At 38.6% G+C, this 72,089-nt stretch overlaps 1 protein-coding gene across 2 annotated transcripts; it reads left to right on the top strand.

Moving 5' to 3' along the window:
- Positions 1-1,251: 1,251 nt before the first annotated feature.
- FHL5 (four and a half LIM domains 5) lies at positions 1,252-35,010 on the top strand. 2 transcript variants are annotated; one of them, XM_008151338.3, is made up of 7 exons: positions 1,252-1,445; positions 1,978-2,015; positions 23,836-24,006; positions 25,214-25,388; positions 26,234-26,403; positions 30,318-30,504; positions 34,771-35,010. In XM_008151338.3, exons 3-7 carry the CDS (start codon positions 23,848-23,850, stop codon positions 34,932-34,934), a joined length of 855 nt encoding a protein of 284 aa, XP_008149560.1. In that variant the 5' UTR covers positions 1,252-1,445; positions 1,978-2,015; positions 23,836-23,847; the 3' UTR covers positions 34,935-35,010. The 2 variants fall into 2 exon arrangements, with proteins under 2 accessions (XP_008149560.1, XP_027992136.1); XM_028136335.2 differs by lacking the exon at positions 1,978-2,015 and having other exon boundaries at positions 1,254-1,445.
- Positions 35,011-72,089: the final 37,079 nt, after the last annotated feature.

Consider the following 72,089-nt stretch of genomic DNA (forward strand, 5'->3'; position numbering starts at 1 on the left):
TGAACATTTTAAAAGTAGTTTACTCTATTTTTCTTATATAAAAATAGTTTCATAGTCCTCAGTGTCCTTCATTCCTTGAAACTTTGCCATTCATGAACCATTTCACCTTAGTAAGCCTTTTCATTGAGCTAGATTTCAGCATCAGACTAACAGGTTACAAGTGGGGAGAGGATGAAGAGGTTTATCTGGGACTGAGTTTGAGATGCCTGGGAATCTCTAAACAAAGATGTCCAATAGACAACAGGATACAAGCCTAGAATCTTTGAGAGTGGTAACAGTTGAGAACAAAGAGTAATAACAGTTTGGGAGTCATAATACATAATTGTTTGTTGTTGTTACAACCCATGGAGGGTGTACAAAGAAGCATTCTGAACTGAGGATGAAGCTCTGGGCAATGATGAGGTGAATAAAGAGGGAGAAGCCTGAGTATCTAAGAGCTAGGAGGAAATAAATATATAACTTAGTAAACCAAGGAAAGAGAATTTCAAAAAGAAACAGCCAGAGATGAGAAATTTCTGGCAAGATGAAAACAGTGCTCTTTGGGGTTGTTAATATCATTTATGAGCTTAATGAAGCTTTTTTTTTTTTTTTTTTTTGGTGAAGTGGTTCAATTGGAAGATAGATTGCAATAGCTTGAGGAGCAACAGGAAGATCAGAAGTGGAATCAGTGAATGTAGATTACCCTCTCAGAAAGCACAGTGTAAACAAAGAGGGTAATGGCCCCATAACTAGATGGGGACTTAGGCATTTTTTATATCCCAGACTCCGCTTCCTCATTTATGAAAGGAGAAAAATAATGCCTGGTTAGTATTATCATGAGGATTAAAATTTATTACTAATTGAATGCTCTTGTGTCCTTTTCCTAGCTCAAGTTTTTTTTTTGTGTTTTTTTTATGTTGTTTTTCTGTTTTGTTTTGTTTTTGTACATACCTGAGTTTGACCTCAGGAAATACTAACCATTCCTTTAGCACTTAGAACAAGGACAGTTTAAGTTTGGTCTGGGAATTAATGTAATGAAGGCAAAATATTTCCTACCCCACCTTACAAACTAAAGAAATGGCCTCCAATGGAGATTCTAGGAGCAAATGCCACTTGCTTTCTGAGTCAGTTTGACCTACTAAGAATTCCTGTTATGGATTACTTCAATATTCAAACATTTCTTTAAATTCAATTCTTGAAATTTCTTGCCACTTTTCGTGTTTTGAATTGAAGATTTCAAAAAGCCAAATGAGCCCGTGCTTAATGGACATGACATAACAATCGCTGCCAGCTCACAGGGACAGAGGCAGAAACAGGGAAAGCTCAGTCCACGCTGCAGGTGCAGGAAGCAGGTAACAACCTTGAGTTACTCTATCAAATTTCAAGGCTTGGAGTTCCCAGATTTCCCAAGAAGACAGTGATAGAGGCCACAACCAAAGGCTCATCTCAAGTTACCAACTCTGCAGGTGAGAACAGGAAAGCTCTGTGGTTCAGCCATTTCTAATGTAAAACAAGGGTTCTGTTAGTCACCAGGAAACAGAACCAACAAAACAGATTAATCAAAGAAACAGAAAATACATTATTCCTTTTAGAAATTCTTAAAATTTGAATGTGCCCTTAATTTAGCCTAGGCAGTGAGAATTTCTTGAGTGTGTATGTGTGGTTTGCATTTTAAACTTTTTGGAGCTTATCCAGATCCTACTTCACATACAAATCCAGGATTGCCCTTTAAGGATGTCCTGCACAGAACTTACTACTCGTAATTTTAAGTAAAAATTGACAAGGAATGCTTTTCCAGCCCAGTAGGAGTCAGCTATGTGCACGTCACCAGACTTGGAGGAAACCCATTTAACCCTCCTATTTTCTTCTGCAAAGTTGAAAAAGCTGCAGTTGGGAGGGACCCTTCAGATAGCTCTGGTGGCTCGTTCTGTTCCTTTTGGAGTTGACCTATGCATGTGTTGGAAGAAAAAATAAAATCATCATATTGTCTCCTTTCAGACTGTTTAAATTACAGGAAGAAGCAGCTTTAAGAGAAAGTAAGTTTTGTTTTCTTTCCCTTAATGTTTCCTACATGTTTTTTATGTGATGTTTTGGCTTCTTGAGTACAAGAAATTCCTGTAAACTTTCTAGTGACTGCATATGAGGAAACTTATACTTGGCAGATAAGTATAGATCTTGAAGTTTCTTAGAAACTTTTTAAAAGCCATTTGAGCCAACAGTTATCAAACTTTATATGCTGAGCTGTTCAGATTTCTCATTTTGATGATATGCATGTGGAAGCAATATAGTGTCCAGCTAACTCTGGAGCTGCCTCCTGAATTCTGAAAATAGTCTTTATTCACGAGGCATAGTTTCATTGTCATAAAGGGGTGGCGGGTTTCGTTTGACTTAATTTACTTGAATGACTAATTTTATCACTGAGGATTATGGTGGATTTATGTATCCAGAGCACACTTAGAAGTCTTTTACATATTTTAAGTGTGATTCCTATTTTCAAGAAAAATCTGCCTACTTTCCAGTAGCAGGCATAGAGACAATTCCTAATTTTAGGTGTTCTAAGATTAAATTAAAATGTCTTTTTGTCTAGCCCACACATATATAATATGCTTCATGTATCTAAAGCATTGCTTCCTGAAACTGAGGTAGTGTTACTTAAGCAAAAGCATGTATCCCATGTTTATGCTTCCTCCTTCACTATTTTACACCCTCTTTTGTGTCTATCACCCATTTGAAAACCAAATGCAACGTCTCGGTTATCAATTTGGGTTTCAGGATTGTGGAAACTATAAAAAAAGTCATTAATAAAATGCATAATTTTTATAAGTAAAATGTGTAAGAAAACCCTCAAGTCATTTAGCCTTCATTTCACATCCATAATATGGCATTCTAGCATTTTTATTAGCAAAGTATATGGATTAAAATACAACACAAATATTGCAAACATATGTCATACAAGAGAATTCTTAACATATTTATTGTGATTTATGCCTAAATCCATAATCCAAATTGCTTGATGGGGAAGGTAAACTCTGATGTCTGTTTTCTACGCTTGTTCTATTTATTCCCACATGTTATCATTAGTTGCCAATTCTGGGGCCGTTCTACCTAAACAAGAGCAGCAGGCTTGTGTTTTAATGTAACATCACCTCACTGACAAGTTTACCTCTTATTTTTATTATACTTGCCAACAACATTTTGAGTAAAGCTGGATTAATTTGGGTTCCTTAGACAAGCCTAATAACTTTCTACTATATAATATTGAAAATAAATGGTTTTCTAGAATATGTTAGAGAAACCTTGATTTGTTTTTTTGTTTTCAATCTAGGAAATGTGATCTCTTTAGAATTGAAAACCAGATACTTGGGTTCACATGGGAAGCTCTGAGTCAGATGTCAGTTAAACAATCTTGCATTTCCATGTTCTTGTAAATTGTCTTTTTCCTGTCCTATTGTCATCATTTTTCTTTACCTTTTGGTACCCTCAGAGGGCTGGAGGGAGGGGAAGAGGAAAGAGGGGGGAAACCTCTTCCTGCCATAATACCTTGAATTCCTCCAAAATGATCATCTTGAGCATTTTATCTATCCTACATCTTTGGGATTATAGATCTTCTTAATATAATAGGACTAGAGGCCTGGTGCACGAAATTTGTCCACGGGGTGACCCTCAGCCCAGCCTGCACCCTCTCCAATCTGGCATCCCTCTCACAATCAAGGACTGCTGGCTCCCAACTGCTCACCTGCCTGCCAGCGTGATCACCCCCTAACCACTCCCATGCCAGCCTGTTTGCCCCTAACTTCCCTCCTCTGCCGGCCTGGTCACCCCTAACTGCCCTCCCCTGCAGGGTTGATTGCCTCTAACTGCCCTCCATTGCAGGCCTGGTGCCTCCCAACTGCCCTCCCCTGCTGGCCATCTTGTGGTGGCCATCTTGTGTCCACATTGGGGCAGGATCTTTGACCACATGGGGGCAGCTATATTGTGTGTTGAAGTGATGGTCAACCTGCATATTACTCTTTTATTAGCCTGGTGCACGGGTGGGGGCCAGCTTGTTTGCCCTGGTGTCCCGGATCAGGGTGTGGGTTCTCTTGGGGCTTGGGGCAGCCTGAGCGAAGGGCCTGTGGTGGTTTGCAGGCCAGCCATGCCCCCTGGCGACCCAAGCGGAGGCCCTGGTATCTGGAATTTATTTGCCTTCTACAATTGAAACTTTGTATCCTGGAGCATAGCCAAGCCTCCTGCTTGCTCCATGGCCAGCAGCCATTTCTGTTTGGATTTGTTTACCTTCTATAATTGAAACTTTGTAGCCTTGAGTGGAGGCTTAGGCCGGCCAGGGCAGGGGAAAGCTTGGCTTCTTCTATTGGAAACCCAAACCTTCCTCCTACTTTCTCCGTGGCTGTAGCCATCTTGGTTGGGTTAATTTGCATACTCACTCTGATTGGCTGGTGGGCATGGCTTGTGGTGTAGCAGAGTTAGGGTCAATTTGCATATTACTCTTTTATTAGGTAGGATCAATGGACCCTCTTCTCAGAAAAGCCCATTGCAAATAGATATTTCATTGACATTTCTGGGATTGAGAGACTCCTGAAATCTGTCCTTGAGTATTCTCTGTAGTCCTTATCATGAACCACTATTCTCCATGAAGCCATACAACTCAGCTTCAAACACATCCTGGGGCAGTGGGTTCACCAACTTGCCAAAAGGCTTGGGGATGAAGTATGCCTAAACTGTTTCTCTACACTTCCCTCACCTGAGGACAGGTAAGGTTTAGGCCAGAATTATAGCTAAAGATGAAGTTCAAAGGTTAACAACTTCAAAGCAGGTTCTTATTTAATTCATGGTCACCCTTGTTCTGGGCATGTCATGGAAAGAACAGCGGAAGATTTTGTGGAAACAAGGCTTAGAATGGAAGGTGAGAGTGTTGTGCCTCTAAAGGCCTCAGAAAGTGAAAAGGATGGCTGTAGCGGACCTCCCTGTTTCTCTGGCCATCCTCCTGAATCCCTGTGCCCACCGAATAGTGGTTTGGAAGACAAAAGGGAAGATCTACACTAATGCCCATTATCTTATACCCTCCACTTCAGGGATCGCAATCTCTCATTTTTCCTTCTGTATTGTCTCCTTCCATCATCAGCATTTAACCATGTTCAAAATTTCCTATCTTGAAAAGCGTCTTCATTATTGAGCTTCTCCAGTGACCCTCATTCCTCAGCCTCACAGATGAATCTCTTAAAGAACCTCCACTTCCTCAGCCGGCACTTCTCAATCTACTGCACTCTGGCTTTAGTGCTCATCAGTTTCCCTCGGTGCTCATTGAGGTCATCAATTACTAGTGCATTGCTAAGTCCAGCAGCCATTTCTCATTCTCTATCTATTTGGTGTCTCAAAAGCATTTTACCCTATTCTCTACTTTCCCCATCTTGAAACACCCTTTACCCAGGATATCCATGATAACAAACTCCCAGGTTTCCTCCACCTCTTGGACCACTATTCTCAGTCTGTTTTGCAGAGTCCCCTTCTCCCCTACTTTCTAGACTCCCTTTCTCTTTCTTGGCAATTGCATTGCTTCACTTATCATCCATTCCATATGCTTATGAATCCAAAATTTTTATGTCTATCTTTTCTGAGCTACAGATCTAATTCTGCTGAGTACAGGACTGCCCAGAGCAGGCTTGGACCCCAGTGAATACAATGAGGAAGGGGGGTCGGGGACATCAGAGACAAGGCAGGAAAATGTTTTTATTGATTTCAGAGAGGAAGAGAGAAGGAGAGAGAGAGACAGAAACATCAATGATGAGAGAGAATCATCGATCAGCTGCCTCCTGCATGTCCTACACTGGGTATTGACCCCACACTGGGGATCGAGCCCACAACCCAGGCATATGCCCTGACTGGGAATCGAACCGTGACCTTCTGGTTTATAGGTCAACACTCAAGCACTGAGCTACCCTGGACGGGCCAGGGAACATTTTTGACATGGGATTTGCCATAGGGCCACTTCCAAAATGCCCAAGTAACTTACATGGTTTCTCTGCCCCATCTCTTTAACTCCCAGCTGATCAGCTCTGCTTGGCTGTCCCTCAGTCCTCTCAAATGTTATCCTTTTTTAAATCTAAAAGTAATTTTATTATTTCCCTCTCCTAATCCCACTCTACTTCTTTCAGGTATATTCTTGGATAGTAAATGACACCACGATGCAACCAGAAACTTAGGGTGAATAACTCTTCTCCTTCAATCATACATCCAAAGAATCTCTGAGTTCTGTGGGCACCCTTGTGCATTCACCTACTTCTCTCCTTTGTCACTGCCACCGCCCAATTTCGGGCTGCTATTTCCCTTTACTTGTCTAGGAGTAGCTTTTCACTGGCCTCCCTGCATCCAGAATTGCCCTCTTCTGCATTCCAAGTATCGAAGCCAGAGTGACTGACCTAAAACAACTGGTCTAAAACCACTTGATTTTGCCAACCTCTTACTTCAAATCTTTCCCTGACTCTCCACAGGCCTTCTGATAATAACCAGATTCCTTCTCCAGGTTAAGGAGAAGTAGCACAGTGGGTTATAGCCGACCTCTTCTACTTTGAAGGTGCTCAGGAACCAGCTCAGGGTCTTTGTAAAAATGCAGATTCTGGTTCTGTAGATCTGGGTTGGGCTGGCACCGATGTTTTTACATTTGTAATAAGCTCCCAAATGATGCTGATAATGGGCCATACTTTTTTAAAAAATATATTTTATTGATTTTTTTACAGAGAGGGAGAAGGATAGTTAGAAACATCAATGAGAGAGAAACATCGATCAGCTGCCTCCCACACGCCCCTTATTGGGAATGTGCCCGCAACCAAGGCACATACCCTTGACTGGAATCGAACCTGGGACCATTCAGTCTGCAGGCCAATGCTCTATCCACTGAGCCAAATCTGTTAGGGCTGGACCATACTTTTTATGCCAAATTGGTTGAAGCTCAGATCTCAATTGTGTCACTCACTAGGTCTGGGAACTTAGAAAGGTCACTAGCCTCTGTGTCTAGTTTTCCTTGTATATAAAGTGATCATAATGGTGTACCTTCTTCTTAGGTTTGTTTTGGAAAATAAACATGTTATATTAAAATTACTTGCAACAGAATAAGTGTTAAGTACTAGTTATTATTACTAGTTAAGATATTTTTAAGCACAAACTGCTTTACTTTATTTTATTTTTTTTATTTAATAAATCTTTATTGTTCAGATTATTACAATTGTTCCTCTTTTTCCCCCCATAGCTCCCCTCCACCCGGTTCCCACCCAACCCTCTGCCCTCACCTCCCCCCCACTGTCCTCATCCATAGTTGTACGATTTTTGCCCAGTCTTTTCCTGCACCCCCACACCCCTTTCCCCCCAAGAATTGTCAGTCCACTCCCTTTCTATGCCCATGATTCTACTATATTCACCAGTTTATTCTGTTCCTCAGATTTTTTATTCACTTGATTTTTAGGTTCACTTGTTGAGAGATATGTATTTGTTGTTCATAATTTTTATCTTTACCTTTTTCTTCTTCCTCTTCTTAAAGAATACCTTTCAGCATTTCATATAATACTGGTTTGGTGTTGATGAACTCCTTTAGCTTTTTCTTATCTGTGAAGCTCTTTATCTGCCCTTCAATTCTGAATGATAACTTTGCTGGGTAGAGTAGTCTTGGTTGTAGGTTCTTGCTATTCATCACTTTGAATATTTCTTGCCACTCCCATCTGGCCTGCATAGTTTCTGTTGAGAAATCAGCTGACAATCGTATGGGTGCTCCCTTGTAGGTAATTAATGCTTTTCTCTTGCTGCTTTTAATATTCTCTCTTTGTCTTTTGCCCTTGGCATTTTAATTATGATGTGTCTTGGTGTGGTCCTCTTTGGATTCCTTTTGTTTGGGGTTCTGTGCGCTTCCTGGACTTGTAAGTCTATTTCTTTCACCAGGTAGGGGAAGTTTTCGGTCATTATTTCTTCAAATAGGTTTTTAGTATCTTGCTCTCTCTCTTCTGGCACCCCCATAATTCAGATGCTGGTACGCTTAAAGTTGTCCCAGAGGCTCCTTACACTATCTTCAAATTTTTTTATTCTTTTTTCTTTTTGCTTTTCCAGTTGAGTGTTTTTTGCTTCTTTGTATTTCAAATCTTTGACTTGGTTCTTGCGGGCCTCTAGTTGGCTGTTAGGTCTCTGTATAATATTTTTTATTTTAGTCAGTGTATGTTTAATTTCTGTTTGGTCCTTTTTCATATCCTCGAGGGTCTCACTAAATTTATCAGCCTTTTCTAGGAAATTCTTGAAAAACCTTATAACCGTGATTTTGAACTCTATATCCAGTCATTTGCTTGCCTCCATTTCTTTCATTTGTGATGTTTCTTTGCCTCCGCATTTTCGCTGCTTCCCTGAGTTGATAGAGTGGCTTTGTGTGCTAGGTGTCCTATAGGACAACTAAAAGACAAAACGAACATCATCCAGAACCACAGGAAAGCTGGCTCAGCCTCCCCAGTTACCTGAGGTGGACACTCTTGGTGCACCCCTTTGTGGACTGTGTGCACAGCCTTGTTGTAGTTAAGCCTTGATTGTTGTTGGTATCACTGGGAGGAATTGACCTCCAGGCCAATTGGCTGTGAGGATCAGCTGTGTCTACGTTGGGAGAACTTCTATGCTGGAGACACCCTTATGAGACAAGACTTGCAAAATTGCAAAAGCCTCTGTGCTCAGCTTTGATGGGCTGGAGTCTCTGGGCAGAGCAGACAGCCTTGACTTCCCATCAGCCCTGCCCTATAAGGCCCCTGGGTCTCAGTGTCTCTTGGTAATCGCTGCAAGCACCTCTGAGAGAAAGCCGCCCTTGAGTTTTTCCCGCTACCAGACAGTCCAGTTTCTCCCCGAATGAGTCTGGGTTCCCAGAGTCTCCCCTGGAACTGGAGTTCAGCGCAGTCAGGAGCTTCCATCTCTCTTCCACTTGAGAAAGGCAGCCATGCACTCAATTGCCCGCCCTCTCCACGTGCGCATCTCCATACCTCAGCCTTTTGCAGCTCCTCTGAGTTTCAATGTGCTTTTCTCTTTTCTTCTAGTTGTAGACTTTCCACTCAGCCAGCTTTCCTGTGGTTCTGGATGATGTTCGTTTTGTCTTTTAGTTGTAGTTTTGAAATTGTTGTGCGAGGCAGCAGTTTAGGTGTTTACCTATGCCACCATCTTGTTTTCTCCCAAACTGCTTTTTACTAGTTAAGATCTTGAGTAATTTAGCCTCTACATCCTTCTCCAAGCCACACACACACACACACAGTCTACTAATTAATAGAAATAAATGCATGCCATTATCAAAAATCCACCTGGGAAATTGATACATGAAATCCGAAAATCTTATAAACTATAACCTAAAGAAAAAATAGATAACAAGGTAAATTCCCAAAAGCATTTAAAACAAGAATTAATGGTTATTCTGATAAACATAATTAGAATATTTATTGTTATGTTTTGTTTTATTAACCGAGAGCTTAGGAATGATGCTGTTCATTCCTTCATTTTATTTTTATTAAGTTTTAAACTACAGAGCTAGCACAACCAGAGAATAAGTTAACATCATGGTTAATAAAAGCTTATCTATCTACATACGTATACCAGTTTCTCTTTCTTCTCCCTTCCCCCCACTTATACAGTACAACAGATTAAAGAATAAAACCACCTTTATTGGAACAGGTGTGTGGTTTTGAAATTTCCAATTAAATCATGTGCCCCTCCTTTCAGAGTTCTAAGACAATTGCAAAATAGACACAGGTGTCATATCTGGATCAATTTGTCATCAATTGTATTATTGTTAAAGCTGGATTGGAAAACAAAGCCTTTTCTAAAGACTGCACCACCCAGCCTGATCCCAGCAGCTTATTCCCAGGGGTGTGTGTGTGTGTGTGTGTGTGTGTGTGTGTGTGTGTGTGTAGAGAGGGGGCAGTTAGAACAACTTGTACCCCTGCAGCACTCCTGGTGGGGGTGGGCAGCTGCAGGGGGCTCCCTCCAGGGAGGGGAGCAGAGTTTTGGGCCCCTGCACTAGCATTTCCACTCAAGTGAGGGGGAGTAACACTTTGCCCAGTTACTTATCACTCCTCAGTGGAGTAGAATCAGTGAGCCCAAAGGAGGGACATTGTATCCCCAATACTTTCAAAAGAGAGAGAATTTTTTTTAATGACAAGTATAGAAATCTGGGGGAAATGAGAGGTTCTCTCATATAATTATTTTAAGTATTCATCTTTTAAAATTTTTTTAATTATTTTTTTTCAATTACAGTTTATATTCAATATTATTTTGTATTAGTTTCAGTGTACAGCACAGTGGTTAGACAATCACATACTTTACAAAGTGTTTCCCCTGCTATTTCATATAGTTTTTAATTTAAAAAATTCCTGGTTTCTTATAAATTTATCATCAGTATAAATTGTTGAAATGCCAAGTAGGAGAGATTTTAGTTGACAGCGTACATCTCAGACCTACTCTTACAGTGTGCCCTTCAGTTGGCCCAGAAGAAAACACAGTGAACTAAATATATCCATAGCAATGTGTAGCTGCGTTTCTAAGGCTCTGACAGGTAAAAGTATTGTGTTTCATATGTGGCCTTCCCATTATCCATGTACGAAACGCTGCCCTCCCGGCGTGGCCCCTCCAACCCCACCAGCAGTGCTCTCTGCTGTGGCCCACCCCCCTTGTCATGCTGTTTGACCACTTGCACAGGTCTGTGGACTCCCCAATGCTTAGGAACCTCCCCCCTCCTTCCTTAGAGACTTTTTTTTCAAGTTATAGCTCCAGAGGAAGCTTTACCTGAAGTTTTCTAGAAATATTCTAAAATTTCCAGAGCACCCTATGCATATGTTCATACATGTCCGTATGTCCTCTCCCTTTCTTCCCTCACCCCCTTCCACCCACAATATTTACTGAGTGCCTGTGGAAGCTTATTGTTGAGCGGGAATGATTATTTAGGGCTAATGGGCCGTATGTGTGCTCAAGCACCAAGGGCCACGAGAGTTTACAGCCAGGGTCCTAATCTGGTGGAAGAGCGACTGAGTGAAGAAATTACTTGTGAGTCTCTCCCATGCTGGCATGAGCACTTCCCATGGGAAGATAACTGGTCTCACCTGCCAAGCCCCGTGGATGGCCCAAAGCTGGCATTTGAGAGCTCTTTTGTGAAACCCACAGAACCACGGTCCACTGTGTTCAGAGCGCTAGCGGCTTACGCTGTTGAGATTAAAGGTAAAAGGGAGCCAGGCCCAGCCCGATGACAGCCTGTGAAAGCTCAGGAGCTTGGAGCATGTGCGTCACAGAAAGTGGCATGATTCAAAGGCTGGGTGGGCCTCTATGTATAAAATGGAAAGGAAGCGACTGTTTGGCTCTAAACCTTTAATATCCTATCACCAGACATCTGACCTTCTTCTTCCTGCATTCACTCAATATTCACTTGTGCCAGGCTCTGTTTTAGGTGCCAGGGACACAGCCCTGAACAAGGCCGGAAAGGTCTCTGCTCCCGTGTGTGTGACATGTTCCTATGCCTTAAAAATCCACACACGGAGTGATGCTTAGGGTGAACACTTAAAAAACACTAAAACGTATTTGTCAGCGCACACTGTGAACATTTGGTTTCCAAGAGAAGAGCAGATTGCCCTCTTTCCTTGACACGCCAAGCCAGCACAAACAACCCGAGAGCGACACATTGTGATTCCCAATAAAACACAACTATAAAAACACAACTGCTGAGTGAAAGCTGTGAGTACTCACTACAATCACTTTCCTTTGACGGATGCTGAGGACCAACTTTGTCTGAATCTCTGGGACTGGGAACTGATAAAAATTAAATTAAAGCTGTTTTTAAATATCACCATGTGACGCTTTAAATGGTCACTCTCCATCACAACAAACGTGATCTAAATATATCCATAGCAATGTGTGGCTGAGTTTTTAAAGCTCTGACAGGTGAAAGTATTGTGTTTCATATGTGGCTTTTCTTCCCCAATCCACGGTAAACCAAGAATAACTACAGTCAACAAAACCCTATAGAAATTGAGTAGCCTTGAATGTCGCAGGGGCCATGTTCTTGCTTTTGAGCAAGGGTCCTCAAACTACGGCCCGCGGGCCACATGCGGCCCGCCGAGGACATTTATCTGGCCCGCCGGGTGTTTTTGCCGCCGCTGCCTGTCCTGCTTAGCAACCGACTTAGCAGTGTGCATAGGAATTTGTTTTTTTTAACTATAGTCCGGCCCTCCAATGGTCTGAGGGACAGTGAACTGGCCCCCTGTTTAAAATGTTTGAGGACCCCTGCTTCTGAGGATACTTGGTTCATTTTTACAGCTAGTGGCAGCCCGGCTTCAGGCATGGAAGGAATCTCTCTGTTCATGCATGTGAGGCTGTTACCTGGTCAGCAATTAAAACCTGGAGTGCCAGATAGCAATAAAGAGAGGGTTTCTATCTTTTTCTTTTCTTTTCTTTTCTTTTCTTTTCTTTTCTTTTTTTTTTTATTTTTTTTTTTTTTTGAAAAATCACAGCAGGAACTTAAGCGGTCATCCCATACAAGTTTTTTGCCCATTTATATATATGAAAACAACATCAAGAAAAGGCCCCTGTTAGGAGCCTGGAAATATGAATTTGGGGTGAAGTTTTTTCACTAACCACTTTATCAGCTTAAAAGAAAAGCAACAACTCAATTTGCCCTTCAGTTTTTCTCACTTCTTAGATGAGAGAAACAAGACAATTTCAAAAGTCCCTCCCAGCTCCTACATTTAGTGATTCTGTGAGAGTGGACCTAGATCAGAAGCATGTTTTATTTTTTAAAATATGTTTTTATTGATTTCAAAGAGAAAGGGAGAGAGAGAGAGAGGTAGCAACATCAATGATGAGAGAGAATCATTGATCCGCTGCCTCCTGCACGCCCCATATTAGGGATCAAGCCTGCAGCCAGGGCATGTGCCTTGACTGGAAATTGAACCATGACCTCCTGGTTCATAGGTTGCCATTCAACCACTGAACCATTCCAGCCCAGCCGGGCAGAAGCATCCTTTTATAGCAAAGAAAAATGATCAAAATGACAGTGGGACCGGGAGGCTTTATTTCTAAATAGCTTCCTGTCTTCATAGGAGATTCCTTTTTCTGATTTTCCCTACAAGTTTCTTCTGTGCTTCCCCTTCTACCTCCTTTCTCTCATCTTCCTTAAGATTTAATTTTTTTAGTAACCTATTACAGAAAAGACTGACTGTGCCACCAATATATTGAAGTGCAGAAGTCAGTTCCTTCTTTCTCCTTGAGAAAATGAGGTCACACAGAGCAAACCTGAGAAACAAATTATTCAAAGTTATGGTAAATGTAAGATTCTTTCAATGATTCACCAAACTGTCATCCACTTTGGCCAATCTTAAAGAAAAGATCACTTTTATTTAATATTCTGGTCCTAAATAGATCACCATTTACAAACTATTAATCTAGTTTATAAAGAGCTTGTCACAGTTTCTTTTGATTACCAATGTGGATATTTTCTATTAAGTATTTACAAAATTTTATTTAGAAGATAGATTCCACTTTTCTGAATTTTTTAGGCAAGGAATATTAGCTGATTCATACCCTCTTGGGAATTTAGTTTCAATCTGTGTAAAATGAAGAGTTGACACTGATACATCTCTTCTACTTCTTATGTGCTATGATCAAGAACAAGAGATTCAGGAGAAATAAATTTAGTCTTTTGATTTGTGTTGATTTTGTTTAACTTAAAAAATAGGCCACACATTCATTTCATGCAAAATTCAAAAGCTATAAAAGGACACATAGTCCCACTCCCTTCCCTGTCCCTTCATCACATGCTCTGCAAGAGGGACCAGGAGGTTTTAAGCTCAATGTCAGTTCATGAGAAGCCCAGTTTAGTTTTGATCAATACCAAATATTACAGCACTGTTAAGATAAAAATTATATATTTTTTAAAATTTTCATCACTATCCTGTACCATTACTTTAATTCCTGTATACTCTCCTTCTCAGCAATGTTTATATTTAAGTAACTCATAATAGTTTTTAAGGTATTTCGATATGCATCATCTCATTTGCTCTAAAGTACCATCTATAGAGATAATTTAAAATATTCTACCTTGCAAGGCAGAATATAAATGTCATGGGGTTTTTTTGTTTGTTTTTTTGTTTTGTCTTGTTTTACAATATACATATTTAGATGCTGCCAAAATGCTTAATGGGATGCTGGTAATGGAGTGGTTTTATAAAGTGTTACTGTGACCTGTCCCCAAAAAGCATGAAAATGACCAACAGACATAAGAATTTGGAGTCTGATTATAAATTGATGCGTATGACAGGGGTACATATGCCTTATGACCAGCCATTAGTGATAAGCTGCTGGACCTCACAGAAGTTCCTGGGATTGCCCTCTCCACCCCCAGGTCTGTGATGGGCCAGGGAATGCTCCTTCTATCAAAAGTCCAACTCAGCCAGTGTGGCTCAGTGGTTGAACATCAGCCTGTGAACCAGAGGTCTCAGTTTGATTCCTGGTCGAGGTACATGCCTGGGTTGCAGGCTTGATCCCCAGTGGGGATTGTGTGGGGGATGGTTAATCAATGATCAACATCATTTATGTTTCTATCTCTCTCCCGCGCCCTTCCTCTCTGAAATCAATTATATATATATATATGTGTGTGTGTGTGTGTGTGTGTGTGTATCCTATCTAATAAAAGAGTAGTATGCAAATTGACTATCACTCCAACACACAAGATGGCTGCTCCCATGTGGACACAAAATGGCCACCACAAGATGGCCAGCAGGGGAGGGTAGTTGGGGGGGACCCAGGCCTGCAGGGGAGAGCAGTTGGGGGCAAACAGGCTGGCAGGGGAGCAGTTAGGCATCAATCAGGCTGGCAGGGGAGTGGTTAGGGGGTGATCAGGCTGGCAGGCAGAAGCAGTTAGGGGCAATCAGGAAGGCAGGCAGGCAAGCAGTTGGGAGCCAGCAGTCCTGGATTGTGAGAGGGCAGTCAGACATCCCTCGAGGGGTCCCAGATTGGAGAGGGTGCAGGTTGGGCTAAAGGACACACACCCCCGTGCACGAATTTCGTGCACCGGGCCTTTAAATATATATATTTAAAAGTCCAGCTCTTCCCTCTCTAGCCCTCTACAGGCTCAGCAGGTGAACACTACTATTTTTTTTAATTGATTTTAGAGAGGGGGAGAAACAGAGAGAGAGAGAGAGGAGTTGATTTGTTGTTCCACTTATTTATGCATTCATTGGTTGATTCTTGTATGTGCCCTGACCGGGGATCAAACCCACAACCTTGGTATATGGGGACCACATCTAACCAACTGAGCTACCTGGTCAGGGCCAATGACAACTAGTTTTGAAACTAAAATAGAAAGGTCCAAAGAGATAGGTAGCAAATACCTACTTCACACCTGCATCCAAATGCACTCTGCTGGTAAACTTGCAAAGAGAAAGAATACTTGTTATCATTTGACTTGGCCTTCTAGTTCAGAGGAAAAGAAAGAGGATCTGGAGCATCCTCCCTAGAAATCAAGGAAAGAATGGTCACATGGAGCATGCTAAGTGGCTTCCAGTCACGTAGGGAATCATAATGATGTCTCCCAACAGGAAATCCCAAGATTGGAGGTGCTTCCGCTTATTTTCCTGGTCTTGAGCTATCATCACTTTCAATGAAATATAAATCCTTTGAAAATTATCATCAGTTTTATTTGAGCCATTTTTCAAGGTCACCCAGTAAGTGTTGGGCACTTTCAGGCTTCAATTGAAGTACAGAAGTTAAGTAAGACACAAAGGTGGCTCTCAGTGAGCTTACATTATGATAATAAGGAATACAAGAAATCCCCAAAACATTTATAATACATCATAACACAACTTATAAACATGCCCTCAGAAACCTTAAAATTAAAAAAAAAAAACTTTTAAAGGTGAAATAGAACTTGTTGACAGACTCGCCTTAGTTCAGAAAGCCTAGAAATGAGCTCTTCTTTCATTATTGTGTTTTATGACTTTGAAGATTATAAACCAACAGAATCTATAATACCCATTAACGTCAGAACACAAGAAAGGCAATATATTACATGGTTAGACTTGGCTTCGTCTCAGGAAAAGAGGATGTGGTTGACTGTGGAATCTTATTTATTGCTCTACGTTGAATGCTTGAAAGGTCTTTCTAATGAATTTGTTTAACTGGAGTTGTCATTAGGCTAGTCATGGATTTAAAAAACTACTGGATAGATTCCATTAGATAAAGAGTACATCTATCAGTTTATATTGGTTACCTGCCAAATAAAGCACACGCTTCATTTTATTGGACAGTTTCTAATACAATCTATGTGTTTTCAGATTGCAATTGATTTGTTCCTTATATTTGAAAATGTGCTTGTTTAAGAGAAAATTATAGAAAATATTTTTTTCTTGATTCCCCTGCATTGTGAAGAGCGTGTACTTTTAGTATTTCATGATTATGTAGGGTTAAGATAAATCAACGGTACCATGATGGTTGGAGCACAGCACCTCTAAATTCCCGGATCCATGTTTAACCTGACATGCTCTCAAGCCACTGAAAATGTTTGTCATCCTCTTTCAGTAAATTAATTAAGGATTGAGTTTTCTATTCACTCCTTATGGAAGAAAATTGGACATTAAAATAAGGTGATTACAGTAATCAAGTTATAATCTCATATTGCAGGATATTGAACTCAAAAATGGAAAAAAAGTTACAAAAGATATTGTCTTTCCTCTCTGATAAAGTATATCTGCCTAGAATATTCTCCCAGACAGCATATTTTTCTTGTGATCTTGTGCACTCAGATACCTGGCCCTTGGGGGTTTTCAGCTGATTAGCATGTGTTATAGATGTGGCCCAGGTTGCAGATTTAGTCCTTCCTCACTAGACTTAGTTTTCACAATGACTAAATAAGCTTGAGTTTGCTATTAGACAGAGGGAAAGCAAGTTGAAACAGTGTTACACAGATGGATCCATGGAGCTCCCTCTCCCTGTTAAGAAAACTACTAGGGTTCCAATACTGATAGTAGTTAAGGAGCATGATGAATAAGGTGATCTTCAAATACAAAGGAAAACTGAAAACAAGCAACAAATTACACAATTACTACCCTTAAGCAATTCCATAGGGCACTTGTTGGCTTTTCCAAGAATCCAGAGTCAGGGGAAATAATTTTTGATATTTATATTAGATCTCCAGTGACCTCATAGACTCCATCTCTAGGAAATGGGGTTGATTTGGGGTATTCATATACAAGAAACACTTACCCTGCCCCTACCATAAGCTGAATCTATGCTAAATAGTTTTAGATAATTTTTATCTTTTAGTTCAGTCCTTATATGTACCAAACCCTAGCACTAAATCAGAGCCTCAAACAAGACCTTGAGGAGACTCTGAGGCAACATAGGAACTACATTTGCTCTTCCAGGATACCTTTTACAGATATAAGAAGTTTTCAAGGATATAAGGGAAGATTCGACTTATACCTACTGAAATGAGGGTGGTTCCTTTGGAATCAAGTTGTAGAGGCAAGCCAAAAAAATGGATTTTAAAAAATTTTATCTTAAAAGGCAATACTCTTTTTATCTTGTACGTTTTCATATATCCCAATGATGAAAAAAAACACCACCAGGATGGTATTAAACCTACATGTATTTTAAGAGTCCTGCTTTTAAAAAATGTCATAAAGTATACCATGTTTGATAAAATATGGTAATACTTACACATTACCGTGAACCATACCTATTTCAGTATTAACTGCCAAAATTACATGGTTCTGAATGTAATCCTTCCAAGAAAATCATACAAAGCACTTTTTTCTTTGCTTAGCATCTTCAGAACAAATTAACCACATGGAAAGCTCTAGTCAGCTGTTTCTGTTTCATGGGAGAATAATTCATCAGCTCTCAGGAGGATTCATATTTGACCTCTCCACACAAGACATCCAGCTTCCAACAAACAGGGCTTATGAATGTGTCCCTAGAGATGAATACCAAACATTCCATCACAATTCTACAGTGCTTGTTTTAGGTTATTTTTGATTGATGGCCTGAAGTTATGGCTTTACTTATTTTTAACATTGTTGAGTTTTTAAAATATCATGTGTGGGTTTGTTTGCGGGTGTTGGGTGTTTTTTTTTTTGGGGTGGGGGAGGGGAGATGGGGGTAGAGAATAGCCTCCTTCTTTAAAATGGGAACTACAGTTTTAATTGCACATGGCCCTCTTCAAGTCCAGTACACCAACAGCCAACTTTTCCATTCGTGCATCTCAATTCGTGCTGCTTATGACCCTAGAGTAGGGTCATAAGCAGCTGATATTGTTCTCATTTCACAGTTAAGGAAAGTAAGGGCCATAAAGGTTAAACAAGTTCTATAATAGTGGCTTAGTTATATGCTAACTGGTGCTAAAGCGACCAGTGCAACAATCTACAGCTCTGATTTCTAACCCAACACTCTTCTCATCTGTTATGTCTTGGGTTACAAGCAAACAACAGATAAGGAAGTACACAGAGGTCTGCTCAACTCTACCCTCAGAACCAGGAAAAGAAATGAAAGAAAATGTAATAAAAGTAGAACTTCTTTACTAGTTATTCTAACTCCTTGATATTTTCAAAATATGTGAATTTTTTAATGTTTCTGCTATAGCACATATACTTATCCCGTCTGGTCTAGTTTATACAGACTTGAGCAACTTTTTTTTTCATATATCTTAACTCCTCTACATTTTGTCAAAGTCAGTCAATCAAACAAAACTTCAGTCAAACAACCTTCAGGTAAGATCATAGATCTCAGCAGACAAAGACCTTGCAATCCTGGTAAAGAAATGGTTTGTCTCAAAGTGTCATGTACACAGACCCAGAAGGGCTCGTATAGCTTCCAGCAGAGAACTGAAGTATGTGATCAAACAGTTGCAAAACTGTTAATGAAAGCTTTTTGGTGCCACTAGTTTCAAGTAAAACCCTTTAATAATGTCAACAGATTAAGCATCTACTTCTGCTGTTTCTTTGATATCCTCCTCAGCTGGCTTTCAAAGGCATTCTAGCTGTCTTCTACTGCTGTTCTCACAAGGAAAGTAAAAGGATTCTCCTTGCCATGGGCAAGACCTTAGGGCCTTATCCTCTGTTCTCTAATATTTATTCTCAGTCCTTTAACATATCTGCCACAGATACAATAGATACAAATTAATTCACAACTCAAGTAATCATATAGCATACACATTCTTAACTCTCTTATACTTGAGCCTTTATCCTTCATTCTGTTGATTGAATCTTCTTTGCATGTATTTTCATTAGGAAAAGAGATGAGAGAAAAGTGTAGTAAAAGTAGAACTTCTTAACTAGTTATTACATTCATTTGTTTCCTCATTCATAAAGCATGTTCTGAAGACCTGCTATGCTCAGACCTGAGACACACAGATGAAATAAGCAACATCCTTACTCTCGAGGAGCTAACAAGTGAGGAAGACACACACAGGGCAAAGCAACTAACACAAAGCCTGGTGCAAGAGAAAACGGGCACCTGTATGAACTAATGAGCACAGGTATGAGAGGTATGAGAAAGTTACTGAGGGAAGGATTTTTAACTGGACTTTGACTAATGAGGAAAATCATCAGGTGGACAAACTCAGTGGAGGACAAGGAGGAGGGCATTAGAGCTCAAAGAAAAGTCACGTGCGAAGGCTCGAAGGCATAAAAGGACATAATGTTTTTAAAGAATAAGAAGTCATGAGAAGTGGCTAAAGCATAGGTGGGGTGTGTGAATGTGTTGCACAGTGTAGGGTTAGGAAAGGGATAGAGAAATAGTAGGAAAATGAGAAAAGCTAGTACAGGGTCTCTAAGCTAAGTAGAGGGTTTAGACTTTCACAAAGAAGAGCCATTGGGAGGTTTTCCACGAGGGAAGAGAGACCAAATGAATCTGAGAAAGATTTTTATTGAGCATTGTGGAGGACATTCTGGAACTCCCTGGGGATATTGAGCTTATCATCAGAGAACAGAAGTCATGTAGTAATGTGCTTGGTTCCACTCAAGAGAGTAAGACATCTTTAATAATATCTTCAGTTTGATATAAACCACTGTAATCCATCAGAGATATGTGAAGAGCCTAAATTAAGATTTAAGTGTGTTGCCCTGCTGGCGTGGCTCAGTGGTTGAGCATCGACCTATGAACCAGGAGGTCGCAGTTCTATTTCCAGTCAGGGCACATGCCTGGGTTTTAAGCTTGATCCCCAGTGTGGGACATGCAGGAAGCAGCCAATCAATGGTTCTTTCTCATCATCAATGTTTCTACCTCTCTCTCTCTCCCTTCCTCTCTGACATCAATAACAAATGTTAAGATAAAAAAGAAAAGATTTAAGGAATGCTTCTGAAGTGGAATCAATAGGATGCGTAATACCCAATAAACATGTAGGGGTGCAGTCAATGAAGGAGGAGAAGAGAATGATTGAACAGTTGCCTTAGGAGACTAGGTCAGTGGTCGGCAAACTGCGTCTCATGAGCCACGTGTGGCTTGCGAGCCACGGTTTGCCGCTCTGTTGACTAATGAGTTTGCCGACCACTGCCTTAGGGAAAAACACTTAAAAAAACATTTTAATAATGTACTAATGTCTTTAACCTGAAGTCAAAACTTCTGGGTAAGGGTAATGCCTGGCTTGGATAACTAAGCACTATCAATGGTTTCTGTAACTCTGTATATAGCATAGAGCACTATAGTTTGTTCAGTGAGGCTTCCAAAATGCTCTTGACTGGCCATCAACCCCTGCCTACCCTCAGAGCAGCAATCCTAATTATAATCCTGAATGGGAAAATGACCACGGGTAAATTCAGTTAAGTATTCAGTTAAGTATAGTTCAAATTAAGATTCTGCATCCAGTTTCTGTCTCCATCCAAGTTTGGTATATCAATCAGATATGCTTCAAAGACTTCAACATTTTGTAGTAACATTTCCCAAGAGCAATTTAATATTCCTTATGCCATTTATATTTAAATTCTTTCAAGTTCTTTCCTAAAGAAAAACAAAATCAAATTTGCTTTACAAAATCAAGGAAAGACCTGAATGGGCAATTGAAATAGTCCTGTGGCACTTTCAGATGAGCATAGCTCATGTATTTATGCAGGCAGAGTGAAGCTACTGTGAATAACCAGATGAAAATTAAGCCAGAAGTCAAACTGTACAGAACAGTGCACTTGGGCATATGTGCAAAAGTAGTGGTTATGGCATCACTTGCATATATTTAGCAAAACTTACAGAGATACAAGTAATCTTAGTTACTGTATATCCTCTATTTTAATACATGTAAACAATGTGATGATTTTACATAGTATTATCTGCCTTAATGGGAAACAAAAGGCTGTAATCAAATCAATGTAGTAATTTATAATTGATATTTACAATGAAGGTATATGGTCATTTAATTCCCTCAAGTAAATAAAATTCCTCTAAAGCACACCCACATAGACACATTGAAAACCAGAATGCCCACATTATTATCTAGTACATTTCAACTCCATTATAGGATGGAAGAGCCCTCTCATTTTTGAAACTTGCAATCTACAGCAGGAAAGTAATAGGACATGTACAGGTTGTTCTTAACTTGTGTGGTGCTCATGTATGAAGCTCGTGTATATTGGAATCATGTCCTTGCTTTGCACATTTCCATGGTAACTGAGTACTGAGAGACAGAGGGAGAACTTTATTGTTTCCTCCCGTCTCTTGCATCTCAAATGGTCCCCCTCAGCAGTCGACCCTTTGCATCAGCCTACAGCCTCCTGGATCTTCCTTGTCTGGACAATTTCCATGCCTACCATCAGCTCCCAAAACCCTTCTCTGGTCATGCTACACACATCTGGATTATTTCTCTGTTGACAAACATAAGGAAAGGATATATTACTTCTACTTATTTATCATCCTCTTATTTTAAAAACTCTTTAGAAATTAAAATATGACATGTAGAAAAGAATATCTCTAATATATGTAAAGTATAAGAAATTACAATTTGACTTAAGAAATTAAACACTTCCTATATATTTGAAGCTATCTACCAATTTTGTAATCTTTTTTGTTGTTTCTTCATTTTATAATATACTAAAAACCTTGCAAAGTGGAATTACTTAGGGAGTTCCCAGTTCTGAGGGGCTATCTTCAGGGTGCTATTCTACACATCTAAGGTTAAATAAGTATCATGATGAAAATGACATTTTTCATATTAAGTGATAAAAGTTAGAAGTATATGCCCTATTTCACTATTAAGAGATAAACACTTCATCACTGTAAATGAGAATAAAACTTTCATTTTAAAGTCTTTCAAGGGAATCAGCTCTATTTCCTCCTGTCTCCACTCCCTCAGTAACATATTGAGTGTACTTGTACTCACGAGGAAGGGGCATTTCTGGGAAATTAATCAAATACAGAATTCAATGTTCCTTGCAGATAGATAATTTTGGGATGTTCCATTGGGAACTTTCTAGTCTGAATTTTCATATTCCTTGGGGAAAGACTCACATGTTCCAAATCCTCGGTGTTTCCTCTATTAGTGAAGAACACTATAGCAAAACTACTATATACAGAATCAATGTATATGCAGCAAGACACTCTGCTGGAAATGTCATTAAAATGAAAGAAGGAAAAATGTGTTGGAATACAATTTAAATGTAGCAAATAAAAACTAGCATGTATAATGCTGTAAAATGCATTATACTAATTAATTTACCTTCTGATTTAGCTAAAATTAAAAAAAATTCTGAGATGGAAATTTAAAAAATATTCATAGCTCTTAATATGTTCTAGTAAATCCAGAAATGACAAATCTCACTTAAGAATAAAATCAGTGCTACTGCTTTTGATGACAATGAGAAACACATGTTCAAGGCCTAATTAAATCCTTTGACATCTTTATGTTTTGTTCTTTAATGTTTTCCTAGATTTATAAAATAACTCGAATTCTTATTCTGGCTTTGGCTTTAGATTTCATATCAGTGTTTCATCCTGTAAGATGCTGCTGCTGCTGCTGCTATTTATTTGTTCTATATATATGTTAGTTTAGCCCTAAAGCCTAAAGAAGGCTATGGCTCTTCCTATCATTTATGCTTTTATCTGCACTTCTGCATCTGGGCAATTGCTCAACTGCAGTCACAAAGACCTGGTGCTTGGACTGCATCCTACCAACTGAAGAGTTTTATTTGGTCATCTTGGTATTGGGGTGGGCCATTTAAATGAGATGTCCAGGAAGCAAGTCATAAACAGGCTAAAGCTATAGAGCTTGGAGTCAATGGAATATTTGAAGCCACAAGTAGGTAGCATGTCCCAAAGGAGAGTATATGGTACAGGAAGATCTTAGGACTAATGTGTCCAAATCATTAGGTACCCAACAAAGATTTAAGAACTAAAAGAATGGCCTAGAAAATGTCCTGTACTTGATTAATGACTTCTATTGCAGTTTGAGTAAAAAAGACTTCTTATTTCCACGGAATTCCGCCTCTAGACCTCTCCAGCAAAAAAGCAAGTGATGACAGCTAGTGAAAGCCCTATCAACAGTTCATATTTATATCCCTGAGGTGGAACCATCCTATTTCAACACATAGCACATTCTCATTGAATGCCACCTTTAATGAATGATGAATGCAAGAGGTTTTCCACAAACTGGCTGCCCCGCTTGATGCACTTTGTTAGCAAAACACACAGGAACTGCCAGGATCGGAGAGGAGCCTTTCCCAAATCCCTCTGTGTCAGCATGGCTACCGCATTTATTCCTAAATTGGTGAATTTGCTCTTAAGAAAACACAAATTCATTTCAGTGCTTGACTCACATTGTATTGAGGCTTTATAATCTCTCTCATCAACAAAATTTGTTTTTATATACATGGATCATTTTCTTATTTACAGGATTGAAGCAAAATGACAGCTTCTCAATTTGACTGTCAATACTGCTCAGTATCACTTCTTGGGAAGAAATTTATGCTGAAGGATGGCAATCCATACTGCCTCAAATGTTATGATCGCGTCTTTTGTAACTATTGTGAGGAGTGCAAAGAAGCAATTGAATCAGGTTCCAAGGTAGGTCTTCTCTCAGATCACAGGATTATTGCATATGAGCAGACAAATGCTTTGGAATGCCTCTTTTCCTTTAGTTAACTGTTAATACTCTACTGCTCTGCTACTGGGTATAAGGATCTTCAAAGTTACCATCAATCAAGCTCCAGGCACCATGCTCAGCACTATTAAATATAACATATACCTTAATCCTTGCAATGATTTTAGGAGATAGTTTAGGATGCTAAATATTGGTGCCCAAAAGTTACACCAATAAAATGTTGTGTTATTTCTGAAATCACAAGAGTATAAATAAATAAATATATAGATAATAGAATGTGTAAAGATTCAAGAATCTATTTTCTGGCTTCAAATCAGTCTCATCTCCACACCCATTGTGCGCCGATGCCTTTCTCACGTATAGCTCATTCCTCCTACAAAGCAAATTATTGCATTTTTTCTTTTTCATTTATTTTGCCTTTATTTTAGCTAGGTGGTGTTGAGATTTTTTTTTAGTTAAATCTCAAATAATAATCTATAATAATAAAAGCATAATATGCTAATTAGACCAAACATTCTTCCTGACGAAGCCAGGGCTGCAAGGGAAGCCCAGGTCCGTGTGCCAGAGGGAAGCCGGTGCCGGCAGCCACGGGAAGGAAGGCCTCCTCTTGCACGAATTTTGTGCATTGGGCCTCTAGTAAGATAACACCCTAAAAGTAAAGATTGTCTCTAGCCAGTGTAGCTCAATGGTTGGGCGTCGTCTATGCACCGAGAGGTTGCTGGTTTGATTCCAGGTCAGGGCACATGCCCAGGTTTTGGGCTTGATCTCTGATAGGGGGTGTGCAGGAGGCAATGATCAATGTTTCACTCTCACATTGATGTTTCTCTTTTTCTCCATTCTTCTCTCTCTAAAAAAGCAATAAAAATATTTAAAAATAAAATAAAAGTAAAGATTATTCCATGACAAGCCTCTCTTGTTTATAAAAGGAAGGCAGAGGAAATTTGAAGAAATAGGAGAGGGCCCACTTATTTTCCAACCAACAAAGCCCCAGGCTCTAGCTCTTAACTGCCCCAGTCTCCTCTCAATGGGTAATGGTAGCAATAACAACTTTCCCTCAAGCTACCAACACAGCCTACTGGCACCAGAGTCCCAGGAGTGTTCAGTTTTGTCTTATAAAATGGCTTGTTTTGTTGAAACACATTTAATTAACTTTTATTCACTGTCTCCGAGGATCTTTGTTACAAAGGCCGGCACTGGCATGAAATATGCTTCAACTGTGCCAAATGCAATCACTCTTTGGTGGAAAAGCCTTTTGCTGCCAAGGATGAGCGCCTGCTATGCTCGGAGTGCTATTCTAATGAGTGCTCCTCCAAGTGCTTCCACTGCAAGAAGACCATCATGCCTGGTAAGATCCACGGGGAGTGCTGGTCACTAACCGAAGTAACCGTGCTTTCAATTAAGCCCAAGCACAGAAGAGTACACTAGCTAACAACAAAAACATGCTTCTGAGAAAAATACCTTTCCTGCTATCCCTTGATCTCACTTAGTATACTGTAGAAATAAGCCATTATTACTTCTGTCTTAAACCTAGGTCATAGAAACATTTTGAATGAGAATGTGAGCCATAGATTAAAGATAAAATCTATACCAATAATGCTAACATTGCATTACACACCCTGTCCTAGATATAACCAGTGGCAGTCTTGTTCTCTCGTAGGGAAGACAAGGATCCATGTAATCATTACACTTTTAGGCAAACACTAATTCTCTGTGATTTTGATGCTCTTCTCAATCTGTATAGACAGCAGCATAAGAACATGACTTTCTTATTTTCTTATTATGGATTCAATATTTTCTAGTTGATCATAACTTCACAGCATCAGTCTTATGAGTTTGTGCCCTTGGCATTCCTAATAGTCCTGTAATGATGATTATGGCCCAATTTATCTAAACTACGTGCAGCCTTTTGGAGTCTCTACTTATAACACTTGCACATTTCAAAATTGTAACTTCCAATGCACAACACTTTTCAGTGAAAGAGTGATGAACTGTCATCATGTCTGAACTCTTTACTTTTTTTTTCCCCAGATAAATATTTTGGAAGCCAACAAAACATTATTTTTATAGGGATAATTAATTTATCACCTTAACTTTAAAATATATTTTTTAAGTAATTTGACATATCTTCTCTTAAAAGGCTATAAAGTTATGCTTGATTTGTACTAACAGGTTATTACTTTTGGGGTACAGGTTCCCGCAAAATGGAATTTAAGGGAAACTACTGGCATGAAACCTGTTTTGTGTGTGAGCATTGCCGACAGCCAATAGGAACTAAACCTTTGATTTCCAAAGAGAGTGGCAATTACTGTGTGCGGTGTTTTCAGAAGGAGTTTGCTCACTACTGCAACTTTTGTAAGAAGGTAATTATCTAAAGAGGTTAAGTTTGTGGAATCTTCCAGACCACTGCCTTTTAGCTGTACTATATAGTGGAAGTGAACAGATACTACCAGGTTACATTTGTGTTTAGTGTGAATTCCAACATGTCCAAAGCACTACCTGTCACATTGAGGATGGCCATCTATTTTTCTCACCATAAAATTCCACCCAGAACATTAATTTAATATTCCAACATCTCAAGTGACTTGATATTCCGGTTCTATTCACTGCTTTTCACTAATTTCATGTATTCTAGTAGAGAACACACACCTCCCTTTGAAGAAAATATTGCAAAGAAAATAACTTTTGACCCACTTCATTTCAGAGAAATATGGATTTGTCTCACAGAGTGATAAAGTGAACCAATTTAAACAAGATGTTTAACTCCTCACATTATGTCTCAGCAATACAAATGTCTTCTGGCTTGAAGCTTTTATGTTTCTAAAGAGTAGATAGGGAGGCTCGAGGGAGATCATTAGGGAAATTCATTAAACACAAAGACAGAAGACTAAGATCTTTGAGTGGCTTCCTTCACTTCCTTTAACTTTGATATTCATTCCAAACATATTTTCCAATAGAAAAAAAAAAGTCACTTTTTTCGAGTAAACTTTGCCCAACTCTTTTTTATTCTCTAAGCTTATTTTGTGAAAAAGTTGCTCATCTTTGTCACCTTTATAAAACCTGTCTATAGTCTATAAAATATATATTGATGTTCTCGAAGAAATCCTTGACCCTGAGGCATCATAAGTTTAAAATAGCACTATAAATTGTGATGAGAAAGCTGAATCATGAAAATTCATTGGATTACTACAGTGATTTCTCAACACTTTTGATATATGGGCTACTTTGGCAGATCTCTTAAGACCTTTTGTATTCTTGCATCTGGAAAGCTAGAGGTCTCATTACCACTTTCTACAAATGCATAAATAAACACACGTGCATACAAACACACACAGTAATTTTCTAGGCATATTTAGAATACTACTACTGCATTTGAGATGGCATCAATAAACCTCTAAGCTATAATTCTTAAATTACACTATAATGATGGCTGAAACTTACAAATGATAGAACATGACATCTTATACCCAAAGACTTCCATTACTCTACCAGAAACACTGACTTGGAAAATGACTTCAAAAGAAATAGTCAGACTCAATGACTCTGTAACATGTGAAGCTCCAAAGAATTATCAGAGTCAATGACATACATTTAGAAACAGATGCTGGAAATAAAAATGAATAGATTTATCTCACTATTTTGAGGGGCAATGAAGTTGGCCATTTTTTTTTTTTACTGTTTCTTAAAGATTTACTTTAAAATGGTAATGAGACTTAAGGGAATTATCTTAATGTCACTTATTGGGCACACAATATAAAGTTTATTCGAATACTGTAAAGATTCAAGAAGGGAACTTCTCTAGTACATCAGCTGCTGAGCACTGTCTGGGGCCAAACCTCTGGCATTTCCCAGGTTGTAGGAACCTATCCTATATTTAGGACTTGGCTTGAAGTCACTAAAAATTTATGAAATGTTTATATTGGATAATAGACAGATCATGACACACCACATTATTTTCTATTTAATGTTTAAGCCATAAATTCTTTAAGGAAAGTTGGATATAAATGTTTCTCATCAAAGTGATCCAATCTGAAGAAAAACTGTTTGTTTCAATCTAACCAAATATCAAATATTTTTTTAAAAATTAGACAAAACTACTTGGCAATCAGGCACTTAGAAGTTTTTTTCATAAATTTTATTTTGTGAAACTAAATTTTATTTTCTACCCAACAGCAAGTAACCTCAAACTACAAGTGCTTTGAATTCAAACATGTCAAGGTTCAGATAGAGTATTCTGCAATTTATCAGCCGTCATCTACTGAATGTAAAATCATTATTGCCTCCACTTTTCAGAGATGAAACTTGATCTAAATCCTGGCATCAATCGGTGGTAAAAACTAAGCTTAGATATTAGACTTTATCTTAGCCCACCTGCCTCTTCAAAAGGAACATGATAACAAGCAATCTGTTTTAATGTCCCAGAGTGTCTTCTCCCTAATTAAACAGTCTTTGCTGTACATATCAAGTTTTACTTTGCTGTGAACACATTTTTTTCAAGTTTGAATCTTTCAAGCATTGCCTGCTAATCATTTGACCAAACAAATCAAAGGAATCTTGGATTCTGCTGTGCCTGCTGTAAGGCATTTAAAGTCAGTAGGGAGTATTTTAAATTGCTTGTGTTCACACACACCATCATGTTTCCCATTTACTTATTTAGAATAGTGTACTTTTTTCCCTTTAGGAAAAAATAACTTTTTTTCATAATACCTTTAATTTTTAAGATATTTTTTTGTCATTTTTTAAAATATCTTTAGAATAATCATTTTAAATCTCACTCATTTGTGGAATAAAATGAACAACATAAACTGATGAACAAAATAGATTCAGAGACAGAGAAACATCAATCAGAAAGTCAAACCTCAGGGAAGGTAGGGGAGGGTGGGGGTAAGGGGGAGAGATCAACCAAAGGACTTATTTGCATGCATATAAGCCTAACCAATGGACACAGACAACAGGGGAGTGGGGGCATGAATGGGAGGTGGGGGGTAATAGGGGAATAATGACACATATGTAATACCTTAATCAATAAAGAAATAAAAAAAAACTATATCACAGGCAAATAACATTTTAATGGCTTATCTACTTCATTGAAATACAAAGGTTACAAGAACCATCTCAGCTACAACATTGCTTCAGTCATTTTAAGACATTTACATGAACACATGCCAAGTTCCACAGCTACTTCAGGTCAATAACCATGGTTCTGAAAGGTGCTATGACTTAAAAATTGTTACACACGTTTTTACCTCTATTATCCCAAAGAAAGATGTCTCTGCCTTTTAAAAAGTAGAACCCAAGGATTAAACTGGTATAAAAAAACACACATTATGGAGGAATAATAACCATCTCTGACAAAACTCTAGCCCATCACACATCAATGTACAACCAGTGCTCTTAGAGTCGTAAAGCTGAAAACTTTCACTGTTGCCCACAGTATCCCATTTGTGCTAGATACAATATTGGAATTGCTTTCCAAACACTCTTCCCCTTGGTGTTTATTTACTCATTCAACAAGAACTTATCAACTGTTTACCATTGCAATGTTATCTTGCCTCAGTATTGTATTAATGTTTAAGCACATGGGATCAGACTGTGCAGATTTGAATGCTAGCTCTAGCTCTGTGTGACCCTGGCAAGGAACAACCACTCTAACCCCAAGTACTTACTCATCTCATAAGGGGAAAAGATAATAGTCCCTACTGCATAGGTATGTTGAGAATAGTAAGAAGAGGCCATCCCTCAGCACAGGGCTGAAGACCAAACAAACACTTCAGAAGTTTAGCTCGTTACTAACAGATGATGGTACTTATCCATTCCATTCAAGGCTGTTACTGCTGGATATTCTAGAGCCTGGAGGGAAGCCTTCAGGAAAAAAAGCTTTCTATTCAGCATCCTTAAAAGGCAAACATGGAAATAAGAACAGAGCATAGAAAATATTTTAGATCTAATGGCAGATCTTTGAAGACCAACAAGAAAGTCATAGAAAGATAAGCAAAGAAATCAACAGCCGACTTCTTTTTATTTTTTATGGCTCCATTATAGTCCTGTTTCCTTTCTGTTCCATTATGGGAGAAAAATTAGGATATGTATCCCCAGTTCATATCTCTCTAGCCTTTTGATTCTCATATCCATCCAAAAAAATCTTCGGAAAAGGACACCCTGACACAAGATGATCAAGTAGCCTAAAGCATCACCTGTGGACATAGAAGAGAATCGCAAAAGGTCTGAATTCTTACAGCTCCCAGGGTCATTACCTTTTTTTGTGATCCTTTGGCAGGTGATAACTTCAGGTTGGATAACATTTCATGACCAGCCATGGCATAAAGAGTGTTTTCTGTGTAGCGGCTGCAGGAAAGAGCTCTGTGATGAAGAGTTTATGTCCAGAGATGATTATCCATTCTGCTTGGACTGCTACAACCATCTTTATGCCAAAAAGTGTGTAGCCTGCGCCAAACCCATTACTGGTGAGTTCTTTAGTTGAATACAGTCCTTCCATGAGACAGTTATGGCTACGTAAATGCTATATAGTTCACTCTGGGGGAAAAAAGGAGGGGTAATCTTTTCCTTATGTTTCTTTTTCTAGATAAACACAAAATATATAAGCATAATTATTACACAGACCCTTCCAGGCAAATATAGATTATAATTAGGGTAGCTATGCTCTAGAGGCCTGTGAAATTGTTTGGTATAAGGCCAATGAAATCATTTGGTTTGGCCCTGTCAAGGCATTAGGAGTGAGTTAAGTATATGTTTGACCAAATATAGCAGGCTAATTTTTAAGTTGATAATTTTGTATGGCCTGTGAATGATGTTATAAATATCCAAATGGCTCTTGGCAGAAAAAAGGTTCCCCACCCCTACTCTAGAGGCTTATTAATGCTAAATGTAATGGTACTAACTCTCAATAAAAGAAAAGATCAGAGGAAGAGGAGAACAGGATGAGCTGACCTTCATGAGGAGGCCTGGTCTGAGGTGGACCTTTAAGGATTCGAGTGGAAGGAAGGGATATTTGAAAATAAAAATCCTGATTAATTCCAAACAAGGATGAAAGGGCCTTAAAAATGAAAAAAGTTTTAATTAAATGTAAGTATTGTACAGAAATCCAAAGCTGTACTACTTAGGGTAGCATAGGTTACGAATTAATTATACTTCATTTTAAAATGTTTCTAACAAGTGTATTATTCTCTTTTCCCATGCATTAAGTTTTAATCATGAATAGATGAAATAAAACCAGATAGTGTTCTGCTGCAGAAACAAAAGTATACATGGCATGATTTGAAAATAGCGTAAGTGGTAAATCAATCTGTGTTAAGTAGATTTTCAAGGCAACAAACAAACAAAGCATTGCCTTTTCCTCAGAGACCCTTCTAAAATGCTTACCCTGTAGTAAAAGAACTAAAGCTAGCATGGCACCTGAGAAGCCCCACCATCACTCTGCTAGGTAATTTATAGTCACTGAATGATGTGGCAGAACTCCCCATGCCTAGTATTCTTAGATAATATTTCATATTTTAGCTCAGTTTATGTAACATGGAATTAAAGATTATTGTATCCCTCTCCTTCTCCTCCATCTTCAGATGTTTCACAAAATAAAAGTTGAATCTTCATGAATCTTTTACACATCTGACAACTCCTGAAGTCAAGAGAAAAAGCCATTATCTTCCTTGATTTTATCTAGAAAATGGGTCTTACAGAAATGCAATAGTATCTGGAGCTCCAAAATCTCCTTAGTGGAGTCTGCCATCGAAACCCAACAGATTCAGTTGACTTATTCTAGAACACTTTTCTTGAACTAGTCAGAAAAAAAAGGGGGGGGGGGTGCTTCCATGAGAAAATTAGAAAATTACACGACTCAAAATAGATTTGAAAACTTTGGGGGAGCCCAACTGGCCAATACTAGTTTGTAAAGAGCCTGCACAAGCCCTGAACTTGATGAGTTTCAGTTCTGACCCATAACAGATTCATGTGTCTAGGAAATTTTTTTCTGATGAATTGTAGCAAGTTGATTACTGAGCTCAGCTTTTTAAGGTTCAGACAGAAAAACCACAGTGTTCTGGATATCACATAAGGATGATCAGGAACCAGAGATTTGACCTAAAAGTAATCCAAGATTATCTATTTAATTTAGAATAACTCATCTTTTGATAATTATCTTAACCTCCTTTTGGCTCTGTAACTGAGAGGTACTAGGTACTAAACTTCCAACTTGCTTTAATATTTTTTATCTAATTCTTATACTTATTATATATGTCCTAGAGTAGTGCTTCTTTTAAATTGAGCTATTTGAACTAACATTCCATAGAGAATTCTTATACTATCATATCTTCTGAAAGTTGCACATTCAAGCAAACAATATGTCACTGTAAGGAACTATGTTAGAATGTTTTAAAAATACTATTTTATATTAACTAAATCTCTAAGGCATCTGGTAAAAATTTTTAATTCCATCACAATGAATTTGAGCCATCTGAACAAACCCAACGTAAAAATATATTTTTTCTTCCTCTAAGATAAGACTAGCCTTTCAAACATTTGGAGATAAATGAAGCAGCTTGATGTAGTGCAAAGTACTTTGGACTAGAGAGTAAATTACATACCTTAGTCTTGCCTCTGCTCCTGACTATTGTGTGAAAGTGGGTAAACAATTCACACACTTTATAGTCACTGAATGATGTCTGAGGTCCTCATCGGCCTTATTTTCAAAATAAGGAGTTGAGCAGGATTACATCTTAGCCTTCTTTCATTTCTGTTTATTTTAACTAAAAGGGGTTTCAAATATTATGATTTCTTCAGAAAGGGATGCTAATGTTTCAGGTTTTGTTTTTTTACAAAAGATAAAATCAGGCTTAATTTAGTGGAGTTAAGAGCAGACATAGGCTCTGAAACCAAAGGGCCTTGGATTAAATCCAGATCTGCCACTTACCAGCTGGGTGATTTGGGCAAAGAGTTTAACCTCTCTGTCAATTTCTGTATGCAAAGTAGGGTTGGTGATAACATCTTCCCCATGAAGGTGAGGTGAGAGTTATATGAAGTAATACATGTAAAGGGCTTAGAATATTGATGGGTTCGTCTTTAAGTGTTCAATCAATGTTAGTTCTTATTTTACTGAATTTTGGCGAGTAAATGAAGCCAGATAAAAACAAGTGCTGAGGACCTGTTTCCTGAATGACTCTCTTACTGCAGACGACCCTCATGACCTAAGGGCGTAAGCATATCTAAAATTGAAACAATTTATAAACATCACAGGATCAGTCAGGCCTTTCTTAAATTCCTGCTACCAGATGCTCCTGTTTTTTCCCCTCTTTGTAAAATTCCAGAATTGTTTTTACATTTGCCACTGTACAGGCTTACTAATAAACTCATGAGCATCACAATTCTAGATGTGTAATACTTAGTTTTATGAACAGAGATGATTTACATTTATAGAGAACATCATTCTTGCAATCAGCTTATCAATGTTTTGAATAACATTAAAGGAATTAATTGGCTCATTATTGATTTACTCTTATTAGAAAGTGATGATAGCACCAAAAATAGCAAGCTATAAATTTATTTAATCAAGGAAAGTAGAATAATTTTATATAAATGTATCTATGAATTAGTAAATTATATGTAAAGAAATCAAATAATGTTTCTAGGGTGGAAAAGAAGTTCATTATAATATTAAGGAGAGTTTATCTGAAATAGAATGCTTATTCACTCTTTCTGCTTCACCATTCCAAATGGACTATTTGGAAATTATATGTGAATAAGCACATGGAACTGTTTTAGCCTCATTCTATAGTACAAATCACGGGAAGTTCACAGTACTAAGGTCACTTGAAAAAAACTTGGCAAATAAATAAAGACCCAAGCTTAGGGATATTCCAATTCCTAGATCTTTCTCCTTTTCTACAACTTCTCAAAACCAATTCCTTGAACTGTGCCTTGGATTCATATTAGGGATATAGAGATAGTGTCCACTGAAGACTCAAATTCTACCTTTCTTCAAACACCATGGCTCAAGTGAGGCCCAAGTGTTGAAGGCTGACAAGGCACTTCTTAGAAGCTAATCATGGGATAGCATGGTTTCAGAGTGATCAGATCCACAGATCTTTGTCACAAGCTGAAGTTGTCTCTGGGCAAGGTAATGAGGTCATCATGTTAGGCTAGCTACATGATAATCTGGATAAAGGTCTAGATTTGGGGCGTTTGGAAATTGTATCCCAAACCACAATATAAGCATAGAACTTTATCCTAAGTAAAATTTAAACGTGGAAAAAGAAGGAGGAGAACTAAAAGTCATCAAAACACCAGACATCAGGCTATGAAGTACAATTTTATTTTATTTTATACAAATGTTGCCTCTAAGAAAACAAGGGCACAACAAGAGAAAAGAGCAAGATGTCTGTATTTAAATATTTATTCCCAGTGCACTACACTGTATTTCCTTATCTGTCTTAGCAGTCCTTATCTGCTTCCAAAATTATGTGCTTTTTATATCCAAATTCTACCTACTTGTGTAGATAATGAAAAATTTTCACTGGGAATCAGACTGGATCTCATCAGAGGGATTTGTTGTTTGGGTGACATTCCCAGATGGATACAGAGCAATGGGGCAGCATTCCTTTTGAGGTTACTTGCCTCCGTGTAATCTTTCTGCACCTCCAGTTCCTACAAGAGATCCTGATTGAATGCTCAACCTATTCATTGAAAGAATAGATTATTCTTTTTCTCCTATTTTTTTACAGGTCTCAGAGGTGCCAAGTTTATCTGCTTTCAAGACCGTCAGTGGCACAGCGAATGCTTTAACTGTGGGAAGTGCTCAGTCTCCTTGGTGGGAGAAGGCTTCCTGACCCAGGACAAGGAAATCTTCTGCCGCAAATGTGGCTCCGGGGTGGAGACTGACATCTAGATGGGCACGGTCCTTCCCTACCTAACATCCACCTTGCTTTTGTTCTCACTAAATCCGGAACTTGGTTGAAGTCATATTTCTGACTTGAGTTTTAGAAAATATTAATGTAAACTTCATAGCAGAAGGGTTTTGCACACATTCTGATTGAACTGTATTATAAGAGCTCAAAAAAAGCACAGTCTAACAGAAATGAATATATACTAAATCACAAAGGAACCTCTGCTTGCAAAATACTGCACTCTGCTGTTAGAAGTAATAGGAAAAATATCTCTTTATTGTAACCAAGTAGAGCACCTATACATAGAAGTCATGGATGTTAGTACTGAAGACAGATGTTGTTCAAAACTGCAGAATAAAAAGGAAATTAAGAGATCAAATTAAAAGGCCTACATAAGACTAATGTTTGTGCTCCTAGCAAGCTAGTGATACATACGGTGATGTGAATAATAAAACAGTGATCCGGGAAAACTGATCAGCAATCAGCACATTTAAGAATTCTGTCATTTTATCATTCTTTTTTCATTCACACATACTGGCTTTGAAAAACAAAACTGCAATTTGCCCTCATCTACACTGCTTCCACAGCTCATTGGTTCCCATGGTTAATCAATGGCTCTGATACACTATATAAATATAATGGGTTCTCTCTACCTGGGGAGAGTCAAAACATGTTTTATTAAATGTATTTTCAAAGCCCACATAATTTTTCTAAAGACTTACATATTTCATGAGAGAAAATGTCTGTCCTTTCAAGCTAGCTAACCAGAATAATCATTGTCCCCAAGGCAAACCTTTAAAGTAAATAGATCATTAAATCATCACTTGTGGAAATTAGTTTTAGGGAAAGGATTGAGTGTTGGAACATGACTTTCATCCAGATATCTAAAGGCATAATAGAATGCATAATTAGCTCCGAGCCTCATGCATTTTGACTTCTAAAATTACATAGATGATTAATGGAAAGACATAAAAGCAGGCTTTAAAGAAATCTAATATTAATAACTGAAAAGGAATAATTCACTGCTGGTAATTCAGGACCTGTAACGCAGTAGAGTGGAGCAATGTGGGCTATAGATGAGCCCTCCCACTGTTCCTCCTCACCTGTGCCATCCACCTCACCCATACCAACCACACCCCAGAGCTTCAGTCTCTGGCATGACCCAGGGGTGAACTCTCACCCCTAAGCAGTCATTCTACAAATAAGTCTGTTTTTATTGGTCACAAGGGAAGTAACGGCCTTAGTGAAAAGTCTAGCTGCCCTGGACAACACTTTCCACATTATGTGGGACAAGTGAAAGCAACCTCTGCTCTCTATGATTAATTACCAACCTTTTTAAGTGCACTTGCATGGGAAAGGGGGAGGTCAGGAGAAGAAACCCACCTAGATGTAACTTTTATGCATCTACTCTCAGATTATTACATAGCATTAACGTTTCTGATTGAAATCTAATTATATGCTGTGGCTGATTACCATGATTAAAATAGCATCCCAGGAGATTCAATTAAAATTGTTATGGAAATACAAGTTTTGAAAGAGTTTAAAATGCAAGGACATTTGAGATGCTAACAACTTAGAGATACTAATAAAAGGTCAAGCTGCATAGGCTATATGAAAGTAATAATTGTCTCTTTTTATATTAACAATGCCAAGATATTTGCTTACTTTTACTTTATGAAATGTAGAAAAACCCATCCATATTTTTCCTGATTTGTTTAAAATTTCACATAACAGGTAAGGAACCAAATATGCCAATTTGTTCTAGGATCTAGAAAATAATAGTAAAATTACATATTTAGAAAACCAAGTCATTCTAAGTCTGGAGAAATATACAGCATTGTAACATTGTCTCAGTTAACCAATTATATATAAATATACAAAATGTAATATTTTCTTGGTTAAACAATTGGTAATATGAAGGCATTTTGCTGGGTGTGTATGGGATTGGTGAGTGCATGTGATCAGGCTTGTATTCTATCTGTACAATTAAAATTCACAGAACCATTGCTGAGGCAGAGATGTTATCATTCTCTGGTGTATATACTTCTGCATATAAGTAATTCCATATTTAGAATGTAGTTTAGTCATCAAATATGTATTAGGCATGTCTGTGCACAAAGGTAGAGTTTGAGCTGTTGTGGTTCTGGGATGAGGGGTAGGGAGGTCAGGTCATGGAAATGTGGGAATGTCAGATATAAAGATCCTTCCCTACAGCTTATAAAAGGTGCCATGTAGACACAACACACATATGCAAAACAACCAAGAAAGAAGGCCTCATTAGACTGATATGCATACAATGGTAATAGTAAAAACTTTATACTATCATTGAGTTCGGATATAACATGCAATAGAAAGTTACTAACTATTCTTAAATAGAGGAGAAAAGCATCACAACAGTATTTGAGAAAGATCATGCTGATGATTCTGTGTGGCCTGGAACTGAAGAGGACAAGGTCCAAAGGCTAGGCCTCTTAATGCAATAATATGTGTGGTTAGTGGCAAAAGAAGTGAAAAGATAAAAACAATAAGTAACGCAGGCCAAGGGCTCTCTCTGTCAGTATAAATGTGTATGCAAGACAACAAACCAAAATATTTTATGTTGTCATGTTGAGATTAAAGATGACAAAAAATGCAGAAAAGAGTTTCTGCTTCCATGATAACAGGTAGGGTGCCCACGGGTTCAATTTTCACTCAACCAATGGACAGTGGAACAATCTAGGCCCATTGGTTAAATGAAGTATGATAATGCTACCGTCATCAGTTCAAAACTTACATAGTCACTACAACTGTAAAAAAAACCTTCAAAGTCTGTTGTGCATTGGAGATACTGATCACAATGGTCTTGGTTAAAAATCATCACAAAATTTGGTACCACAAATGAAAAATCAACCCAAAGATATGTCTGATGTTAGTGACACCATTTTTTAATTTAAGGAAAAAATACTATTCTAACTGGCATAGTAATAATACTTCATATTTTAAATAAGAAAATGATTGTTACAGTATGTTTTAGATATATTGAATTGAGCACGCAAATTATTCTCAAATACATTTATCAGCAGATGTTTGTTATTGCAATAATACAGTTTTTACTTATTTTACATATTGTGGTTTTCAGACTATTTATGCTAAATAAATTTGCATAATACATATTTCTCAAGTTGTTTTTTGATCTATGTTTTTTACATTATCTGTGCAGTAAACAGGAAAGTTATGAAATAACTTAGTGTTTTTACTTCTCTTACATAAGGGAGCATGATGACTTTTACCTTCTTGTCCAAGCCATTTTTTTAAATATAATTTTTTATTGATTTCAGAGAGGAAGGGAGAGGGAGAGAAAGATAGAAACATCAATGATGAGAGAGAATCATTGATCGGCTGCCTCCTGAACACCCCCCACCGGGGATCGAGGCCACAACCCCGGCATGTGTCCTGACCAGGAATCAAACCATAAACTCCTGGTTCATAGGTTGCTGCTCAATCACTGAGCCATTTTTACAACACACAAATTAACTTCCTGTTTAGATATTATTTCAGGGCATTAATTTAAAAAAAAAAGACATAATTGAATTGTCTGACCCAAACAGTAATGCTTGTCCTGTGAACCTCATCTGTGCTCTTTCTTACAGCAATCAACTATCTAGATATTCTAAACTAAGAAGAATTATTTTATTCCTAATTATCATTCCTATGATTCTAAATATATCACAAGCAGCTCACTTCAATTGAATTTTCCTGTTTTGACTGAGATAGTCTTAGCTAATTTCTTGTTATTTCTGTATTGGGGGGATTGTTAAAAGTCTTATTTAATCTAAAGTAAAATTTGTGTCTGCAACACAAGTCTTTGTGAAACTTTAGCTAATCCACATTTGGTAGAGTTGCATGATTATGAATTCATTGAATGTCAGAACATGTTTCATGAAGAAATATTTGGAAGAACATATATCACCAAACATTTCTAGTATTTTTAAAATCACATGGCTTTGACATATAATGAAATTCTAATGGGTACTTTATGTCTTGGAATTATGTTTCTTCAATGAAGGAGTCAGAAAATCAATAGAAATTATACTTGCTAAGATAGTACTTTTATCCTGAACCTTTTCCACTGGAAGCATCAGACCTTTGGATCATGATTCTACCAGAAACATTTCAAGAGTCACTGGGGTAAGTGTAAAGAAATGTTGGAGGAATTTGAGATCCTTCTTCCAGGGAGAGATAAAGGAGATCTATCAATATTTGGGGGAAATGTCATAAGGTAAATTTACCTTACAACTTCTCCAAAGTCAATGTATATGGACTTTATTATCCCAACATCATAACGTACAAGGATACCAGGAGTCTTCCTTTGAACCATCCAATTCAAGAGAACTTAAGAAATCACCCCATCCACTCAGTCACCCATGTGGCTTCCTAGATGTTCCTAAAAATGCATCATCCCAAGAGAATTAGAGAAGTTCTTTTTCAGAATTATGAACAATCTAAACTTTCCCAGATGACTAAGCTTTAGGACCAGATATCCTGTTAAAAATGGGGTTGGGGAAAATATTTCTCAAATGGGGAAATAAAAAAGAGGAAAAAGAAAAAAGATACATGCTCAAGTTTGAGTCTATAAAAGAAATAACAGGATTTATGTGTCTTTGGAATGACTGGATTATATATCTCTGTGGTTGAGAAAAGGAACAGCTCACTGTGATAGAATTATGATCCATGTCACAGGGAGCAGAGAGTATTTGGGTCAAATATTTTCCCACGAATGGTAATAAACTTATGAAGTAGATGTCCATAAAGGGTTCTCTGAATGAGAGACATTAATGAGCTCAACAGACATCCATTCAATGACTCAAACAGTGACATTAAATGCTATTCCCACCGCACGCAAAAACAAAAAATCAACTTTGATATTTATGGAAGTCCACACACTGAATCCAAAGGCTTATTCTTTCTTTATAAAAATGACAGCCTATCCCTGATTTGTCTCTGTAGCATCATTTATGCAGCTGTCTATCTAAAAATTCCAACCCAAGCTTTCAAACAGGAAATAATTGAGGGAGGATGGATAAAGGAAAAATGGAAGAAAAAAAGAGTGATGATAACCTCTGGATAGATAGCTCAGTTCGTTAGAGCATGGGTTCAGACCCTGGTCAGGGCACATACAAGAATCAACCAAAGAATGCAGAAATAAGTGGGACAACAAATCCTTCTCTCTCTCTCTCTCTCTCTCTCTCTCTCTCTCTCTCTCTCTCTCTCTCAAATTTTCTAAAAATTAAAAAAGAGTGGTGATAATAAAAAATTGACATTGCTGAAAAAGTAGAAACAAATTTTTTAAATTTTTTTCCCTATATATTTTTTTCAAAACAACAGGATTTTTCAAAGGAAGCAAAATAAATGGACAAAAGAAAAAATTTGATAAAATTCTGTATTTAAGAACTATAACTTGGTGTCTGTTACCTCCCCTTCAGGAAAATTACTTTTCAGCCAGCAATGGATATGTAGTCACCAGAGTCAATAATCTCCAACTTCCTATGCTGCTGTGAGGTATTTTGCTATTGTTGACTTTCCCTCATTCCTTCAAAATTTGACTATAGCAATCATTTTACTATGGATACATATATCAAATCATCATGTTGTACACCGTAAGTGTGCACAATTTTCATTTTTAAAAATAAATTTTAAAATTAAAAATAGCAAAATGCTCACAGGCAATTGCCATCAGGTGGTAGTCAGAGCAATCTTAAAAAACAGATCCTCTCTGAGAGTTATGATGTTCAATATTTTCCTTACATTTATAAAAAAAATTATGTTCAATATATATGTCTCATTATTTTCATACACTGGGTAGAGAAAAGTATTTCTAAAAGGCAATTTGAGAGCCTTAAATTTTTTTCCTACACTTTGACCAAGAAAATTCAATTTCTAGGAATTTATACTGGGAAAATCATTGGTAAGCGATACAACTTATTTCAGTACTGGAATGTTTATTGAAGTATTGTGTGTGTGTTTAAAGCCCTAAACAAGAAACCAACTTAAAGATCCAAAATAAAATAAATTCATTCTGGTACCTATTTAAAATGGAATACTTTAAAAGCAGCCATTAAATTTTTTTGGCCTTACTCGGTTTTACTCAGTAGATGGAGCATTGGCCTGCGGACTGAAGGGTGCTGGGTTCGATTCCAGTCAAGGGCACATGCCTGGGTTGCAGGTACCATCCCCAGTGTGGGGTGTGCAAGAGGCAGCCAATCCATGATTCTCTCTCATCATTGATGTTTCTATCTCTATCTTCCTCTCTCTTCTTCCCTGAAATTAATAAAAATATATTTTTAAAAAGTTTTGAGACTACTTAGTGGCATAAATAATATAAGGTTGAGTGGAAATATAATGTTAGAAAACAACATGTATGATATCCAATGTGGCTAAATTTATTACATAATTTGTGAAGAAAAACTGCAAAAAAGTACAATAAAATATTAGCATTAGCTAAACAAAAAAAATTTCCCCCAATGGCATCCATAATACCAGTCTCTCTTTGTCTCCTGAAGTATACCATCATTTACCTATTTCTTTATAACAGATATTCCTAAATATTCTCTCCTCAAGCTTCTTGCTCTACATTTTCCCTGCCAGTGAACTCATCTAGTTTCATGTAGCTGGGCCTAAATCTTTGTGTTCTGCCTTAAATTCTTTTCTAAGTTCCAGATGCAAGTTTCTCTGTTTCCTGGACAACTGCAACTCAGAATAATGTGGACAGCTCACAACAACTTTATTATTTTCCCTACGAATTCCACTTATCTCCTTATGTCCTCCATCGTAGTTAAAGCATGATCCAAACGGAGCCTTTAGAATTTATGTCCTGGGCACATAAAAAGATCCTCAACACCGTCCATTAGTTATTAGGGAAATGCAAATTACCACCACCACAAGATAGCATTTCACACCAATTATAATGGCTATAATATATAAGGCAAGCAATAACAAGTGCTGTTAAGATGTAGAGAAATAGTAACCCTCATAAATTGCTGGCATGAGGCCTCCACTTTAGAAAACAGTTTGGCAGTTTCTCAAAAAGTTAAATATAAAACTACCATGCAACCCAGCATTTCCACTCCTACGTATCTACCCAACGGAGTGAAATGAAAACACATGTCCACATAAATATTCATGTCAGCATTATTCATAATCACCAAAAAATGGACAACCCAAGTGATCAGTTGATGAACAGGTATACAAAACACACAATGGAATATGATTCACTCATAAAAGAGAATGAAGTACTGCTGTGTGCCACCACATGGATGAACTTTAAAAACATGCTAAGCAAAAAAAGCCAGAAGAAAAAAGGCCACATCTTGTATAATTCCACTTACCTGAAATGTTCAAAAGAGGCAAATTTATAGAGACAGAAAGAATTGTGGTTTCCTGGGGCTGAGTGGAAAGGGGGATGCATTGTAAATGGGCATGAGGGCCCTTTACGGAGGGGATGACAATTGTCTGCAACTGGCTGATGGTGATAGTTGCACGACTAGGTAAGATTACTAAAAATCGTTGCATTGTATAAATTGAAATGAGTGAATTATATGATACGTAAAGTGAATCTTAATAAAGTTGAGTGTGTTTTTAATCTGTCCTGGTCCCCCTTCCTCCCCAATCCCTTTTATAGATATAGGATTTAGAAATTCTATTCTAAAAGCCGTAATTTTAAAATTTTGCCTTGCAAGCTAAAATACCATTCCTTTTTATTTTTCTGTAACTAGGATTCTCCTCTTACCTGCCTGTCAAATTTTTAACCAACCTCTAAAGTCCAGATCAAAGTTACCTTCTGTGTGAAATCTTTACTAATATCCCTTAGAAAAAAGTTGATCATTTTCTTCCACTTTTTTTACAATTCTGTGAGCAGTTTAAACAACTTGATGTCTATTACAGCTGTGAATGGGGAGACAATCTAATTAGAGGATGATGGTATTTAGAGCCAGAAAAACTGGGTTCAGTTCCAAGGTGTGCCACTTTTTTTGGTGTGTGATATTTGGTGGTTACTAAATTATCTGAGCCTCAGTGTTCCAACCTTTAATTGGGGTCTATATTATAAATTTCAAAAAGCTCCTGTGAATAGTAAATGAAATAAAAGCAATTTGCTTCACATCTACCTAGAACATATTAACTTATTAAAAAGTTATTAAATGTCGATTACCTTACCTTTCTTCGCACCCCTACTCAACCTCTAGATAATGCATTTATTCATCTTTTATAAATCCAACTCCTACCAAAATGTCTGGCACTTGGTAGACAACCAGTAAAATACTTGCTGAATTAAATTCTCGTTGTGAAAGTATTCTTGCTATAATAATACCCTCCCTATATTGGTTGCCAATAACCATGATAAATATATAAGTCCCTTTTGCTACTCACCTTGACCGTGTTATATGGAATTGCCCATGCAAGAAACAACTAGATGGCAAATCAACACCTGCAATTTCAAGCATCTGCTTTGAAGTTTGGAATTTGAAATCACTGTTTTCTCTGTCCATAGACTACTAATCTGTAGAGTGTGCTTCTCTCAATCAGCATTCACATGGATGTCTTGAGACACTTGATTTTTAGGTTCTCTGGGGAATAATTGCCTATACTGAAGTTTCTCCTCTTGGGCCCCCAAAGTGGATTTTTGCATGCATTCATACCAGTACCTCTTGAGTTAAGCCAGGCCATCTCAAATGTGCCTGCCAAATTTGGAGTCAATCTGTCCTACCAATGTTTTATCTTGTACTTATATTAGAAATGTAATTGTACTTACTTTTCTTAAACTGAAAAATACATCCTCTCTGTCTCTCAAAAATGCAGACAATTTCCCTTTAACCTACTGCTGAGTATGTGTAGCTTTGGGCATCTTAAATTCTCTTATCATACCAAAACAGCATCCATGGGCTGCCTCAGTCCATCCAGGGTGCAGCATTTCTCTATTCCTCCTTATTAAGCTTCCCTTTTTCTTGACAATTTCACTTCTCCTACTTCAGTGTCCTCTTTCTCTTAATTTGCATTAATTCCCTCTGGACATAAATTCAGACTATTCACATAATTGCTTTAGAAGGAATTCCAAAAAGTAAACATCTAGGCACATGTTTTAAATCTACATAGCCTGGTCTTAACCAGCACCCACAATTCTGCTGCCTGGTGACTCTATCCTGTACTCTCTGTGTGGCTTCTCAGGATGGGATAAACATCTACAGCTAGCATACATTCAGAGACAGGTTCTGAGATCAGGGAAATAAAACACCCGGGTATTGAAACGTCAGTCTAATTTGCATTTTTACGTTCTTCATAAAATCTCTCTTGATCCCTCCTAAGAGGTACATTTCTATCTCCTGAAATGAAGCCTTTGCCAGTTTATGAGGAGAATAATAGCAAAACGAAGCACTATTTTGACTCCCAAATGCAACATATGGTTCTTTAATTTGTGGTCTCTTTTCTTTCTTTTTAATTGTAAATATTTTTTAATTTATTTTTCAATTACAGTTGGCATACAATATTTTATTAGTCTCTGGTGTACAACATAGTCATTAGACATTTACATACTTTACAAAGTGATCATTTTAATAAGTCTAGTACCCATCTGCCACCATACATAGTTATTACAATATTATTGACTATATTCACTATGCTGTACTTTATATCCCCATGACTATTTTTATAACTGGCAATTTGTGGTTCATTTTCTTTTTTTAAATATATTTTTATTGATTTCAGAGAGGAAGGAAGAGGGAGAGAGAGATAGAAACATCAGTGATGAGAGAATCATTGATCAGCTGCCTCCTGCACGCTTCCCACTGGGGATTGAGCCCACAACCTGGGCTTGTGCCCTTGACTGGAATCGAACCTGGGACCCTTCAGTCCACAGGCCAACACTCTAGCCACTGAGTCAAACCAGCTAAGGCTTGTGGTTAATTTTCTAATGTGAAGTAATTGTTGAAAAATTCTCAGCTAATTATCTTATTGTGAATAATTGCCAACCTTAAGGTGGGAGCCACCTCTCCTCCAAATACATCTAACTCTAAATGCAGGTAGTGTATGTGACTCTGTCTTACCTTCTTTACATTCCCCATACAGCCTCAAAGCTCAGCCTCAAAGATTGAGAGCTCACCACGTCCCTAGTAATATAAGAACGAGCATTTGTCCTTATTTTCCACACCAACCTAATAAAGTGGTACTTTTAATTATTCCCATTGTACTAATGAGGAAATTGAGGTTTAAAGAGATAAAATGGTTGCTTTGAGTCATTACCATAAAGGTGGGTCTGACTCAGGAGCCTATGCTGCCAGCTTTGCTAACAATTCACTGGATCCACTTGCTTCCTGTCTGTGCAGCAAGCCTAGCATCATCATTTCCCACATGCCCACTTCCTGCTGGCACCAAGCACTGCTCTACGCCTGTTGGATGTGTTTTAAGTCAGTTTCTCCCTTTTCACTTTCACAGTTTAAGGCTTCATTACCTCTCACCTGGATTCATTACCTCCTATTGAAATATTTTCTATCCCTCCAAGGCCAGGATCCTTTTATCTATACTTCACACTTCCTCCACCAGATAAATATTTCTTAGGTAGTGCCTGATCATAGCTCCATCTTAGTCAGCAGCCTCTGGTGGGTTCTCCATTAGGTCCCCTCCAAAATCTAGCCCTGCCCTCTCTTCCCAGTCATCTCTCTCCATCTCTCTCCATCTCTCTCCATATTCCGTACTGGAATAGACATCCTGGGGAATAGAGTCTTTGTCTGTTCTACTCACCATCATATATGTACTACATAGAATGGAGCCTGGCACAGAGCAGATGTTTAGATAATGTTAGGTGAAAGAATGAAGAAATTGTATGCTTTAGCAAGATCTTATTACTCATTGCATCCAAAATAAATAAATCCTAGATTGTTTCCAACCTGATTCCTTTGCTTAAAATACCTCCTGGTGGAGTCCTCCCTACCATCTTCACTTACACAATTTAATTTCCATGAAAATTTATCCATTATTTCAGTTACAATTCATAAGTCAATTACTCCAGGTAAAAACAGCCTTGCCCTTATCTGCACTTTGTTTGTGATAACTCTGGTCTCACACATTATCTTTGCTTTGAATTATAGTGAATTCTCCCCCATTAGTTTACAAGAACAGTTACTCAAAAACAGGGCAATGTCTTATTCAGCTTTGAATTTCCCATGATGTTGAGTATAAAATTAGCTTAAATAAATGCTTGTTGATTTTTAAATTGAATTGAATCTCAGAAGCCACTTCTGAACTCCTTCCTCATAATTAGTATATACTGATACACATGTAAACAACAACAATGATAAAAATAATAATACATTAAATACTAAGTGCTTTGCCAGGATTTAATCCCTCCCACAGCCCTATGAGGCAGGTTTTATCATTATCAAATGGGGGGAAAGGCTAAGTTCTCCAAGTTCCCACACGTAGTACAAGGAAAAATCCAAGGTTTAGCTTTGCTGTTCAGGCTCTTAACCTTGGATACTAGTGTCTCCAGCATTTAAAATAAAACAGTTTTAAAAGAGCCAAATATAAACAGATTTATGTATATCACAGACCTATATGTATGCAAACTTTTAGGAATTGATCACATTTGCATTTATACTTTGAGGGTTCACAAATTTCTTGACAACTTTAAGAAAAATAACAGAATACAATGACATTTTTACAAAAAAAAAAAAAATAAGTCAAATCAAAAAAGGAAGAGTACAGGAGAACCCAAGATGGTGGCGTAGGTAAACACCTAAACTGCGGCCGTGCACAACAACTTCAAAACTACAACTAAAAGACAAAACCTCTACCACCCAGAGCCACGGGAGGACTGGCTGAATGGGAGCTCCACAACTAGATGGAAAGAGAGAGGAGCGTTCATGGTACAAACGCTGAAAAGCTGAGGTACCAGGCGCGCACATGATAGGGACTGGCGGCAGGCATTGGTTTCTTCAACCCTAAGGGGAGACATGCGGGACCCAAACTCCTACAGGGAGAAGCATCCTCAATGCTTCTCTGTTTCTGGACTGTTTGCCATTGGGTTGGAAAGTGAGGGTGGCTTGCTTTCAGAGCTGTGCGGAAGAATAATTGTTTGCTGCGCTGGGGCGCGAGATGCAGGGTTGCGGTCAGCCATTGCTGTTTGCCACGCCCTAGCCTAGTGACGCCCTGAGACCCCGCCCCGCACAACCTACAAACTCACCCAAGCTCCAAGCAGCGGCTTTTGCATATGAATGGATTGCCGCTTAACCTAGCAACCAGTTCAGACAGCTCCAAAATCTCCAAATCCCAAGCAGGGAGGAGAGGACTGGAATTCTCCTGTAGCTCCTGCAGGGTGGCCTCTGACAGTAGCTGACCTGCACCCCATTGGAGATCAAGAAGCCAGTGTACCTAGTGGTCAGTGTGAGACACAGACTTCAACTCCTCACATCCATAAGTGACACATTCAGGAGGCAGACTCAGAGAACACCAAAGCCCCACTGAAACAAGTCCTACACCATAAGCGTGTCTCCAGCGCAGCAGTTATAAACACAGCGGGTCCCCACAGCCAATTGGCCTGGAGGACAATTCCTCACAGTGTACCAACAGCAATCAAGGCTTAACTACACCAAGACTTTGCACTCAGCTCATAAAGGGGTGCACCAAGACTGTCCACCTCAGGTGATTGGGGAGGCTGAGCTACTGGCCCTATAGGTCACCTATAACACAAAGTCGCTCCATCAACACAGGGAAGCAGCCAAAATGCGGAGGCACAGAAACATGTCACGAATGAAAGGAATGGAGGAAAGTAAACTACGGGATGATATAGAGTTCAAAACCACATTTATAAGGTTACTCAAGAGTCTTCTAAAAACTGTGGAGACACTTGATGAGGACTTCAAGGACCTCAATGAGAATGTCAAAAAAATGGAAAAGGACCAGTCAGAAATTAAGCACACACTGTCTGAAATAAAGAATATACAGAAATTCAACTGTAGATCAACGTACCCCAAGAATCAAACCAAAGATCTGAAATATGAGGAAACAAAGAACACCCAACCAGAGAAAACAAAAAATACCCAATCAAAAAGAAAAAAGGACCCAAAAATATGAAGATAATGTAAGGAGCCTCTGGGACAACTTTAAGCGTACCAACATCCAAATTTTTGGGGTGCCAGAAGAAGAGAGAGAGCAGAATATTGAAAACCTAATAGAAGAAATAATGACAGAAAACTTTCCCCACCTGGTGAAAGAAATAGACTTACAGGTTCAGGAAGCGCACAGAACCCCAAACAAGAGGAATCCAAAGAGGACCACACCAAGACACATCATAATCAAAATGCCAAGGACAAAAGACAAAGAGAGAATCTTGAAAGCAGCAAGAGAAAAACAGTTACCTACAAGGGAATACCCATAGGACTGTCAGCTGATTTCTCAACAGAAACTATGCAGGCCAGAAGGGAGTGGCAAGAAATATTCAAAGTGATGAACAGCAAGAACCTACAACCAAGATTACTCTACCCAGCAAAGCTATCATTCAGAATTGAAGGTCAAATAAAGAGCTTCACAGACAAGAAAAAGCTAAAGGAGTTCATCACCACCAAACCAGGATTACATGAAATGCTGAAGGGTATTCTTTAAGAAGAGGAAGAAGAAAAAGGTAAAGATAAAAATTATGAACAACAAAAAGACATCAAATACATACCTACCAACGAGTGAATCTAAAAATCAAGTGAATAAAAAGTCTGAAGAACAGAATGGACTGGTGAATATAATGGAATCAGGGACATAGAAAGGGAGTGGACTGACCATTCTCAGGGGGAAGGTGGTCTGAAGGGTGTGGGAAGAGATTGAATAAAGGTCTTACACCTATGGATAAAGACAGTGGCCGGGAGTGAGGGCATGGGTGGGGTGGGGAATCAGGTGGAGGGGAAGTATGGGGGGGGGGGGGAGGAACACCTGTAATAATCTGAACAATAAAGATTTATAATAAAAAAAAAAAAAAAGAAAGAGTACATTTGAAAAGAAGGATCTTTCACCCTTTGAGGCAGCATGGAAGGACCTGGAGAGTATTATGCTAAGCAAAGAAGGCCGGTCAGAGAAAGACAAGTATCACATGATCTCACTCATATGTGGAATCTAATGAACAAAGTAAACATAAACAAAATAGATTCAAAGACATAGAAACATGGAACAGACTGATAAATCTCAGAGGGAAGGGGGGAAGGACAGTGGGAAGAGATGAACCAAAGAATTTATATACATAGCCTATGGACACAGACAACAGTGCAGTGAAGGCCTGGGGGCGTGGGGGGGCGTGGAGGGAGTCAATGGAGGAAAAAGGGGACATCTGTAATACTTTCAACAATAATGAATTCAAAAGAAATAAAAGAAAGAGTGCATTTGAGACATTGCTTGTGGAATACTAGTTGTCTTACTGTGGGAACCATGCCAGGTCCCTGGATAGTCAAGGCCGGTGGGAGCACAGAGGCCTTGTTATCAATACACCAGAATGGCCAAAGGCCGCTCTGGGCATGTACCTAAATGGGATGTTCAAGGACTATGAGCCTGGGAATCCTAATCAGGCCAAGATACCATGAGAGGGTGTAAGGACACACGGTACACTGTGCCCTTCTGTAGCCAATATGATTGATGGAACTATTGGCACGAAGCCTTCTTTGTCTAGATGGTATAAAAGTAGGTTACTGACCAGTCTAGTTGGCTGAGGCGGGAGTGAGAAGAAGTCTGCTGGAGTATGGAGAAAGAGAAGCTAGGATGGAGTGTGTAAGGAAGTCTGCTAGAGAAAGCAGCTGGGCCGGAGAGCTTAGGTACTGCTACAATGTGAGGCAGTGAGTCAAGGAGGCAGCATGTGGCTGCTCAGATAATAGCTGTGGGTACAGAGGCTGATGCTGCTTTATGGGAAAGATATACAGTATGTTCACCAGCCGGTGTCCAGCTGCCTGCCTGTATGGACTTTGCTGTGAGGACTGTCCTTGCCTGGTGGCTATACGGCCACTGGCTTCTGCAATAAAGACTCATTCTTACACACCTACAGCCTCTCATGGCTTCTCCGTCTAAGACCCGGCATCCTAGGAGGTCCAGCCCCAGGCAGGGGGGCTCGAACCCAACACCTGTTACTAGTGAGCAGAGGATAAAGGAGGAACTTGGACTAAGTTCCCCACAGTTAGTACAGGGGGCAGGATTCGGCAGAACCAGCCCTGGCGTCGTTGAATGGGAGAATTTAGAAGAATACATGGACTCGCAGCCACTCAGAGCACCAGAGCTCCGGCAGGGCTCCTGCTGCGTGCTCTGACACTCACTAACACAAAAACATTTCCTTTCAGTAGCAGGAGACTTAAAAGTCATAGTGTTGTGATAATGTTAGTTTCCTAAAAATAAAGACATGGATTATTCTTTGAATCCTCCACTAGATGGCAGGAAATTGTTACTGTCCAAAGTAACATTACTGGATTAGTCCAGGTTCTCTAAGGTTCAGATTGATGCAAATTACTTTCACCTCAACCTCTAGCAATGCTGGCCTTTTCCCACAAGCCATTTTTAAAACAAATGACTGTTTTTTAAGCTGGGAAGGAAAAATCAGGTTTTCACAGGAATAAATAGTAGGTATCAGTAAGCTAATTATATGTTTGTGTTGCTCTGCTTTAACATAGTAGGAACAATTTTCTTGACAACTGTACAGACATGCTGGGAGAAGGGTTGAGAGGGGAAAATGTTCCATTCAGATGTCAGATATTAGAGAACAGATTTCAGTCACTTTCAAGTCACAGTTCTCATCCCTGGCCGCACATTAGACTCACCTGGGGTCCCTCCCCAAAACCTCAGTCCTCTGATGATAGAACCTAGACATTGGCATTTCTTTAAGCCTACTCAACGATAAAATAAAATGATTAGACTGCTCATCGGAGTCTTTTTTCCAGAGCTAACATTCTAGTATTGAAGTCTAACAGCTAACCTGTTACTATAAGCTTCATGAGAGAAAGAACTAATTCTGCTCTAGATCCTTTATGACTATTCACTTAGTTAATTCACAACACTAGGACAGAGCTGGGGGAAGCTGAGACACAACTTGCCCAAGGCCACCCAGTAAGAAGGAAAGTTGAGACTCAATCCTGAGTCTGTCTCTAGAGTCTGAGTATATCACATGAGGCCATAATTCCCTCATTAATAGTTGATTAATGAAAGAACTACATCCATCTCCCTGTCTAATTTTCTACCTATATCTAATTTTTTCCTGCACTAACATAATGGTTTCTACATTGTTATTTAAGCCATTGCTGCCAGCTGGGTTAGAAAATTAGCATAGCATATTCTGGGAACAGCTATAGCAAAGGCTAATTCTTTTTTTTTTTTAAAGTCAGTACCTTTGGGAGAGCTGTTGTTTTTCTGGATAAAATTGTAATTGAATTCAGTAACTTTGCAAAAGAAGAGCATTTGAAATGCACTTATTAGAATTTTCAGGAAAACTAATTGAGCAAATCTTATCAGCATCGATTGACATGGGTTCGACTCCAGGGCTCATGGAGACTAATAAAAACTGGATTCTGTCCACACTCTGTCCTCCTATTTTAGAACTTCATTTTTTGGTTTGTTGTTTTTTTTTCTGGAATCTGAGCAGGTAGGTCTCCTAACCCAGCAGGGACAGCTTTAGAAAAATAGGCGGATGTGGTATAGATTCTTCCACACATGAAAGATCAAGCTGAATTTCCTGGGGCTTCTCTCTGAAAAGTCAGTAATACTTTTCATCAGCATTGCTGGCTAAATAAAGACCTAGGGGACAGAGCACAGTGTGAGCCTGAAGGACAGTTGGCGATGAACTTCTGGATGATTTGTCTCTGAGGAGAGTAATCATGTTCACAAGAACTTAATGCCTCTAAAGGTGATCATTATAACATATGCAAAAGTATAGTGAGCACTCACATACCCATCACCCAAATTCAACAATTATTAACTCCCGGCCAACCTTTTATTTGTACCTCTACCTAGTCCCTTCTCCTCACACATGGATTATTTTGAAACAAATCCCAGACACCATAATACTTCATCTGTAAATATTTAGTATGAATCTCTTAAAGAAAAGGCCGTTTTAAAGAAAACATGACCATTATATATCTTTAAAGTAATAATTAAATTTTAGAGCCTGTTTTATCTAGATTTCATTCTTTATTAAATGCCCTGGCCCTGAGGAGAGTAGGAGAATATTGAGGAATTAAATTTTTATTCCCAGGAAGTAGTTCATCGGGCCAATTTTAACCCAGAAAAATATTAAGGGCCTCAGTACTGCACCAAAGATTACCTTATTTTCCCCTAGCACTTTGTCCAGACTTTACACTATGTTTGGTTCTTCTCAAACAGTTGTAATTTCCTTAGTAACCATTTACTTTAGAAAAAAATTGTTTCATTTTTTCTTTTGTTTCCATCACCATTTTTTAAAAATTTTATTTATTTTTAAATATATTTTTATTGATTGCAGAAAAGAAGGGAGAAGGAGAGATAGAAACATCAATGGTTGAGAGAGAATCATTGATTGGCTGCCTCCCGCATGCGCCCACTGGGATGGAGGCTGAAACCCAGACATGTACCCTGACAGGGAATCGAACTATGACATCCTGGTAAATAGGTTTCTGCTCAACCACTGAGCCACACCAGCTGGGCTCCATCACCACTTATTCCCCCTCTACCCGCTTCCACCTCCACCAGCCCCCTAACCCCACAATCACCACACTGGTGTCTGTGTCCATCGGTTCTTTCTCTTCCTTTTTTCTTTTTTGCTCAATTCCTCCACCCACCCCCAACACCCACACCCCCTACCAGAGCTGTCTGCCTGCTCTCTTTGTGTGTGTGTGTGTGTGTGTGTGTGTGTGTGTGTTTTCATTGTCTAAAGTTTTACATAGGTCTCCTTTTTCCCCAATTGACCCCCACCCCCCAGCCATTCCCACCCTGGGCAAGCCCCCACCATCCCAGTGTCTGTGTCCATTAGTTATGCTAATATGCATGCATACAAGTCCTTTGGTTGCTCTCTAACTGCCCCTCCCCTGCCATTTGTCTCTGGATCTATTCTTGTTCATCAAATTATGTTGATCATTATATCCCACATATGAGTGAGATCATGTGATATTTATCTTTCTCCTACTGGCTTATTTCACTTAGCATAGTGCTCTCCAGTTCCATCCATGCTGTTGCAAATGGTAAAAGTTCCTTCTTTTTATAGTGGCATAGTATTCCATTGTGTAGATGTACCACTGTTTTTTAATCCACTCATCTGCTGATGGACACTTAGGTTGTTTCCAAATCTTAGCTATTGTAAATTGTGCTGCTATGAACATAGGGGTGCATATAACTTTTCTGATTGGTGTTTCTGGTTTCTTGGGATATAGTCCTAGAAGTGGGATTACTGGATCAAATGGGAGTTCTATTTTTAACTTTTTAAGGAAACTCCATACTGTTTTCTATAGTGCTTGCACCAGTCTGAATTCCCACCAGCAATGCACGAGGGTTCCTTTTTCTCTACATCCTCACCAGCACTTGTAGTTTGTGATTTGTTGATGATGCCTGCTCTCTTATCTATGAGTCTGTCTCTTCTTATTAGTTCAGTTTGTTTATTAGATTCTATATATGAGTGAAAACATATGGTACTTGTCTTTCTCTGACTGGTTCATTTCACTTAATATAATACTCTCCAGATCCATCCATGCTGTTGCAAAAGGTAACATTTTCTTCCTTTTTATGGCTAAGTAGTTTTCCATTGTGTAAACATATTACAGCTTTTTTATCTACTCATCTACTGATGGACACTTGGCCTGCTTTCAAATCTTGGCTATTATAAATAATGCTGTGATGAACATAGGGATGTATATATTATTTCAAAATAGTGTTTTGAGTTTCTTCAAATAAATTCCAAGAAATGGAACCGCTGGGTCATAAGGCAGTTCCATTTTTAATTTTTCTGAGGTAACTCCACACTGCCATTGTAGAAAGCATTATGGGATTACCTCAAAAAAATCATTTCTATGGGTTAAATATCAGTAGCATAAATTGTGTGAAATACTGGGACATGGTGATTTAACAAACCACAGAAGTCTACTGAATGTCCCCCAAACTGAGGATTGGGTGATAATTTTTAAGCCATGGAGAGACTTCTATTACGACTGGACAGTGCAATGAAGTGGGGCTGACTTCACAAGAAGCTCTCTCAACAAGGAGATGGATCTTGACAACAGCCCTTTGGGCACAGACTTTCTCCCTCGAAGACAACATGGGTGTCTTCCCAGACAGAACTTCTTAGGTGCAATCACGTGGTCCTCAAAGTCCTGAGCATGGGTCACAGCAGGGAGCATATCTCCCATGGTATGTTCAAACTCCTTGAAATCAATGGGAGAGAGTCTTTTTCTAAACCATCGTCCTGGCTCAGACTGGCAGCCACCCAACCCTTATCTGGGAGAGCCAGGTATAAATTCAGGCCTCATTAAGTGAAGAAGTGCAGGGAGGAAATGAGACAATTCACAATTGAAGACTCTATCTTTGAGGTTCCCAAAGGGCCGTAACAGTTATTCCAGAGTTAGAATGGGACTTAGCACTAATTATGCCCCGGTTCCCGGAGTGCACTCTCAGCAGAAATCCAAATATGAGGAGAAGCGAAACAGAGCAGGCTACGTGAAAGCGATATTTCTTTCAGCCTAAAATTAACTGAAAATTAGGCACTGATATAATTCAGCAAGCACAGGGAAACGTTCTTCACAAACAGATATACAAAACACATCTGATATTTTCTTTCAAAGACCTATTTCAATCTATCAGTCTATCACCAAACTGATTTACGGTCAATTCTCTCTCCTCAGCTTTTTGTCTATGTTGGGAGTCTGGTTTTTCTTAATCTTGGTTCTGCACTGTACTTTTCTTTCCAAGTATGCCAGCTTTTTCAGCCACAAGGCTGGAATAGATGAGGCACAAAGAAAACACAGGACACTCACCACCTTGTGTTTCCGGGTCATAGATTCTTCAATGGTCTGCTGTGCCTTCTGTCCACCCTTCAGACTCTTCTTGTGTATTTGTTTGCTTACATATATAATGTCCAGGATTTTTATTTGTATTTAAGAGAGGAATAGGAAAAAATTACATCTATACTATCTTCCTGGAAAGTGTACCTTAACTTCTCATTTAAATATCAAGAGATATCTATGCCAGTACATAAAGACTTTCTCAGTTTTACAGCTATACGCTATTCTTTTGCAAGTACCAGAATTCATTCAGCCCTAATTTTTTGAACCTTTTAGCAATCATCTACAATCATTAACAATTCTACAAGTAATACATTATACATGTGTTATTTTGCATGCACACAACATATATCTGTTGGACAAGTTCCCTAAAAGTAGAATTATTAGGTTCAAAGGGTATATGCATTTGTAATTTTACTAGTTATTGCCCAACTACCCTCCACAGAAATGGTACCAATTTACACCTCAACCTGTTACGTATGAGAGTACTGGTTTTCCCATACAATGGTGTTTGTTATCGATTATTTGGCCCAGATTTATAGGTGACAAAACTATGTCAAGTTGTTTTAATTTGCCTTTCCTTTATTTTGAAAGGAGTATAGCATTGCTATAGTTTTTTCAGCATCACTTGTATTTCCTTTTTTTGTGAATTGATTGCTCATATTCTTTAAAGACCAGTCTATCAGTTAGCTGGGTTTTACATTAATGTCTTTATAAATTAAGGGCAAGGTATGATTTAAATATATAAAAAACACATCTGTGATTTGTTTTGACAAATGTATTCACTCATGTAGCCACCAGCACAATCAACATATAGGACATTACAACACCCAGAAAGTCCCTTGGGCCCATTTATAATCAATTGCTCCTCCTCAAAACATTCTCAAATATCATCTATTTTTTTTTAAATCTTACTTAAGAATGACTAGCGAATGTATTGTTTTGCTCGCAGCCTGTCATTCTCCATTGGCTCCAGTGGGTCAGTAGGCACAGCTATCTTATTGTCTTAGAGTAGGAGCTGTTAGATGACAGGAAACACGGCTCCCATGTGTTTTATATCGCACTTAGCATTTGCAAGTATTTAATGTCTATTATCAATCAACACTTGCTTCTATCTTGAAAGTCGTCATCAATTGGTCATAAAAATGAGGAACTAACTGACTCACAGCCTGTAATATAAAAACAATCGCCTACTTACCTGATGCTTTGTCCCTGACCAAACCATTGTGAGTAAATTGTGAGTAAATTCTTGCAAAGAAAAAGGATGACAGCAATGGTATACAGGCAAAAGCCCTCTCATTGAAATGAGTGTGAGCAACGTGCCGGGACCTGTCGTCCTCATACGGAAGCCTGCTGGTGCAGAGCTGATGTGAAATCACTGATCCGCAGCCAGCTTTGCCGGGCTGAACATGAAAGCCATTACGCACCCTCAGCCCAGAGTGGCAGCTTTCACTTACTGAAACTTGGTTTATTTTTTTAGATTGTTTGTCTCCGTGAGGGAAGAATGGAAGCGTAGCATCTGGAGACAGGTGGAGGTCATCTGAACTCATTTTCTATGCACCACCGCAGGCAGCATACAGATAGTGAACCTTCTGTACCAGTTATCCTGGTACACAAACAGGAACCTACTGTAGGGTGCTGTGTTTCCAACCATCATCATTTCCAATAGATCCCTCTGAAATTAAAGGCAAACCCACAAGAACTATTCTCCATTAGAAAGATCTAAATATGATTAAAACTAGGTGCCCCGCACCACCATATGTAAGGTGACGTTCTATATCAGTGCGGCATTCATCATCTAAAGTAACAATTTGCAGATTCAAGTAAACCTCCTTCAAATAGAGAGTCAAGGCTGTTTTCTAAAATTATCACAGAACCAAATAAGGACTTAGAGTTTCTGGAGAAAATACTTCTCCATGCAGCAGAATCCCTTATTTGGGCTGCCTTCCAAGACATTGATTAGTCACTATTGATTTTGTATATATTTAATAATCAAATTCCATGTTTTGAGGAAGCATTTTTTATTTTATTGAACTAAATTGTAAGGTTCTTAAATTGTATATCATGATGTTTTGATAAGATGAAAATTTCTTGGACAGAAACAGCCTCCCCTAAATGAGGATATTTTCCTTCTATCTTAGTTGCTCCAAAATATCACACAATTTTTAAACTGCTAGAAAGACTGGTCCCCCACTCAGAGCTTTAAATCCTATACAACAAATCTCAAGATGTAGGATAGTCATTTAGTTGAGATTTAAATTCCTTCTCTTCTAAAGAAACTAGAGTCTATGGCAAGGGATTGTAATTATTAAGCCTTTTTAAATGCTTTTGAAGTAAGAAGCACAATGCCTGAGCAATAATCAGAATTTACATGAGGAACCCAAATCATAGTATTTTTGCCTAGAAGGACATGTGCTTAGTAATCATGAAGTCCATTTTTTTATTGACCTTTTAATTCGTTCTCTCTGAGTGATATATGTAAATAACCCTTTCCTTACATGTCAAGCTACATATGCATTGAAAACTTATTCAAAATAATTAAAAGATAATCATCTAATTCTTGTCCTCAGCTTTAACGGCCGTTCATTTCCTAGGATCAGTCGGATGCTGGAGCAGAAAAGCATATTGGTTGTCCTAAGGGCGCTGTTCCTATGCACAGTGCAGGCTGTGAAACAGGACTGCGGGAGCAGCGCTCAGTGCGGGAGCCACCTTCCAAGGGCTGCCTGCATTTACTGCTGGTTCCAAGAAAGGCCTGGGTCACATCCTCAGATCAAATGCTGCATCTTAGTGTATTTGTGATGGTTTTCACTGGAAGTTTGAAAAGTATATCTTTAATTATTTGAGTTTTATTTCAACCCCCAAGACTCTTTAAACAGAGAGAGAGAGAGAGAGAGAGAGAGAGAGAGAGACAGAGAGAGACAGAGAGACAGAGAGAGACAGAGAGACAGACAGAGAGACAGAGAGAGACAGAGAGAGAAACTGCTACCTTTACAGACAGATGAAATCACTCAATTACCTTCTTTTTGGAGATTTTAACATAGAAAACAGTTTTCTGACTGTGAGGCACAGCACTTTCCTGTTCTTCCTAGAGGTGGTATGTTAATAGGAAAAGCTATCAAAAAGAGCTATTTCTGTTTGGCATAGAGAATGATCCCTAGACATGTGATGTTTCTATCTCAGTGTTCCCTTGCATATGTCATTATTTATTTTAAGAAAAAATACAGAAAAGGTGTACACAGCAGGACAAAACACATTCCCTCATGGAGGCATGAAAGCAGATTTTATGTAAGAAAGTGCCAAGAATAATAATTCATTATTATTTGGATTTACAATTTTTGGATTTACAATTCCTACTTATCTGAGACGTCAAAATAGAAAAATCAAAGGGGAACAGATCCTCAGAGATCTGCTTTTTCATAGGTATTCTTTCTCCTCTATCTTATCTCTCTTCCTTTCTGAAATCTAATTTATGTGAGTGTATAAACATTCCCAAATCTCTCCCCGTTCCCCCAGTCCCAAGCAAGCTTCTAGAAACAGTGGCCCACACCCAGGGGCCCAGTTTGCTTCCGCATGTTGCAGCCCCTCTGCTTCTGGCCCTTTGGCTCCTGTGCTTCATGAACTAAGGTTGGCACCAGTCCCTTAGGTGCTAAAGCCCATGGGCATGTCTAACAGCTGTGTTCTGCGTGAGCACGCCGGATCCGCTCCTCGAGATAGATACTTCCCTATGTTCCCAACTAGTTTTCCTCCCAAATTTCTGATTTCTCATTCTTAATTTTTTTGAAGCTGCCCCTTTTCATAAATATTGGTGTTCCTCCTTTTTTCCCCTTTCTCCCGTCTCAATACATTAATCTTACATGTAGTTCTAATTAATTCCCATAGCTTCAAATTCCACCTGGATACCAATGACTCCTGTATGAACGCTCTTTATTGGACAAATTACTTAGAGCTGGTAGCTCAAACTCCACATTCCAGAACAGAATGTAAGATCTTCCCACTCCCTGCTCTGAGACTTTCCCTGATCTTCCTCTTCTCTGTGAATGTATCAGCCTGGAGTGATCATCATAGCTTCCATTCCAGTCTGCACTGAGAAGATTGCTAAGTACTCCATTATGTGCTCTTGCATATAATGTTCACTACAACTCTAAGAAGGAGGTGCTATTATTACGCCCATTTAATACCTGGGGAATGGGAAGCACAGCATCATCACAGAACCTCGCCAAAGTCAAACATGGAGTGACAGACTCGGACCGCAGCCCCAGAGACAGGGTCTTCACCACGTGTGGCATTGCCTCTCCTCCATGCCTCACTCTCTCCTTGTGTATATAAGCCCTGCCCTCCCCAGCTTACCCCTTGGAGGCAGAGAATTAAACAAGCAATAGCCATAAAATGAGATAAGTACTGCAGGCAGTGAGGAGGCAGAAATAAGATTCATTTGAGGCTTTAGTCAGACTAACTCATTTTGCCAGGAACAGACGTCCTTATCCAGGATGCAGGTATCATTGCCACTGCCGTATCTCTGGAGGTTGCCGTAACATTTTCTTTTCTGTGAGATTCTTTTGGCTCAATGGAGAAAATGATTCTCAGAATAAATGGGGGTGTGGTCTTTTTATTTTACATTGGTGAGAATAAGGGGTGCTTTGAATGACAGATATTGAGATGAGAAGTCTCTACACCAAGTTTCCACTCATTTATTTTCACAAGAGCTCTACAGTTTCACTCTCAAAATGGAACCAGAAGTGCTCAGAAGTGGCTCAGCCAAACAGGCACTGAACACTCTTCAAGCTGAACATAGGTAGTTTCCACATGCACTCATTCTGTCAGACATGACATAAAGTGGAAGAATGACCCAAACTCCTCCTTTCCTCCAGGTAATAAGCAATGTGATGACATAATCCCTAACTGGCTTTTTACTGACATATTAGATACATTTTAGTGTATTTTTAAAAAAGTATATTACTAATATTATTGAATTGTAAAAAGGGACTAATTATTTTACAGATTAGGATCATATTTAAAAATGGATTTTCTTTTTCTCCTCTTCCTTACACCAACACACACATCTATCCCAGAATCCAGCATTTTGAAAGAGAAAAAAAAGAAAGATGACTAGACATTGGAAATGGAAATTAAATTAATAAATGTAGGAACTTTGCTGCAAGCCTCTTATTATTACTGTGAATTTCTGAAGAGATTACCTTAAAAGTCACCAAAACATGGTTTCTGTGTTATTATTTTTTTATTAAAATGTTTTTCTTTTTACAAGAATGGTAGAAAATAACCTAACCAAAACTAAAGTCCTTGGTCCAAAGGGTAGAAACTGATGCTTCAGTAGCTAAGATTCATTTCTTTTGAAATAGTCAAATATAACCCTCTAAGTTACAAAACAATAAGAAATATAACTAAAAATATTTCTTCACTCTGAAATAACTAACTTAACATACTGAAATAAATGTTTTGTACTCCAATTGCTATAGCATTTTATACATTTTTCTCCCCAAATTTCAGACTCATTTCTGACCACTGAAATCTTTTCATGCTGATATTTGAACATTAATAGATCTTTTATCCCAGTTCTTCCTCTTATCACCCTCCCTGCCGTGTCAAATCGTTTGTTCCACATTCCTGAGTCCTAAAGATGAGAGGTTCACTGCTTGTCAGGGTGCTAACAAGATCATCTAAAATAAACCTAGTGGGTCGCACTTACAGATAAAATACAGCATCATGAATATGGATGGACAGGCACATTTGAAACCTTAGAATTTCACCAGTGCTACAGTCAAAACTTAAACCTAGAAAGAAAGAAAGAAAGAAAGAAAGAAAGAAAGAAAGAAAGAAAGAAAGAAAGAAAGAAAGAAATTTAGTATTTTGCTGCTTCTGTCTTTTATTTTTCAATTTTTTTAATTAAGGTATTATACGTGTACATATCTTACCATTGCCACCCCCCACCCCACTCCCATATATGTGCTTCTGTCTTTTAATGAGCTAAATACTCTTCAATTCTGCTATAGTAACATTTCTCATACATTTAAAAATGGCAGCTGAAAATTCCCAACTCATGATCATCTGACTCGTTACCATAAAATCCACCAACACTGGTGCATCTGTACATTCTCATTCTCAGAATGGAAAGCGTCTCCGCCTCTTTACCACATAACTGGTGAACCAGGTAACTGGGAATGCGGTTCTGACTCATCATTGTTAGAGGTGCCTCCTCTAATCCCAGTGGAAAGTAAGGACATCCTCTGAGATACTTTCATGGGTACGGAGTCGTAAAGGTACCAGACTGCAAAATTTTCATTTCACAGATAAAGAAACCAAGAGCCAGAGACGTCATTACACTTGCCCAACAAAAAACAGATGGCTAACCGTAAACAAAAACTGCCTTGATTTAATTAACCTTTCATTAATTCCTTATTCCACCTTACTCCATGCAGGTATATTATCTCAAAACAGCAATTAGTTTTGGCTTGAATGCAGTGGACTAATATCAGTACTCTGTAATCCAGACATGCCAAAGACAAGAAAATAGACCAGAAAACTAAAAAACATTTTCTGTTTCTGAAATTCCATAGAGTGGGGATCTGCATACCTTGTTACTTTAAAGGTACAATTTTTATACTAAGAAAAATGATTATAAAATGAATGGTTAAATCATGAATTCCTTTTTTTATCTCTTTCCACAGAAATGTTCAAGTTCTTCTTATGAATCACAGAGCAATCTATGCTTTTTTTTTTCCAGTTAGAAATGGATTTACTCATTTCAATTCCAAGCTGCTTATCTGTGCCTGCTATTGGTTCGCCTTATAAGCCTTTATCTTGTTGCCTTTCAGAGCCAAATCCACCTGTCTCTTCCCTACTTTATAATGCTGGATCAGAACTCTGCAAACTACTTTTCTTCTTTGCCAGCTAACTTCATGTTAGGCTCTGCCAATAGCGGGTGTTGGAGGAGATGAGACTAGAGAAGAAGACTTGTTTTCCAGCAATATCTGCAACATAACTTCAAGAAATTAAAGATTTTTTTTTTAGAAATGCTATGGAACTCTTTGGTCCTCAGTCTGTGACTAGAATTGAGCTTGTCATTTTCTTTATGCAAAACCTCAAGTGGACTCAACAGAATCTGTCACACACCTGAGTTCGTGTTGTTTATCATCATTATCACAATCATGTCCTTACATTGCTCCTTTAACTTAGACATCAACTTTGAGTTAGTGTTTTAATAAATGGTTTTGTAATTCATGTTCTGTAATAGTCAGAATCTGGTCAGGAGACAGAGATCACACCAGTAATCATCTGAACTGGAAAAATTTAATTTAAATAATTAACTAAAATTAAATACAAAATGTAATATCTGGTTACAAAAGTGGAATTTGAAGCTTTGCCAACTTTCTCGTGTAAAATTTATGGCACTATTTGGTGAGGAATAGGACCTTGAACCGGTTAATGGGATATCTGGCTCCATTCAGACAAAACTGAGAATCCCCAAATCCTGAGTCAATCATCCTCTCTTATCAGGAGAATGAACTTGCTCTCCTGTGTAAGGAGACTGTCCTTCCTTTATTTATAAATCCTATAATAACCTCACCTGAGACAGATGTCTTACTAGGGATGCTCATTCTGCTCAAGATGCACCTAAACCACCCCCTTGCCACAAGATAAAATATTAACTTACAGACTCCAGAGGTCAAATATAAGCATGACCAAAGAGAAAGTAGTAGTACACAGTAAGAATTGCAATAGTATTTTTGCTAATGTATGTTGGAGAATCCTGGGGAACATGTATGTGAATAATTTTTTAGGTTATTATACCTAGGAGGACAGATTATCTATATATATAAAAAGCCAGCTACCAGAACGCCATAATGACCAGAATGACCGGTTGCTATGATGCTCACTGCGGCCAGTGAACCTGCTGGATCTGGGGCTGGGGCCAGCCAACCAACCCTCCACGGCCCCTCCCCATGGCTGGCCCTGCCCCTGGTCAGCCCCTACCACCCCGATCAGCCCACAGCTCCTTTCCCCAGCCAGCTCAACTCTACCCCTGATCGCCCCCCCACACCAATTGGGAGCAGGGCCAGACAGCCCACTGCCTACAACCCCTCCCACCGTCTCCTACTCCCAACAGGCCCAGCCCCAATCTACTCTGATTGGGACTGGGCCAGCCAGACCCCACCCATGCACGAATTTGTGCACTGGGACTCTAGTAATTCTATATCAGGCTGATATAGAATTTGATATGAGTGCATTTACTAGAGATACTGGTTTCAGTGTGCTAGCTTGCATGGCTAGAATGTGCTCTAACAGTTTAATTGGTTGACTGAAACTTGGACTCAGTGATGGCCTAAGTTTAATGAAGTTGAGATGCTAGTGTTTTCCCAGCACAATATAGAGAAAGGAATACTAAGACAAGGATGGTTTATTGAAATGGATTTATCCTGGATAAGCTTCATACCCACACATACCAACTGAAGCTAAGAAATATATTAGTAAGGACATCATTAAATATATCTATGTTTGCCCTCATTTCTAGGCCAGTAATGACTTTGGTATAATGCCATTAAGATGGGTTCCCTCATTATAGGGAAGACTCCAAAATAGCAGAGATCAAATGTCATTTTATTACCAATGACAAGGTAAGACACTTTAAATTTTAAAAGCTCAGTCACCTAGTGATAGTCAGAATATTTTGACCCATAGGGATGTTTGATGATGGCCAGTATCATGTGACTCTGGTAATGAAATATATTGGCAGCCTGCCAGATATTGCTTGATCTATAAACAGATCCTGATTTTCATAATCAAAAGCCTGTCACAATGGTCATCACTTTTCACCCAGTCTCAACATGGCATAGGGCCTGGATATAAAAAGGGGTGAAATGTTAGGGACAATAATGCCATATACCACAAGAACTTTAACTAAGCGATGGGGGTGGGTCACATTTTCAAATGACTCCTACATCTGTGTCTAATGTCAATAATCCATTAAACCCAAGTTCATTAACAACTTTTCAGAGATCGCCAATAAAAAACACTAAAAATAATTTGATCTGGTACATAAGTTAGTTGGATCTATATTTTGTTGAATCTATTCCATAGATTTGTAAATATTTGGTAATTAAAAAAATCACAATATTGGAATTTTTCTCATTAATGTTAGCTACACTTAAAAGCAGCTATTCAGAATTTTTTATGGTTCTATATTATATTTTTACATTCATCATAAAACCCATAAATCCTATTAATATTTATAATTTCCTTTAAGGAAAAAAAAACACTATCTGGATAGTTGATTTTGTAGGCCAATAGTACACTTATAGTCCCCAGTGAATGAAATGTGTACTTCCCTATCTTAAAGTCTCAAGAAACAGTAGTTCTTTTTGAAAGGCAAGGTACAACATTCCAAAAAAGCAAAAAAATTTATAGACCATGAACATCATCTCATATTTTAAGTGCATTCAATTCCTAGCAAGATAGCTGACTGAGAGATTTCCCGCAACTTCAAAGATAGACCTCTGATTTATTTCTACTATGGTCGGATATTCTCATCTGGAGCTGCCCCTTCATTCCAGCAGCCAATCGATGTTGCTGCCAACATTGCAGTTTTTCCTTATCTGCCATTACCTACCTATCTACCACCCCCACCCCGATGTGATCCCACTCACTTCCAAAGCTTACACCTCCGTCCCACTCTCCTGCAGCTCAGAGAATCAGTGAGGTGGCAGTGACAGAGTATGCTGGGACCTCCATTCCCTGCTGCTTCCTTCTCTCCCCTTCCCCTGCTGGAAGGGAAAGCTATTTATTTCTAGGATCAGCTTATACTTATTTTATAGTTTATAGTTTCATTCAGATTAGTCAATACTTTAAAGTCTCTCTATGTATGTGGTTCATTTCTCCTGTTATCTGCTGTTCTATGTTGAGAGCTCACCTTCCACAGAGCTAAAATATTTCCTGGGTCTTTTTCACACATGTACTAGTAAGGCACATGGGAGATGCAATATAAACATGACTCGGAAGACCTTTCCTTCATGACTGAGGGAAAGACAAAAAACTGGGTATAGCGAGAGAGAAGCATGTATACATTTAAAGACAAAGCAAAAATGGGTTGAATAATACAACAAACTCTGGAGAAATGAGATTTCAAAATATTGTGAAGAGCAACTGGTGTACAACTTCAAAGTACCTGTTTGCAAGTTAATAAATAGAAGTAAATTGAAAGCTATTTGAGAACAGAACGTGTACGGCCTAAGCACAGTTTGGTGAAGATTATTTTGGCATCTGTGTCCAGTACCAATTCTAAAGGGGTAATGGGTGGATGTAGGAAGTTCAGCCAAAGATGACTGAAGTGGTCTAAATGAAGCATGATGAGTGCTCAGACAGTGGGGTAGGATGCAGAGAAAAGAGGAGCAGTCAGAGCAGAGAAGTTTTTCCACAAATAGTTGAGTGTCTATAACATGCCAGGCTCTCAATAGAATATTGGGCAAAAATAACCATGGCCTCTGCACATATAAAGCTTAAAACATAAGTAGCATGAAAAAGGCTTCCTTAAAAACTCCCTTTCCTGAAGGATAAGTCAGAGTTAACCGAACAGGTTGGAGGTGAGGAGAACATACACAGAGCTTAGAAAATACTAATTTTCATCAGACTAAGTCTGTAAATTTTTGGTTACCTCACTATCATTGGTGTTCCACAGATGACCTCATGACTTACTTAAGACCTCATCATTCACTCATTCAGCAAATACTTATTGAATGGTGCACTCTGTATGGGTCATAGTGCCAGGTGCTTGGGATACATTTCATTTCAAATACAGAATAAAATCACTTAAGAAACAAATCTTAAAATATGGTGGAGGAGATAAAGTAAAATAACCATTTCAACCCACTGTAATAAGCGCTGTGTAATTCTAAGAAAAAGATAGACTTAATAGTAACAGCATCTCCAATTACAGAGTAATAACTATTATTGCCAAGTTCTTGAGAATCATCCTCACCGTAGATTTTTAAGTTGCATTAAACACTGTACACGAGAGCACGCAGTCCCAGGGATACAAATGATGATTAGAGCATTACATGTCCTTCCCTGCCTCGGTTGGTGCGTGGGCACTGTCATCTCAGACAGGAAGGGGCCCGGGTAAGGTTAGAAGCGCCTTCTCTTTGTCTCAGCTTTGTGACTCCTGCTGTCTTCATTTCAAATACAGAATAAAATCCCATAAGAAACCTTTTCATAAACAGCAGGGGGAAAGTGAGGGGGAGCTAAAGCTAATGTAAAGCCGATGCTACCCAAGGCAATAAATTTAAGCTGCTTATCCTCTGAGAGAAACAGTTGTTTTGCCAGCAATCACCCTTATCACGGTGCGTGGACACGCTGAGCAACCACAGGCCTTCTGGACGATGGAGGCAGCAGGTAGGAGCCTATTTCCTGAGTCCAGCCTCCTGAGCCCCCGCAAATACGAAGAGCGCAGAGTGGGAATTTTTGCATATTACAATGATTATCTGGGCATCTTCCATCACCAGAATTGTGATGTCTCACATTTCACTTATTTAGCAATAACACATTTAAGGTGCCAACTTCAGACTTCTCAGGAAACTGTAGTGCTCGTGGAATTCTGCCAACAGCCTACGGAGGTTTTAAAGGGCCTGGCTGAGAAAAGGAATCATGTCGGAATAATCCAGCATGAAAGGTCACACGAGTCAGTCTGTTGCCAAAATGCTGCTACTGAGGATGAATTAATATCAACGGAACAACCAAGAGTGTCTGGCATTTTACCAAGACTGTGTTTCTCAGCCCTCCCCCACTGAAAATGATTATGGAGATTAAAGCTGGCAGGGCCAACAGACCATCACCTCTCTGGCCATAATAGAATGAAAAAGAGCTGATGACAAAAGATCAATGTTGTCGTCATTTATCCAGGAGTGTTTCTTTTTATTTTTTTATTCATAGATAAATAAACAAAATAACTAAAAAAAAATAATGTTCTAAATATATGTCAAACCCTGAGTTGGGCCCATATTTATGTTTAATCATTTAGCCTTCACAATAACCCTGAAAAGTATTATTATCCTCATTTTACAGATGAGGGAACTGATGATTTAAGTATGGGCCAAAAACACCAACCACAGAATTCTCTACCTGCAAAGCTGATGCCTCCCACCCCACCATGCTGCATGAGTCTTGTGGGGCCTAAGAAATTCATACTTTGCTGCAAAAAAAATTTGCATGATGACCAAAATATTGTCTATCCTGTTGACTAGCTTAGAGTGGGTCACATCTCTTTGGAACATTTAATGATTAGAGTGGAATCATTAGTGTGGAGTCTTGGTTTAACAGTTTACCTAGAACCAGATGAATCCTTGCCGGTAGCAATAAGTCTAGAGCATAAATAGAGCATAAATTCCACCCCTTGGAATTATACCATGGTTCACTGGAAGCAGAAACATGCAGAACTTAGTTTTTTGGTGGGCAACGAAACTTTAAGTGCCTCACTTTGTCTGCCTCTCTTGGTCTGCCTCTCTTGCTCTAAGATTGGCCCATTTAATGTGACACATCTGTAGGACATGAAGGATTTGGGGGGGGGGGGGGATGTTCTTTCCACTTCTGCAAAGGCACAATGTCAAAGCCCAGAATTCTGATTACACGGGCATTTTGGAGGGTGCAATAGATATTCTGTGAATTGTGCTCAATTTCTTGCATGTACATTTTTTAATGATGAAGTAGTACACATAACATTTCAAAGAAGCATGAAATACTCAAAAAAGAAGGAATGGCTAAGATGTTGATTAGGATGGGACCACGGATATGCCATAAAACTAGTGTAAGTCTAACTTCTGCTTAGTTATCACTGTGTCAATCTATCTCAAGGACTCTTTTGTATTTGTTTTTATTTTTTGTCATCTACATTTTTTTTTTTCTGCTTTCCTCAAGCACATAGACCAATGCTTTGGCTTGTAGAGAGAATGGGCATTCAACAAAATAAACATGTTTATTGAACTCCTGTTTTTCCTCCTTTTTTGCAGCCAACCTCTCCATAGCTAGTAAATGGGATGGGAGAATAGGGTTTGCTGGTATTTGAACCTGAGTGACACAGCTCCAGAGTCTGGGTTCTTCACCACTAAGCTCCACTGCTTCCCCCATTTTAAAGGTAAGGACACAGCAATCCGTGAAGGTTAGGTGGTCTGCTCAAGACCACAGATACAAAGAGGCAGAGTCAGGGTCTTTACAAGTCACTATATTTCTGCTATGTTCCACTAGCTCCCTTTATCTGCCCCCATTATAACTCCTGTCTCTCTGGATTTCCTTATTCTGTTGGTAACTTTATTGTCCTCTGTTACCCCAGCTGAAACCCCTGACATCCTTTTCCTACTCTTTCCTTATCCAACCAGTTGCCCAGTCCCGTGGTCGGCAAACTGCAGCTCGTGAGCCACATGCGGCTCTTTGGCCCCTTGAGTGTGGCTCTTCCACAAAATACCATGGCCTGGGCGAGTCTATTTTGAAGAAGTGGCGTTAGAAGAAGTTTAAGTTTAAAAAATTTGGCTCTCAAAAGAAATTTCAATCGTTGTACTGTTGATATTTGGCTCTGTTGACTAATGAGTTTGCCAACCAGTTGCCCAGTCCTATAGATTTAATTTTACAGCTCTCATCTAGTCTAAATCTCCTTTCTTCACTGCTCCTGCCTCAACTCACATTCAGCTAATTTTAGACTTCCTCCCACTTCCTTTTCCTGATCCCCAGAGCCAACTATTTTCAGTTCTTCTAAATTTTCTCCAAAAATGTATTGTTCTTTGTTGAACATGTTATATGGGCTGGATTTCTAAGATGCCGCTATGAATGACTTTGGGTTTAGGTTTCTCCTGTGCGATGCACACAGCCCGTGTTAGTAAACTGTTGTTTTTCTCTTTAATCTGTCTTTTTGTTAGAGTCCCTGCTGAAAACCTAAGATGGGTAGCGGTAAACATTTTGCCTCCCCTATAGGACTGTCTTCTACCTAAAAAAACTTTCAATTAATTTTTCTGTTTATAGCCCCCAATTCACTAACATTCACAGAGTCACCTGATGCCACCAATCTCTCTTAAGAATTGTGTAATGTAACTTGGTTATTTTTCACCTCTTCATATTTCTCAGGTCTGCTAATTCAGTTTTTGTTCATCCATCTCCTTTGCCAGCTTCAAAATTGTCGCTATTGGCTCCTCTCCATTGCCCTTTGTCATTTTAGGTTTAAAAACTAAAATCTCTTTACTGTCACTGTAACGCAGTTTGGAAGAGAGAGCAGAGGTTCAATTAATGTGTTTAACTGCAGTGTGTAACTAGATACTTGCCTCCATTTCTACTTGTGTGGTAAGTTACTAGAGTCTCCGTACTCCCTGATCATGTCAATTCTCTGCTTAGAAACAGTCAGCTTTTCTGTTGGCTAAAGCAACTATTTCCAGTGACTAGAGCAGTTGTTCCCAACCTGTCTATTGTCTCCACCTCTATTCAGATGAACAATTTTTTCCATCAGGATTACCTCTCAATACAATGATTCATTTGCTTACAACTCCTGAAGTTATGATGCCTCATGTATGTCCTTAGCCTACTATTATCACTTACTACATATGATTCCTGGTACCCCCCTTCCTCTAGCCAAAATTGGCTATTTTTGATCCCCTAATCTACCATGTATTTTCTTCTCTCTGTGACTTTGCTGATGCCTTTGCTGATGAGTGGGATGCCCATTTCTAGAATGCAGATTCTTCTGAGCCTCCAAAGCACAGGTCAGATGTGCCTGTGTACTTTAACATAGCACTTTGTACATCTCCTTTTCTTTTTAATAAAAATATTAATTATATCACTTTCATTCCTTTATACAAACTCCTTGAGAGTTAGAATTAGGTTTTATCCTTATATCTTAGCCAATGCAGCAAACACATTGGCTCATTTCATCACATTAAGCCTTCCCAAACTATAATATGCAAGAATGTATAAGAATTTCTAAAACCTTAAAACATTTTTCCTAACTCTTATATTGTATTCATTGAAAAAGCAACAACATTTTAAGAAAAAAAAAGAGAGAAAGCAAGGAAACAACAAAGAAAAACCACAACACTCATTTCTTCATCTCTGTTAGTTTAATTGACAATTGTCTCGTTCTAAGCATGATCTGAAACTTCATTGCAAGTTGTGTACCTATGAGGGGAAAAATCATTATCTAAAAATGTAATTTTCCCCAGAAAATATATTGATCAAAATTTCTGTGCAGCTTGCTGCTGAGAATTTGCACATGACTCACTAACGCAATTTCCTCAGATAAAAGAACATTGCTGGCTGGAGGGGTTCATGGGTATTATTGTAGTAACTTCAGAAAGATACTAGTAGCTAAGCATCCACTCTTGAAACATTTTTAAAATCTACTTCAGCATTTAAAATATTGTGTGTCAGCAGAAGGAAAACTGATTGACATTAGCACATACTGCAGTAGAAATATCTACAGTGTTGTCAAAATAAATTCAGTTTTAGACTCAATATCCTCCCAATTTTTATTTTCAGGGCCACGTTTTAATAACATTTCTGATTAACCATTAGTCATTCCATATTATTCCATTTAACATAAACAGTTCCTCTTCATTGAGCATTCGTTTTGTGTTAAGCACTTTATATACATTTTCTTATTTAATGGTTACATAATCCCGTTGGGTGTTATTATTCCCATTTTTACACATACGTAAACTAGGGCTTAAGAGGAAGCTGAGTAAATTGCCTAGGGTCAGATAGCAGGTGAATAGTTCTTTCTCTTACTAAATGGTTTTTACTTTGCAGTTATTTTTAGATGCTATTATCAGTTTGTCTATATAACTTTGCTACTAGATATTTACACTTTGGCTTTTATCCAAGAATCAGTGGAAAAGGAATTATGCATAAAGGTCATCTGGAGTGAACAATTAAAATGAAAACTATCACCCTAGCTGGTTTGGCTCAGAGCATAGAGCTTCAGCCTGCAGACTGAAGGGTTCCAGGTTTGATTCTGGTCAAGGGCACATGCCTGGGTTGTGAGCTCAATACCCAGGCAGCCGATCTACGGTACTTTCTCATCATTGATGTTTCTATCTCTCTCTCCCTCTCCCTTCCTCTCTGAAATAAATAAATAAAATAATATTTTTTTTGAAAAAAAAGAAAACTATCTACATAGTCTCTAAAGTGCAAATCCTTTGCTCGGTATTTGTGTGGTCAGTTCTATTTTTCATCTCTGTGCACTCAAGAGAGGTGGAAACTGTTGTTCAGGGCTGGCTGGCTTTCTTTTGCACTTGCTGGTAGAGGCCTTTGTGCCTCATGCTGCCTCTAGATCCAGTAGTAGTCTCATTATCCACAGAAGTTTTATCAACTCATCACAGTCTGTCTAAACTCTCTGCTTCCTATCCGATGCTTTTTAGAAACATATGTGATAATGGGAATCATATTTTTTCTTGAATAGGCTAAAGAAACCCAAACTTTATTTTTCACTGATTATGCTCCCAGCACTGTGCTACATAGAGAAGGCTCTCTTGTTTCTTGTTAACCACAATCCTCTACCTACAGAGCTTGAGTCCCACCCGCGCCCATTATACTGTAAGCAGTAATATAAACAGAGCAAATTTAAAAGAGGGACTGCCTTGCACATTTTATGTTTCAAATCTTTGAATGTTAAAACAGGGCGACATAACCTTTGGACTGGGCCTAGGACAACATTGTGCCCCAAAATAACTGTTTGCAAAGGTAACAAGAAAGCAATTATGACTATAGGACTGATGACTATTGATATAAAAACTAAAAGCATTGTTTAGAATTGACATCACTATGTTATGATACCTGCACCAATAGAAATGCCTTCCTTCTATTGATATAATTGTTTACCTTCCCTTTCTCAAATATATCCATTGCCTTTGTCTCCTAGTAGAAACGTTATTTGGGCTTCTGCCTGAATTAAGGATCCCGAATAGCTATTCTTATTGTTCTCAATAAATGCCTGTTGCCTCTCACTTTGAAAGACCTTTTACTTTTAGGTTAACAATACCACACCATCTTTTCAGCAACATAATTGAGGTTATATTCATGATCAACCACTCAGCATCGAATAAATGACAACCATAAGAGCGTGCATTCACTAAATTATTGAACACCTGTTATTCACAATTGGATAAGTACTTAACTGAT

The sequence above is a fragment of the Eptesicus fuscus genome, chromosome 10, assembly GCF_027574615.1.
Source record: "Eptesicus fuscus isolate TK198812 chromosome 10, DD_ASM_mEF_20220401, whole genome shotgun sequence".
NCBI lineage: Eukaryota > Metazoa > Chordata > Mammalia > Chiroptera > Vespertilionidae > Eptesicus > Eptesicus fuscus.

Excerpts from the sequence above, each read along its gene's own strand:
- FHL5 (XM_008151338.3), top strand. The coding sequence starts at position 23,848 with ATGACAGCTTCTCAATTTGACTGTCAATACTGCTCAGTATCACTTCTT. Across the intron at positions 25,389-26,233 it reads CAAGAAGACCATCATGCCTG|GTTCCCGCAAAATGGAATTT; the intron begins GTAAGATCCACG and ends TTTGGGGTACAG. Across the intron at positions 26,404-30,317 it reads ACTGCAACTTTTGTAAGAAG|GTGATAACTTCAGGTTGGAT; the intron begins GTAATTATCTAA and ends ATCCTTTGGCAG.